Source organism: Dipodomys merriami, unplaced genomic scaffold (genome assembly GCF_024711535.1).
Source record: "Dipodomys merriami isolate MVZ:Mamm:240054 unplaced genomic scaffold, mDipMer1.0.p SCAF_105, whole genome shotgun sequence".
Classification (NCBI taxonomy): domain Eukaryota; kingdom Metazoa; phylum Chordata; class Mammalia; order Rodentia; family Heteromyidae; genus Dipodomys; species Dipodomys merriami.
In genome coordinates, this window is record NW_027202327.1 from 582,396 (window position 1) to 654,484 (window position 72,089).

Consider the following 72,089-nt stretch of genomic DNA (forward strand, 5'->3'; position numbering starts at 1 on the left):
TGTCCAAGGAAAAAAATAGATACCTAGTTAAACGATATGAGAGAAGACACAGCTAAAACCCATATCCCCCAACCCCCCACCCAAAGAATAGTTTAAAGAAAGTCCATATAAGATCTAAAAAAAGCTTTAATAAAGAGATAGAAGCCCTAAAAAAATAACCAATTATAAGACAAGGAAATAAAAAAGCAAATAGAATGTCTCCACAGAAATAGATGATATAGAAGATTATCTCAGGAATCACAGACAGAATAGGTCTAATAGGAAAGAAGAAATAATCATTTAGAACAAATCCAAGAAATAAGAAATGATCTTGCTGAAAGTTCAAGACTCAGAAGATCAAATTGGGGGAGATAGGTATCAAGAAGATGAAGAGCATGAAACTAAATGGATGGGAAACATATTACAGAATTCTAGCAAAGATCATTCCAAATATCCAAAGAGATAGGCTCATTCAGAGAAGAGAAGCTTTTAGAACACCAAACAGAGAATACCAGAACAAAACAAACCACCACCACGACATCTATTAGAGAATCATTAGAGATCAAAGAAAGGATTCTGAAATCTATCAGGAGAAAAGACGGATTATTTATAAAGGATATATAGTCAGAATAAATACAGGTTTCTTATCTGATATGGTCAAAAGGAGAGCCTAGCATGATATATGACAAACATTAAAAGCAAGCAACTACCAACCAAGATTATGGTCCCAAGCCAAACTCTCCTTTACATTAAAAGGATATGTAAAAATATTTCCTGACAAAGAAAACTTGAAACAATGTATCTATACCAAATAAGCATGATAGAAGTTATTCAAATATATCCCACATAGAGAAGATCAAGAAGAACATGAACTGGTTATATAAAATGTTCCCTACCCAAGAACAAGGTAAATATATTAAGAGTAGATGAGGCACAGGTCCTAACAGCAGGTATATAACATAGCAGGACTTATCAGATATTTCACAGTCTTAACCTTTAATATAAATGGACATAATTTTCTAATTAGAAAACATAGATTAAATATTAGTATCAAAAAAGATGCATCTATCTAGTATCTACAAGAGACACATTTTATTGACAAAAACAAATACATACTCAAACTGAAAGGCTGGAAGGAAAATTTTCAAGCAAATGGACACCATAAAAAGGCCACAGAATTACTAACATAAGATAAAATAGAATTCAAATTAAAATTAGTAGGAAGAGACATTATATATTGATAAAAGCAACTCTCCATTAGGAGGATATAACAAGTCTAAATATCAATGCCCTGAATCATGGAGCACCCCCACTTCATCAACCAAATACTACTTAACCTAAAAACACATCTCAACACATCATTGTTATCAATGGATAGGTCATCTAAGCAAAACTCAACCAAGAAACTGAAGACCTAAATAACTGCATTGACCACCTAGCACCAACAGATATCTACAAAATATACATTCAGTGTCAGAATATAAATTCTTCGCAGCAGCTCATGGAAGAGTCTCCAAAATAGAACATATCCAGTGGTAGAGTGTTTGCCTTGCATTCATGAGGCCCTGGGTTCGATTCCTCAGCACCACATAAACAAAAGAAAAAAGCCGGTGGTGCTGTTGCTCAAGTGGTAGAGCACTAGCCTTGAGCTGAAAAGCTGAAGGACAGCCCCCAGGCCCAGAGTTCAAGCCCCACAACCGGACCCCCCCAAAACAAAAAGAAATTTTATCTAAATTGAAAAAAATAATCAAATTCCCAAATCTTTTCAGAACACAACAGAATAAACATAATTAAACAGCTAAAGTAAAAAAAAAATTCTCAAACCCATGAAGACTGAACAACACATTGCTGAATAACGAATGGGGCACTGAATACATGAGCATGAAAATCTGAAAGTTTCTGAAATTTAACAAATTGAACACACAAAATACCAAGCCTTCTGGGACATAGAAATGCAGTACTTTGAGGAAAATTTATAGCTCTGTGTGCCTACATCAAGCAATTGGGGAAATCTCAAGCCTGTATATTAATTATATACCTCAAATTTCTTGAAAACAGGAATAAGCCCAAACTCATAGCAGTAGACAGAAACAAACAAAAAAATTAAATCAGAAATAACTAAATAAAGACAAAATAAAGCATAAAAAGATCAACAAAATAGAGTTGGTTCTTTCCATAAATTAATATACTTGACAGACCCTTGACAAATCTGACTAAGAAGAGAACTCTTAATAGAGAGAGATAAATAGAAAGCCCACAGATTGGGAGAAGATCGTTACTTGCTCTGCAACAGTCAATGGCCTCATATATAAAATATATTAAGATTCCCAAAAGTTAACCCCCCAAAATAAACAAATCCTCAAAGAAACAACAACTCCATAAAGAATTATAGAGATTCCTCCAAAGTGTTCCCCTATAACTCAGCAAACACATTTCTGGGCATTTACCCAAATGACCACAAACAATAAGCATCATTTTTTTTATGGTGATATACATATAGCTATTAAGCTATTGTGATCTTTTCTAAGAATATCCTAGTCATATTCTAGTTTTTCCAAATGAATGAAAACATGTAGCCTATAATTCTGTAGGTCTGGCTTGTTTGACTTATTATGTTTTCCAAGTGATTCCATTTCCTTACTAATGGGGCAATGTCATTCTTTCTGATGGAAGCATAGAATTTTTATTGTGAATATATATGACATTTTCTTGATCGATTCATCTACACATGGGCATCTGTTTTGGTTCCATTTCTTAGCTATGGTAAATAATGCTACAATGGACATAGTTGGATTGTAGCTTTAGTGTGTCCTTGTATGTGTGCCAGATTATACGTATTAAGGCTTATTTTATATTTCTGACATTGTTTCTACAGTTGGATTTAATTTTCTGTAAGAGGATAAATGTATTATATTGGATATATGAAAATAAACTCAATGTTTATTCCATTAATCCTTTGCCACTTTTCTAATCCCAATATAAATTATCCATGTGTTTTTAGTAATGAAAGTAACAACAGATATAAGCCAGATAAATCCGTCTGTAGTAGACAAGTATTTTCACCTTTATTTTGATAGTTGATCCTCTTTTGCATTACAGAATATTCTTGGGAAAATGTGCTCCAGGCTGGCCACAACTGCAGAATATTATGGTTTGATCTATCATAAGAGAAGGAAGGAAGGGGAACCTTCTTTCCAAAATTTTGTTCGCAGGGATGTGATCTGTTTTATGGTGGTGAGTTGGAAATGAACATTTTTTACAGTCAACATTGAAAAGCCATCTTGATAGACCATTTCTGTAAGTGGTACAGTGGATTATTCCTGGATTTCCAAGGATGCCAGATTGCCTCATTTTGAGACAATTTAAACAGGAATTTAGTCAGCTGTATTTGTATGTTTAGGAGAAAAACCCAGTGACTCTAGGCCAGCGGATCACTGTGGCCCAGAGAAGCTAATATATCGAAGAGTAATCCTAGACCTCTAAAAATATAAAAAACAAACAAATAACTCCAGTAAGCACTGCCAGTCAAGGCTGCTATCACATGAAGTCAGGCAAAAAACAGAAGCTGAGAGTAATTTAGTTGATAAATAAGATATTTTTGATGAGGCAGACTGAAATGAGACTCCAGTACAAGACAGATTTACATCGTCCCAGATAGAATGGCCATTTTCAAGAAAACTGACAATAGCGAATGCTGACAGGGATGTAGCCAAATGGGAACTCTATTATACTGTTGGTGGGAAATTAAACTTGTTCAACCACTCAGGAATGCAGTACGGACATTCCTCAAAAGACTAAACATAGATCTCCCTTAAGACCCAGTAATTCCTGTCTTGGGCAGTAATCCAATAAATAACAAGCAAGCTCACATGGAAGCTACCAGCATAACTATGTCCTGGGCCCCGACCCAGAGTTCAAAGATTGGAAAAAAAGTTACCACTGCTGGTATTTTTTCCCCAAATAGGAACCTTTTTTCAGGGGGAGGGTCTGGTCATGGGTCCTGAACTCTGGGCCTGAGCGCTGTCCCTCAACTCTTCAGCTCAAGGATAGCGCTGTACTACTTGAGCCACAGCGCCACTTCCAGCTTTTTTCTTTTTGCTTATGTGGTGCTGAATAATCCAACCCAGGGCCTCATGCATATAAGGCAAGCCCTCTACCACTGAACCACCTTCCCAGCCCTAAATATGAATCTTTTGACCTAAGATACCAAATCATTCTATTTGTAGCAGCTAGGATAGGACTAAAATATAGTGGGTGATAAAATGGCTTCTTTATTGAATGTTAGGAAAACACATAAGCAGTCCAAGAAAAGGGAGATTTGTTGTTGTTGTTGTTATAGGGGCTTGAAATCTGGGCTTGGGCACTGTCCCTGAGCTCTTCAACTCAAGGTAAGGGCTCTACCTCTTGAGCCACAGTGACATTTCTGTTTTTTTTTTTTGGTGGTTAAATGGAGATGAGTCTCTGAAACTTTCCTGCCCATGGGGGCTTTGAACTACAGTCCTCAGATCTCAGCTTCCTTAGTAGCTAGGATTACAGCTGTGAGCCACTGGCAGCAGGCTAAAAATGGGAGACTTTTATAAAAGAAAATCTACCTCTTCATCTGTGTCTAAACCTCAGATATCATTATTAGAACACTTCATCGTTGACTCATTTCATCAGACATTTGTAAATTTTCTCTTTTCCTTCATGTGTCAATATCAACTCAGCTGTGGGACTGGATCAATTGTATGGTAATTGCTAGCACCTAAATCAAGAACATTTACATAAAAACAAATGAAGCCCTCATTTGGAATAATTGTTTTCTCTTTTTATTACAAATCTGTGCTTTATTACTTCCCAATGTGATATTGGAACTCCTAACAGAGTGATGATATTTTCTTTTTCTTCAGCAATTGGCCTTCTCCCACATGTGATCAAGTATTTAAGAATTCAAAGATTTCCATTGAAAATTCATTAAGCTGATTTCTAAGAAAATGTGCATTTCTGGAATGTGGTCTGCTCTCTTGTTCTTACATGCACAGGACTTCTATGATTTATTTGTCCTACAAGGAATACTATTTTCCAATCTTTGTGTGACCAATTTTAATCTCTCTGATCAATCTTTCTGACCCTCTCTCTGGAGTCTCATTTCAGTCTGCCTCATCAAAAATATCTTATTTATCAACTAAATTACTCTCAGCTTCTGTTTTTTGCCTGACTTCATGTGATAGCAGCCTTGACTGGCAGTGCTTACTGGAGTTATTTGTTTGTTTTTTATATTTTTAGAGGTCTAGGATTACTCTTCGATATATTAGCTTCTCTGGGCCACAGTGATCCGCTGGCCTAGAGTCACTGGGTTTTTCTCCTAAACATACAAATACAGCTGACTAAATTCCTGTTTAAATTGTCTCAAAATGAGGCAATCTGGCATCCTTGGAAATCCAGGAATAATCCACTGTACCACTTACAGAAATGGTCTATCAAGATGGCTTTTCAATGTTGACTGTAAAAAATGTTCATTTCCAACTCACCACCATAAAACAGATCACATCCCTGCGAACAAAATTTTGGAAAGAAGGTTCCCCTTCCTTTCTTCTCTTATGATAGATCAAACCATAATATTCTGCAGTTGTGGCCAGCCTGGAGCACATTTTCCCAAGAATATTCTGTAATGCAAAAGAGGATCAACTATCAAAATAAAGGTGAAAATACTTGTCTACTACAGACGGATTTATCTGGCTTATATCTGTTGTTACTTTCATTACTAAAAACACATGGATAATTTATATTGGGATTAGAAAAGTGGCAAAGGATTAATGGAATAAACATTGAGTTTATTTTCATATATCCAATATAATACATTTATCCTCTTACAGAAAATTAAATCCAACTGTAGAAACAATGTCAGAAATATAAAATAAGCCTTAATACGTATAATCTGGCACACATACACCATCATCTACTCAGAAATTCAGTCTCTCTATAAATCTTTATTTGGTACAAAACAATAAAAATTTAATTAATGAATATGACTTTTAAGTATCATCTGAAATACTCCTCGTGTCTATAATTGCATATAATTGTATAGCTCTCACCTAGACAAGAATTTAACATGGATGTAAAAATCAAATTTCTAGAATATAAGCTAGATGAGAGGAGACATACCCTCATGTAATGTGTGGTGAATTTTTACCACAATTCTGAACCGTTCCACCTAATACCAAGAGTCATGTGCAATAATTTATTATTTGATGTTAAGATGATTGCTAAGTGCAGAATACACTTTGAATTATTACATTAATTCACAGAAATGAAACAATAATGACATATTATGTGTTAAAATTCTAATGCTTCTCAATTTTACAATTCATATAATATATTGTTAAAATTAGTTTCATTTTCTTCTTTTCTGTAGGTGCTGAAATTAAAATTATATATTTAATATTGAATATTAAGAAATCAATAATAAGTAACCTACTATTAAAATGATATACTATTAAACTGTGATTTGAATTATATTTCTAACAAATTGTGATGTAAACAACATTTGTCATTTGTTATTGTTGGTCCAAGTCATCTCTTCACCTTAATTTTTTAGTTTTCTATTTTATCTCTATTGGTTTGCTGATTGTGCATTTTGTTTTCCCTTTTCAGTGACTGACATTAGGCTGAAAATCTGTATGCTTGTTTATTACTTCCTATGGTAAAGTCAAATTATTGCTCTCCACAGCTGTTCTACTCTACTATACTACAGTACTTCTCCCACTCCCATTTCCTGTATTGCTGCTCTCATATATTTTATTTTTATTTAAATTTGATTGTCAAGGTAATGTACAGAGGGGTTATAGTTACATACGTAAGGTAATCAATTCATTTCTTTTCTAACTTTTTACCCCTTCTCCAATGTCTCTCCCTCTTCACTGCCAACAACCCCCCCCCCCAAGATCATTTACAACATATTGTCTTGTGAGTACATTGCTGCATAGGTTCCCCCTTTGTCCTTTGTCTCACCATTTTATTTTTCCCTTTCCTTTCCCTAGTTCCCTAGTTCCCTAGTTTTAATACCCAGGGTATCAAAATCAAATACAATGACTACAGGGGATAAACCATTGGTGGGGAAAACACAAAAGGATGAAAAGAAATCACTTAGTACATTAAGAACAACAACAACAAAGAACATGTCTTGGAGTTCATTTCACCTTATATGGTCATATGAACATAGCTATTGAGTTATTCTGCTCATCTAATAAGATTATCCTTATGTGCATAATAATGCTCCCCTTTTTACTCAATAATTCCACTTCTGGGGATTTAACCATGTGACTACAAACAAGACCACACTGAAGCTACCAGCACAATTATGTTTATCACAGTATTATTTACCATAGCTAAGATATGAAATCAACTCAAATGCCCCTAAGTAGAAGAATGGATCAAGAAAATGTGACACACACATACATACACACATACACATACATGGAATACTATGCTTCCATCAGAAACAATGATACCACCTTATCTGTAAGGAAATGGAAGATCTTGGAACAAATCATATTAACTGAAGTAAGCCAGACTTAAAGGAACATAGGTGTCAAGGTTTCCCTTATCTGTAATAATTAGTTTACTTCAAGGAAAATTTCCTGTATTTTAATTTGACATTTTGTTCTATGTTGAGCATACATTATTGCTATATTGTTTGTTATTATTTCCTTTTTTTGAGGAGGCATAACATTTATTTAACTAATAAAGTGAAGTATGTAGCCACTGTATCAGGTGTAATATAATGTATCTTCTTAATATTTTTTATTGTGAAAATACCGTACAGAGGGGTTACAATTACATGGGCAAGGTAATGAGTACATTTCTTATCAAGCACTATTGATTCCTCCTTTGTTTCCCCTTGCCAACCCTTCCTATCACTCCCCCTGCCCCGTGCCAACGCTGTAAAGTTAGTTTTTTGACATAACATCTTGTACATCTCATTGTTGAAATGGGTCCACCTGTATCCCTATTTAAACAATTTTTTCCTTCCCCTCCACAAATTATACCTACATCAAATACAGTGCAAACCAGGGGTTATACCGGGGGGGGAGGGACATACAAAGCAGCACAGAAATATCTTATAAATATGTTAGAAACAATAGCAAGAAAGATAAAAAAAAGAGTTCTTATCTTGATGTACTTTTCGCCTAACCTCAACTTATCTGACCATTTCTGCTTGTCTCAGATATATACTAGTTATTAAAAATAAGGGAAACCATGGGACCTATGTTTCTTTGTGCCTAGGTTATTTCACTTAATATAATTTTTTTCAAGTCTTTTCATTTCCTGACAAATGGTGCAACAGGCAGTTATACTTAAAGGCTTATGTTCATCTTATCCATTACTGAAGGAAGAACAACTGAAAGAGCAACCCCTACGAGGAAGAACAACTTCTACTTACTTATCTTCATTCCTATGTAAGGCCAGTGTTGTCCCCTATATGTATCCTCATGTTGTACATTACAACTCTATACTTGGTTATCCTGTATATCTAATATCTTCTACATTGTGACCTAAATGCCCCAGCAATTCCACTTTGCTTTACTTTTTAAAAAATTGTCCCTAAATATTTGAGGTGTGTGTGTGTGTGTGTGTGTGTGTGTGTGTGTGTGTGTGTGTGTGTGTGTGTGTGTGTGTGTGTGTGCGTGTGTGTGTGTGTGTTGTTTTACAAAGATAAAGAAGACAATATTTTTCTTGATATGAATACATCTTTTATGTTATTGTAAGTTGTGGCTAATGGGAGAAGTCTCTTGCTATTTTAAGTATGAAACAGAAAAATGTATTTGTGCATGCACCACAGTTGCTTTACTAGTCTATACTTGAACACTTAACTTCGATTTTTATCTTGGCTGTTGTTGTGAGTAATGTGAATAATAATGAACTACAGATATATTTATCAGTTACCCATAGAGAAATAATCACATGATCGGTGGATCAGATGATATTTCAAGTTTGCATTTCTTAGAAAACTACATACTACTTTCTATAAGGAGAATACTAACCTGTATTTTGACCAAGAGTGTAGAAAATTTCCTTTTTTTCTACACTCTCACCAACATTATTACCTTCTTAGTTTTTTGAAAGGGCATGTTTTTACTATGTGTAGTACCCTAGACTGGCCTTAGACTCAAATCACCTTACTCCAACCTCTCAAATGCTTGGAATTACAAGCCTTTACCATCACACCAGGTTCCTCTGATTTTTTAATTAGTATAATAATTATGAAGTAGTATCATATTAATTTTGAATTTCATTTCTCTAAGGACTTCTGTTCAGAAAGCATTAAGCCAGCATAGAAGTGGTATTAAACATAACTTTATAAAGCCATTGGCGATTTTCAGGCTATTGGAAAACATGTCTATTCAGAACTTTTGTCCATTCCTGTACATGTAAAAGATTGTAAAAGATTTGCCTTTTCTTTACCACAAATAAATAAATCAACAAGTCCCTCATCAGCGCTTCCAATGGAAGGTGTTGCCCCAAGGAATGATGAATTCCCCAACTATATGTCAGATATATGTTAATAAGGCCTTAAAACCTGTTAGACAAATATGGCCTCACATTTATATTTCTCGTTATATGGATGATAATTTATTTGCAGGACCAAATATGACAGAATTAGAATTGGTGTTACAGTGCTTACTCTCTATATTTAAAGATTTTGGATTAATAATAGCACCTGAAAAAAATACAAAAAGATATGCTGGTAAAATATTTAGAATATGTTTTTTCTAGACAAACAGTGACACCTCAAAAAATGTCTTTACGATATGATCAATTACATACGTTAAATGATTTTCAAAATCTATTAGGAGATATTAATTGGAAGCGAATGGCCTTAGGAATTCCTACTTATAAATTACATAATTTGTTTTCATTGTTACAAGGGGAGCCTGATTTACATAGGAAAAGAACTTTAAGGAAGCTGAAAGAGAATTATAATTTGTAAAACAGAAAATAAAAGTAATGTTTTTACATCGAGTAATACTGAATCAACCCATAAATTTATATATTTTGGATACATAAAAATACCCAACAGGAATTATAGGACAAAATGAGCTACCATTAGAATGGATTTATACAAGGCATGGATTTACAAAAAATATTATGCCTTATGAACAACAGTTGGCAATTATTATTCAACAGGCCAGGCAATGGGTATTTACCCTATCGGGGTATGATTTATTTGAAATTATTTTTCCTGTGCCAAAAGACCAAGTAGAATATTTGTTAAACATTTCTGAAATGCTATAAATAGCATTAGTAAATTTTACTGGGCAATTTTGCTACCATTTTCTCAAAGGTAGATTGTGGGATTGCTTGCATAATCAACAATTTGTCATTAATGATATAATTACCAAGACCCCTATTCCCACTGCTCTTACCATTTTTACATATGGCTCCAAAACAAAAAGTGCTTACTGGACAACAAATAAATATTGGTTACAGACAACTACTTTAGCATCAGTTCAACAAAATGAACTTTTTGCTGTTATTAAGGTGTTGCAAGATTTTGCAGGAGATATTAATATTGTTACTGATTCTGCCTGTGCTGTAGGAGTTGTGACTAATGTACTCACTGCTGTTACATATTCATCTAAACCCCAGCTAAATCAATTATTTAAACAATTACAAGCATTACTGCAACAACTTAATGCCAAAATGTTTGTAAATCACATTAGGGCTCATTCTTGGTTACCTGGGTACCTTGTATATGGCAATAATCAGGTTGATAAATTAGTTAGTTTTGTTTCTGCTGAACAGGATCATGCTCATTTACATACAAATGCTGTCCATTTACATATGCATCATAAAATACCTTATTCTCAAGCTAAACAAAGTATAAAAAGGTGTCCTATCTGCAGACCAATGCATTTGAGAGTTGTACCTGCTAGAGTAAATCTTCGAGGATTATAACATAATGAGCTGTGGCAAATGGATATAACCCATATACAAACCTTTGGCTGTTTTTCCTTTGTACATGTTACAATAGATACTTGTTCCAAATTTGTTTGGGCTTCTGCCCTTACGGGAGAAACTGTTAACCATGTAATAGAACACTTATTGGAAGCTTTTGCCATTATGGGATTGCCTACCAAAATAAAGACTGATAATGCACCAGCCTATAAAAGTATCAAATTTAAAAGATTTTGTGAACTTTATGATTTGGTACATATTACGGGAATAGAATATAACCCCCAAGGACAAGCCATTATTGAACATGTTCATGGCACACTAAAACAACAAATTAAAAAATTAAAAAGGAGGAAAAGGTTGGATGAAGGTATGGATATGTTGTGGTTTTCCATGCAAAATACTAAAATATTTTTTTTTATTTTTTTTATTATTTTTATTTTTTAAATTTTATTTTATTTTATTTGAGAAGATACTGTACAGAGGGGCTACAATTACATGGGCAGGATAATGCATACATTTTTTACCAAGCATTGCAGCCTCCTCCTTTGTTTACCCTTCACCTCCCTTCCCCGCCTCCCCCCTCCCCCCACCCAATTATATCCCCCTCCCCCCACCCACTTATACCCCCCTCCCCCCCCCCACACCGACATTGTAAAGCTGGTTTTGACATGACATTTTGTACTTCTCATTGTTGCAACAGGTCCACCTGAATCCTTAAACGACTTGTTTGTCCCCATCTCCTCCACATGTTACACTGTCATCAAATATAGTGAAAGCGGGGGTTACACTGTGGGGGAGGGACATACAAAGCAACAAAGAAATAATCTTATAAATGCGTTAGAACACATGCATGAAAGAAACGAAAACATTAAAATACATATTTAAGGGTTCATTTTCCTAACATCACATTATCTGACCTTTCCGCTTGACTCATACCTATACTAGATATTGCAAATAAGGGTAACCATGGGACCTATGCTTCTTTGGGCCTCAAGCTCTTTTTGTTCTTAACTTTTTAAACTTAGCACAAGGAGATATTTTTAACTACAGCTGAGCGCCATTTTGAACAAATATTTGAAAAACCTTATTTAAATATTCCTTTATGGATTAAGATTACATTGGACACAGAATGGCAACAAGGAACATAATTACATAAGGGGCGATGATATGGTTTTGTGTCTACACAGGATGGCAAACAATACTGGCTTCCTGCCAGATGGATACAGATGCAGCCAGTTAGGACAGCCCTGTATCCTGCAAGGAATCGGCCGCCAGTTGAGGAAGAAGCAATCCCCACTGCCCACCTGGGGACAGGTAAAAAAATGTTGACTGGGGAAGGACAAAAGATGTTACAACACACTTGTAAACCTGTCATGGCCAAGAACTTGTTCCTGGCCATGTGTGCCCTGTTTACTGTAAACTCTGTCCATGCTAATGCTAATGTAAGTATTGGGCCTTTGTTCCTAACCCTCCTTCATTGGAACCTGTTGTTTGGGGAGACATGGATATAACTGTCTATACTGTTCCTGCTGTTTTTTCTCCTCCTTGGAATAATTTGACATTTTACAGTAAGGATGATGGTAGCTTTTTAAATTTTGCTTACTGTACTCATTCCTGGCCTGTTTGTCTGGGGCCTCTTCCATGTTTAGTTATAAATTGGCAACATTTGGTTTTACCTGGGAAACTCAATTCCAATTCTAGAACACAGCTGCAGTGATTAACTACTTGGTCCATTAATAGTAGCTGGGAAAGTGTCAACTTGATGGCGAGTTATCCTTACCTATGTGCCCTGATTTTACTTATATTGATTTAAAATATCAGCCTTGAGTGTAGAGGAACACTTGGAAAAACGTTCAATAATTTTATTAATTGGGGACCTTTTGGACAGTTTATTAACCCATGTTCAGAATGGAATATTACTACATGTTATTTACCTAATGTTACTAGGATGTCGGATGCCATTAATGGATCGCTTACTGGCTTCGATGGATGGCCTGGGGAGAAGGAGGATTTGCAGATGCTCGATGGACTTTCAGGGATGCACCCACTGCTGTTCAGATTCATCTTTGGAAGGTAGCAGCGGAGCGGAAACCCATGAAGCTATCAAATGGATTGTTTACGGGGACAGCGAATTCTGCGTCCACTTATAATTTTATTTTGCACAAATGTTATGATGTAACTGCTTGTGTACCTCTGCCTTAGGTATTTTTAGTAGGAAATTTTACATTTTCTCCTACTATTTCTTGTTTTAATTGTCGCCTGTATTCTTGTGTTAATTCCTCTCTTAATTTTAATGACAGTGATAGTATTATGATTTTACAACAAAGAACTCATATTTGGCTACCTGTTAAATTAGGAAGAGAATGGTCCCAAAATCCTTTGGATAATGTTGTTATTGAACTTTTTACCAAACTACTAAAACGTACAAAGCATATGATTGGAGCCATTGTAGCGGTGATTTTAAGCTTAATTGCTATTACCATTGTTGCTGTGGTGTCTGGAATTGCCCTACACACTTCCTTACAAACTAAACACTTTGTGGAAGAATGGCACCGGGAGTCACATGAATTGTGGGTCTCACAGGTAGAAATTGATGCTCGATTACAAACATCGATTAATATTCTTAAACAGACAGTGGGATGGTTAGGAAAAAGTTATTGGTTGTGGAAAAACAGTTACTGTTAAAATGTGATTGAAATTCTACTACCTTTTGCATTACTAATGTAAAATATAATGAATCTATTCAAGATTGGAATGTAATACCGCAGTATTTATCTGGAAATTCTACTGCTGCTCCATTGATTGCTTAGTTACAATTTAATATACATGATATTTTTGGTAAACAATTTGCAAATGATGACGCTTCTACTATCACTGATGCATTTATTAAACATTTGGAAGGGTTGGATCCGAAAGGAATACTACAAACTATTTCACATACTACTAGTGGTATGGGAATCATGATTGTTATTATTTTGTTACACTTGTACTGTTATATTTCATTTTTATGAATCCAATGCAAGCTTCTATGATAACCCTGTGAATAGCTTTACTTTTAAAACAAAAGAAAAAAGGAAATTGTGAAGAATCAGGGTCTATGTTGAAGAGGCAGAATGATGCAGGCTCCAGCCTCAGGATTATCTGAGGACTGTGTTTGAGTATTAGGAAAGCTCTTGGCATGCCGGGCTAGAGAGGGAAAATGTTCTCTCTCCCTATCTCAAAACACATGTCACAGACTCCTGGGAGCTGAGGAAGCAGCTATTCTGCTTGCTTAAACATAGATGAACAGCTGGTCAAACATTTTCCTGAGATTGGAAAAGTGGTTTGAGCTTGCTCTAAAATAGTGCAGATAATAATATACCAAGATATTGTCTCATAAGGTTAAGTAAAAATGTATCTGTTGAAATTTTTTGTGTGAATGTCTTGTGACTAAATCTTGGCAAAGATCCTGCTTGCTTGTCTTTAAATACCCACTAATAATAAAGCACAGCGTGCGGTGGCAATTGCTGTTTGCACTCTGCATCCCCTGTGTTTTGGTGATTTCGTGACCCTTACCCAAGGACCCCAACGCACTAGACGTTGACTCCCCATGACTGACCAAAGAAGAGAAAAAAATATATATACACACATATATGATGCGATGAATTACATTTAAATATAAATGAATATTTATGGTACACATTTAAATATAATTAATTTATATTTCCCTTATATAAATATATTTACATATATAAGATTATACTATATTTATATGTTTATAAATAGATTTGTAATTAATATCCAAAGAGTACATCTGAAGATTTTAGGGAAAATGTATAGTTTCTAAAGGCTTGCTACTGACGCATCATACTTTCAAGCAATTTTTCCACTTATTACAATGTCTGGAGTACTAAGATTGGATGATTATGAAACAGAGTAGCTGTTTTATTCCTTATGATTTTGGATTAGAAACATCTACTCACTTGATATGAAACCTACAAAAATGTGATCTTGAAATCACACTCCACATACTGGACATATACATCAATTTAGCAACTTACAGGTCTGAAACCTTTATTTGAATCCTATATCTCACATAAATTCAGTTTCCTTAGAGTCAGCTACATATAAAAACATGCATGCATTTTCATGCTCACATACATCCCCACACTGACATGACACGCTAAATGTATCACTGTAATAGATAATAATATAGATACTGAAAAAGAACACCTTTTCAAATGTAATTACATTTTATTTTTTAGATATAATACATTATTGAAATAGTTATAAAAAAATCAGCTGAGATGATGTTTCAAATACTAGAGTGCCTGCCTAAAGAGCATGTTTCTCAGTCCAAACCTCATTATTTCCATTCTTCCTTCTTCCATATAAAAAACATAAATAACTACAGAATTAAGCTACATGTTCCTTAATCATTAATTGAATAAAGAAATTGTAATATATATGCATATATACACAAGATATATTATTTAGCCAGACATAATAATGAAATTATAGCATCTTAAAGAAAATAGATAAAACTGGAAACTTTCATATTGAAGCAATAAACCATACTGTGAAAAACAAATACGCAGACTCTAGACTTAGAAAATAAAATGAATGACTAAGGTATAAAAGATGGAACTGATTAAATTTAGAAAAAAGTAAGAGAGGAGATAAAGAGAAATATTGTGGAGTATATATTTTCAAATAGTTTATGTTAGTATGATGGCATAATAAAAGTATAAAAATAGGATTATGAAATTAATAAAATGAATAAAATTTAGCAAGCTACATTATATGGACCTATGTGTATAACATAATAAAATACTTTTTGAAATTAATATTTGCTAATAAAAAGACAAAAATTCATTCCAGTTGTTATCGATTTGTATGTTAATTTCCAATTTTTGTTCAGTTTTTTCCCTGATAAAGTGAAAGGAGAAATTGGTTTTGCTCCTTTAGAAAGACAATCTTGTCGATTTACCATTAAAATATTCTAGTTAGTTGCTGTCAATGTGAAATTGTTCAATCCAATTAATTATTATATTAGAATATTTTCAATACACTCTTCAAAATATTATCCCTATAAGTATATACTTTTTGCTATTGAATAGGTTTTCATTACTTAATCGCTACATACCATTTTCTGAATGTAGTTTGGTATATGCAACTAGGATATGTTATACCTGACATGGAAATCAATTAATCAAACAGTTTTTATCCAAAAAAACCTATAATGAAATAAAGAGGTAAATCAAAATTATTTATATTCGAAGACAATACTTGGTTAGTCTTCTTCTCATATTCCCATTTCCCTTCTTGAGAATAATACACATTGTAAGGAAATGATAAGAATGTTTTGGGGAAATAGGTTGACTTTAAACCAATGAGTTACTCTATGCTGCATTTTTCTTTACTTTATATTCAGAAAAGCTAAAGTCTTATCTTATCATTTTCCTTAGTCTTTATACTCAGGTTAAATCTCTGATGAATGACAAAGATATAAACATTTTTTAACAGTGATTAAATTTAGGCTGAGGAACCTATGTACAACTATACTCATGCAGATCTGCCTCATCAGTCATGAGACCGTGATATCAAAATGTTAACCTATGCTTACTGAAATAAAGCTTATGAGATTCTCTGTATTATAAACAGTGGTTACTAACATTTGTTTTGTAATCAACATCATTTCATGGGTTAGGAACTGAAGTGAGACATTATACTCAGAACAAAATTTAAGGAAGCACCCAAAATTAGTTACCAAGTTATACACTATTTAACACAATGTTTTAAAAATGCAAGCTAAAGGAAATAATTTATGGAAAAATTATTTAAAATAAATACAGAATTAGTATGATTGATTTTTCTTATATGCCCTTTTGCAATATGGCTTGCATGATAATTTTTCTGATTATATGTTTAGTTAGGTCTTGAAATGTAGTTGGAGAAGTTATGTTCTTTCATATCTTCATTTGTCAGATCAAAGAGGAAATGAATTCCATGCACGAGTCAAATCCTTAATAATGTTACAGTTGTATCCTGCTACTTTGCCAAAGTTTCAAATCAGCTCGAGTAACTTGGGTCTTTTTTGGATATAACCAATTAGGTGTGCAATTTTGTCAGTGCTAGAAAGATTTTGACCACCACTTATTAAAATAATATTTTTTCCAGAAATTACTTCTATTCTCTGTTTGCATTAGATTTTTTTATTTCATTTATATCATGTGTTTATGGTTTCCTTTAGGTAACCCACATTCAGTCTTCTACACTGTAATTTAGAGTAGTTTTAAATTATGTACACTCATGTACGCTCCTCAGATTCTATCATTTGCACATTTTGTTCTTGTTAAATCAGTAGATAGTTCTCAATATGGATACTATTGGACTTATTCATTGCATTTCTGAAGTTTTCAAGTATGTCATGCTGTTTGTGATTTGATACTGTAGCATTTTTTCTTTTAAATATGTGCAGATCTTACTTCACATACAGTTACTCTTGTTTTAAACAATTTGATCCATTCAAGGGATTTGCTATATTACGTTCATGTAGATGAATTTAATTACAAATTAACACAACCTTATTTCTGAGAGACAGTTATCCTTATACTCTACTCAAATTAACATGTATTTGAGGTTTTTGTACTTTAAAAAACTGGGTATAACATGTTTTTGTTCCTGGGGGAATTCCAATCTCTTGGTTGTTTTTCCAGCTGTGGTGACTTCAACATATGTGTGCATTTTATTTCAATTGTTTTGTGTCTAAATTTTGTCTCATATAAAACAAAGTACAAAAAGAATCAGTGACTTAGAACTTTTCCACATAGAATTCTAAGAGACACACTTGAAGTTTTGTGACAACTGGGACCAGGGAGGTCTTGTTAGAGGAAGATGAGGGAGAATAACAGATAATGTTTGACGTGATTTGAATTTTGCCTCCTCTTGCCTCATTATTTCCAGTGGTAATAATTTTGTCTGTATGAACTCAGAATTTTTGGTTTATTTGGGACACACTACACATTCTTATTGGATTGTAACTCTAAAATCTTCTTTCCTTCATTTAAAACCACAGATGTGAATTTATAATGCTAAAATAGCATCTACTAATTTATATGAAATTGTTCAAACTATTTTCTATTTTCACTTCACACGATATGCAATATAGAATGTAATAATAATAATGTGAGATAGTATGAAATAATTGACTTTGGAGAAAATCAATTACACTGGATTTTTGTGAGATACTTAGTAATAGTAAAAATTATATTTGTTTCTATTAAAAAAATTCCCAGTTACATCTAAAAATAACTCATAGTTATAAACTAATGTTGAAAAAATAGATTTTTTTATTGGAAAAAAGCCAGAAGTTTCAATAAGATTGCTTGTTTAAAATTGACTTGGATCTGAGATTTGGTGGTTCATGCCTGTAATCCTAGATACTCAGGAATCTGACATCTGAGGATAGTGGTTCAAAGCCAGCCTAGGCAGAAAAGTCTCCAATATTATTATTATTGTCTCTAATAAACCACCTAAAAACCAGAAACAGCACTGTGGCTTAATTGGTACAGTGGTAGCCTTGAGCTGAAGAGCTGAGGACAGTGACCGGCCCAGAGTTCAAGCCCCACAACTGACAAAAAAAAATTGACATGGACTTGGACTTTATTATTTCATGATTTTTTATGAGTGGTTGTTCAGTGAAAATGTAATTAGTGTTTATATTTTGTGTTGGCATAAAATGAGCCTACTATTGTGTTAATTTATTCAAAAAAACTCTCTGATTATATGACAGCATAAATTTGGTGGATAGTGATTAAAACCAGGTTGCCTTTCTGGAAAAAAAATACTTATCTCACCCCCACAAAAAGAAGTACAAAAGAAAATATATGCCAGGAAACTTATTCTGTAAATCATAATGGACTAATAAGATGTTGCCATTTGATTTTAGTATGCCCCAGAAAGACCTATGTGTGAAAGAAAAATGGCTTTCCATTCCCTCCCAGACTGTGGAGAATACCTGAATAGTTCTTCTGGAGATTGAGTTCTTCAGAGTGAAACCCATGAAAACATAGTCTCTCATCTACTTTCTTCTTTTCTATTTTAATCATTCTAGGTCATAAACATTTCTCTTTGACATACTCCCCAGCTTGACATAGTCTTGTCACAGGCCACCAAAGCAATAAAACCAACTGAACATACACTGAAATCTTCAAACTTGTAAATCTGAGTAAGCCTTTCTGCTTAATACATGGACAATATCACTTAACCCAGAAGTCTAGTCTTTCTAACAATGTAGAGTACATAAAAATGTGCCTCATTATAAAATATCTAACTCCATGTTGTATTATGTGTTTTTGTTTCTTTTGATCCTAGGGCTTAAACTCAGGGTCTGGATGGTGCTTTTGTGGTCAAGGCCAATGATCGACATACAATTTGAACTGGACCTCCATTTGCCCCTATGGTTAATTGGAGATAAGAGTCAAAAGAACTTTCCTACTCTTGCTGGCTTCAAATTGTAATCTTCAGATCTCAATCTCTTAACTAGCTAAGATTAAATCCTTGAAACACCAGTGCCTACCCATGTTGCATATTGTGTGTAATTCCAATTCTCAGCATTGTACAGATGTTCCTACCACAATGTAAAAAAAAATTAAAACATACTAAGGGTATTTGTAAAGTATATTATGAAGAAAGAATTTTCATCCTTTAAAAAAATCTATGCTAACTATTGATATTTTACTGCACCTTTCCTGAAACCAGTTTGATATAATTTAATAATTGTCAGGTCAAGTTTCTCTATATTCAAATGGAGATTTACTATTTCATGCATGCAAATAAATGTATATGTATACGTATCTATCTTTATATCTTCCAATGTGGATCATCAGATTTGATACTTATATTTGTTTTGCTTTTCAGCAGTTGAACCTGGTTGGCTCATTCTGTGACAATATCTGTGCTCATTCTCATCATTCCTTATTTACCACACCATCAGCCTTCTAAATTCAGCCTCATTTCCTGGAGAGGGTAACCAATCAGTCCACCCCACAGGGTTATAATAAAGCAAGCTTTAAGAAAGGAAGTTAACATGAAGTGACAACTACAGAATTTCTACAGAGACTTAGTAGGTTATCAAAATTATATCTGACATCTTTCCATTTCTGCCTTTCTACTCTTCTCATACTTAAGAAAGCATTGACTAACACTATAAATATATTGCATTTATAACTTAAGGATCAATTTTTTTCCAACCTGCAGCCTTTTTTCCATGATTTTTGACATAAACTTTTGGGAGAGTTTTTTGGATTGTTATGGAATTCCATCCAAAACAAAGCCATGTATATCAAGTAAGCCAATGTTTTCAACTCAGAGTATTAAACAAAAGAGGGAGAAATTTAAGGTTAGTCATGTATGTTAATCACAAATATAGGCAATATCAAGATATTTTCAAATAATATACTTTTACTGGATAAAGTGGCTCAAATCTGTAATCTTATCTACTTGGGAAACAGATTAGAGATTCCAGTTCCAGGCAAGCCTAGCACAAAAAGAAGTTTCAGAATCTCTAAACATTTGCTGGGTTCAATCTTTTTTACTTGTGTTAAGATTACCACAGTCCAGTCAGGCCCAGGCATAGTGATACTACCTCAAAATAAGCAATCCAATTACAATCTGCAGGTATGGCAGAAGTAGAAATGCTGTTTCACAAGTACAGTGTTTTGGGTTCAATCCCCCAGTACCGCTAGGAATTTAAGTGTGTGCCAGGGTAAGGATTTGGCATGACTAAGGTCAAGACTTCATACTGGTTTTACAAGCTCTAATAAAACCTTTACCTCTCTTGCTAATTGTTTTAAAAGTACAACTATAACTTCTGTGTCCAAACCAAATAATTTCTTATTAGAGATTTTCTTCTATCCATTAAGTAATTTGTTATGTGTTGAATACTGTCCCACTGACATCATACTAAAGATCGAAAACCCATTGCCTCAGAAAGTGACTGCATTTGGAAAGAGAATCTCAAAGGTAGCATTTAAGTCGAAGTGTCCTCCAAGAGAAGCAGAAGGCCTTGAATATGCCAAGGAAAGAGGACTCAGAAGAAGCCAACTCTGACCTTGGAGTTCTAGTTCCACAAACTCAGAGGCAATGTATTTACAGTGTTAACGCTACCCCATCTATGGTAGTTTATTATTACAATTATTAGCAAACATGTGGAATCTATAAGACATGAAAACTCATTGTTTCTTGGGGTCCATGACTCCTCTCTATAATCCTAGTGATTAAGAAGGATGAGACTTGGAGGATAATGGTTTTCAGGCTGGTAGTAAAGTTCATAAGGTTCTATTGCCAATTAACTGCAAAAATTTCTGGGCTGGAGACATGGTTCAAATGGTAGAATGACTACTTTTAGCAAACAAACAGAGCATGAGGTATGTTGAAGCCTAAATGGGAAGAAAGAAAAAGTCCTTAGAAGAATAGTTTGAGAAACAGAGTTATGAATAGGAAAGCAGAACCAAAAGAAATAAACTTATTGATACAGACAAAGTTTCCCAATGAAATATGGCACGAACTGTAATATTTAGGGTTTTCCTTCCTATACAGTTGAAATAAAGGTATTTTGACAATGAAACCAAAGTGTAATACTGTATGCAATAAATAATCACATTACTTTTATGTTTCCATAATTTAACTGCTTTTCCTACAAATTTATAGAATACTGTAGCTATGGAAAAAATCAATAAATATTGCATTTCCATATAAGATTACATATTCTTGCAAGTGTTGTCTAAAATTGATGTACACTGAAAAGATTGCCATTGATATCTTTCTGATCATTCCAAATGTTTATAATTTCAGCTGACCTTTCACAGAACTCATACCTCAAACACAACTTTTTAGTTTTTTCATGCAATCATATGAACACAAACATATGTCGCAAAATGTTAATTACTTTTATCTGCTGTCATTAATGTAGTATAACTAATAGAATTAAATATATACCCTGAGCATAATAAGATTCATCCTTCTAAACACAGACTTGCAGGCACACACACAGAGACACACACACACACAGACACACACACACACACAAACACACAAACACACACATATTTATCACTCTGATTAGGTTCCTTACATTGGATATCAGACAATGTTCTAATAATCAAACTTTCCTGCCCAGTCATAAAATACATTAATAATTCCACACATACAAAATTACCAAATCATTCAAAATAATGAGAATATTTAACAAACCACCCAGCTCCCGAGCCATCTACTTCCTGATTTCATTCATTCATGACGATGCATTTTTCATATCATATTTAAAAATCTTTTTGAGTCTCTCTGATTAGCAGATAAAAATATGCTATCATATAATAGGAAATGTAGGTAAAATTACTTGTCCCTAGATAATCTTTAATATCTTATCAAAGACTTCTGTGTATTTCTTGCAGATTCTTTTTCTGGCATTTTGCTCTAATGTCTAATATTAAATTACAAAGTACATGCCGTATTCCTTTATTCATTTTTCCTAAAGGTTATGCTATGGAGTTGAAGCTGATTTGTTTGCTGATTCTAAATTAAATTTTCTCAAAAACTGGAATTATTGTTTATGTTACTCCTAAGCCATTTGAAATATCTAAAAGAACTGCAAATTCACCTTGGCAATGATTTTTGAATGGCAGTAATGGTTGTGGGGAGATGAAGGACATGAATTATCTAGAGTGCCTTAAAAATGGCACTGTTATTTAAAGGGCTGATCGTTTAGTAAGCTTTTAAAGTGTTTTCTTCATATTTTGTCTCAGAAGATAAAAGTATGCTTTTCATCACATTCTTGCCTACAAAGTAGTAGAATTATTTACTTTGCACATTTTATGCCCTGCTGCTACTGTAGTGAAACCAACAAACAACTGCACAGCTGTGTTAGCTGCACTATATTTTGAAATTTTCTTCCAGTAGCCCTAGTGATTTTAGCCCAGATTCATGGGATAGTCACATAATCCACAATTACAAAGCACCACAATATACAAAGACCATTTCAAAATGAGGTTCAATTTTTATGCTTGTTGTTTCCTTTCTTATTGATTGTCTTTTAAAGAGCTAGGGGCTGATTATTTCTCATTATTATTGATGTGACTTAAATAAATTTACCATATTTTTGAAATAAAATAAAGAGATATAAAAAACATTTAGTCACAAAATAAAAGTAAATATTTGAGTGATTCTTTCCATTCTAGACTTGTTCTCAGTTATCTTCAAATAACGTTGAGATGAGCAAAGCATATGTGTAAATTGACACGTACTAAGCACACAGGACACTGGAATCTTTGGGCTTTAATTTCTTTATCCACTTCACCTAGAAAAGAAAATTATCACTTGTTTCATGTGTTAAGTAATCTCGTTAAAACAAGTTGTATTAATTTTATCAATAGTTCTCATAACCTATGGAATTGATGCATTGCAATTGTATTTGATTTATTACTTCCACTAAATTAATATTACATTTATTTTACTTTTTTATACGTGAAGTTATTTAATTCTTGAGGATAAAATTTTCCTGTTTTTCATTTTGGTTGCCAAAATGGAACTATTAGACATTTTGAAAATTTAACTTTAAATCTAAACCTTCAGATTTCACTAGGACTTGAATTGTGTTACACATTTAATGTTAAAATAAAAAGCATTACCTAAATAGAAAGCAAACTTATAAGTTATCACACTTCAATCCTAGAATTGACTTTATGATAATCAATAATTATATTTATATAACATGATTTACATAACTGAAACAAACTATGAGATTTGGAAACAGAAGACTCCTTTTTTGTTTTGTGTCTGTTGTTGTTGTTTATAGTTTGTGATGATTCTGTCTTCTTTACTTTATGTCTGGTATATTCATTTTACGTCTTCAAGAAGGTGGAGGGTGGGCACAGAGCTTTAGGGAAATCGGTGACAAATGGCAGCAATGGAGTTCATTGAACATTGATGAAAGTGAATGATCTAACACATGGGTGGGGACAGTAGCTTAGGACTGAGAACAAGTAAAGGAACTGAAGACATTCCATAAAAGGAAATGTACTCATTACCTGACTCATGTAATTATAATCACTCTTAAATCACCTTAATAATAAAAAACAGAGTAAATCTATTTAAAGGCAAACAAATCTTTGTTTCTTAGAATCCTAGTAGTTTGTTTTGTTCACTGGTTTGAGCGGTTGAGTCTATCTCTGGAAATAGCTACACTGACATTCATTGGGCAAATTTGTGAGCTACTATCAGATAAAAGTCAATTATGATTATTTGTATGTTTTTTGAGACTCTGATTCATGTATTTCTTTAATCTAATTTGTATTATTTCTGTCTACCGTTTTTGGTTTGGTTTGTTCCTGTTTTTCAAGGACCTAGTGATGCATCATTAGTGTTGATTCAATATTGTTCTAGATTGTTGAGGCACATACTCAAAGCTATAAATTTTCTTCTGAGTATTGCCTGTGTTGTTGTGTCCCAGAGGAGGCAGTGTTTTGTGTGTTCACTTTCACTTAATTCCATAAACGTTGGAATTTCCCTCCATATCCCATCAGTGACTCACTGATGATTTAACAATGTGTTATTTAGTCTCTGTGAGTTTCAGAATTTTTTGTGATGCCTTTTGATGTTGATATCTAATTTGGTCCCATTGTGGTCTGTCAGGATTCAAGGAGAATTTCATTTTTATTTTTGAATTTCACAAATTTTCCTTGTGATCTAAGATATGATCTATTTTGGAGAACATTCCATGGGTTGCTGAGAGGAATATATATTGTGATGCTGGTAGGTTAAACAATCTGTAGATATCTGTTACTTATAGCTTGTCAATGCAGTTATTTATCTCTAAAGTGTTTTTGCTAAGTTTTTACCTTGATGGCCTGTACAGAAGTAAAATGATGTGTTCAATCAACCAACAATCTGTTTGGATGTATGCATGATTTTAGGGTAAGTGGTATTTGTAGAAAAATTTAGGAGCTCTAGGATTCAGGGCATTGATATTTAGAATTCTTCTTTTGTTGTTGTGTTTTTGGGTCCGGTCATGGGTCCTGAACTCTGGGCCTGGGCACTATCCCTCAGCTCTTCATCTCAAAGTGAGTGCTCTACCACTTGAGCCACAGCACCACTTCTGGTTTTTTTCTGCTTATGTGGTGCTGAGGAATCGAACCCAGGGCCTCATGCATGCAAGGCAAGTCTTCTACCACTGAGCCACATTCCCAGCCCAGAATTCATATATCCCCCTGATGGAGACACTTTTCTTTATCAGTATTTAAGGTCCCTCTTTGTCTCTCTTGACTTTCATACCACTTTTAATTTAAAGCTTATTTTAGCCGGGCACTGGTGGCTCACGCCTGTAATCCTAGCTACTCAGGAGGGTGAGATCTGAGGATCGCGGTTCAAAGCCAGCCCGGGCAAGAGAGACCGTGAAACTCCTATCTCCAATAAACCACCAGAAAACCGGAAGTGGCGCTGTAGCTCAAGTGGTAGAGCGCTCGCCTTGAGCTGAAGAGCTGAGGGACAGCACTCAGGCCCAGAGTTCAAGCCCACGACCAACAAAAAAAAAAAACAAAACAAAAAAAAAAACAAAAAAACAATAAAGCTTATTTTATCTAATACTAGTATAGCTACTCTGACCTGTTTATGAGGTCCATTTTAAATTTGTAAAAATAATGTACTGAAGGGATACAATTACATAAGTCAGATAATGAATACATTTGTTTTTGAACAGTGTCACCTCTTCCCTCATCTTCTCCCAGTTTTTCCCTTTCAACCTCCCTGCCCCCAAGTTGTATAGTTCAGTTTTAATATAGTGTCTATTGAGTAGCACTGCTGCATTTGTTCACCCTTTGTCCCACCATTTCTGTTCCCCCTTGCACTTTTCAAACTTACATATAAGACCAAGGGTACAAAAAAATAACCAGCTTCAGAAGACAGAAGGAAAAATCAAAAAAATAAAAGAACCCTCATTATCATTTCTTGAAGGTCATTTTGATGAACATTATTTTATATGATAATATTCATATAGCTATTGAGAATTTGTGATACTCTCCAAAGAGCATCCTCCTTTGAGCTCACTGTATAAATGTTTAGAATCTTTTGTAATTTATGATGTCTAAGTGTAATGTTCTTTCTTTTACTATCCAACTGTGTTTACTTATAGAATTATAGGCACATTCTAATACAACAAATGAGGGAAATCAGATAACCTATATATATTTGAGTCTTTCTTTCTATAAGTTTTGTTTTCTAAAGTTTCTTTCTATAAGTTTGTTCCAAGTCTTTCCCTTTCCTTATGAATGGTGTAATATTATTTTTTCTGGATCAATGGAATTGCTTCATACTGAAGTTGTTTCTTCATAGCAAAAGAAAAGTTAGCAGGATATAAAGAGAACAGAATGGAAGAATATTTTTACTAGCTAAGCATCAGACCCATAGTTAGAGATCAATAAGTTAAACCCAACAAAACTAAACCCTCAAACAAACAAGAACCTAATTAATATATGGGATAAAGATTTAAAGATAACTTCTTAGAAGTCGTAAGAATGACAAATATACACATCTCTCTCCATAAAAGAAATGCAAATCCAAACACAACTGAGATTCATCTCACCCCTGTTACAATGTCATGAAAAAACGAACAATCACAGATACTGATAGGGTTGTGGCCCAAAGGAAACTCTATTACACTGTTGGTGGGAATGTAATCTTGTTCAACCACTTTGGAAAACACTGTGGAAGTTGCCAACAAAACCGAATAGAGAGCTACCTATGATCCAGCTATTCCACTTAAGAGCATTTATCCAATAGAGCAGAAACAAGGCCACAATGAAGCTATCAGAACAAACATGTTTATGTTACATTATTTTCTGTAGCCAACATATGGAATCAGCTCAGATGACTCTCATTGTAAAAAGAGATCAAGAATTACATATGTATATATGTATTATATATACATATAAGTTATATATATAATTTTATTGATCCCTAATCACAAGTATGTATGCATATATATATGTATGTATGTATACATACATACATATATATACATATGTATATATACACATATATGCATACATATATACATAATGGAGTTCTGTTCATCCATAAGAAAGAATAATATAGCACCATTCTTAAGGAAAATGAAACACTTAGAAATAATCATATTCAGTGAAATAAAGCAGACCCAGAAAAACTTAGGCTGCATGATTTTCCTCATTTGTGGTAGGTACAAGGTGCCTATTAATGTAAAAGTAAACACACTGGATGGTATGCAAGGAGGTACAAATGAATTATCTGAAGTGTCAGAGTTCATGGAGAGTGAAAATTCCCTACGTTTCTTAGAAGACTAATCAAAACCCAACAAAATAATTTCTGGTAAAAGTGTACTGCAAGAGAGGACCGGGGGGAGGGCAATTTGAGAGGGGTAGGAAATTGAAGGTGAAAAGAATAGAATACAGGCAAGAATCCATCGTTTACTTCCCAGAATTGAAATATACAAAGGAAGGCATAGTGTTAAATGAGAGTGAAGATGTTGAATTGATAACACAATTCCAGGTGCTTGTACACATAAACTGCTTTGTTAAATGGCAAGTAATTCGATAACATAATATTGAGATACATAAGGGTTGTTGTTGATTGGGAGGGGTCGATGAGAATGTTTAAGGTGATGACATTGATCAAGATGCACTGTATCCATAAACTGTTTCAATGAATGCCAACTCCTTTGTACAAGTACTTAAAGATAATAAAAATATTTGGAAAATTAATTATGATAAACTGTTTAGTGAATGGCAACTCCTTTGTACAACTACTTAAAGATAATAAAAATATTTGAAAAATTAATTATGATAGTTGATTAGAGTTGAACCTCAATTTAGTTCCCATTTAAAAATATTTTTAACTTGGGGACTTGGAGAATAATTTTCAAATAATAAAATATTATGAATCCTTTTTATCAGAATTTGTGATATTTAACTCAAACTACTGTGCTTTTTGTCAGCCATTGGGCTTTTATAAGTGAATTCTTCAAAGTATGTGGCATAAAACCATCAGAAATATATTACCTATATTCTAGAAGCTTGAACATTGATTATAAAAATGGTTGTTCAAAGCAATTCCTTGTCTTATGGGGTTCTACTTTCTGATTCATCTTAATCTATTTGCTGGACATCCACTGGCCGAGTAATTATATTGGGCTCCTTTTATCAGGATCATTATTGTGGTGTCATCTCTGAAAGGCTGATTCTAATGTTACCAGAAAGGGAAATAGAATTTCAACATGTGCAACTGAAAGTAATTACATCGTCCAATACACTTTGCAACTTTTGCTTTAACTCAGTGTAGTGTATCATTTGGATATTTTTTCATAGACGATAATAACTTAAGGACAAGCTTATATCATGTGACTTTGTGAATGATTCTTCTTACAATGGGAATAATTATAGTGATGGCAAGGTGAAGTATGATACTTTAGTGGCTCTTGAACCACATCATATGTAGCCATGTGAAGCCATGTACAGCCTTTCTAAGGTCCTTCTGATGTATTTGAACAATCTCCGATAAGTTAATTGCTTTCAGAAATATTCATTTGAGCCAACAAATACAGATCTCCTTTGATTGTAATTACTTTCTACTATTAGGCCTCCCACAGACACCAAAATCAGAGGATTCTAATTTCTCTGATAAAATACATAATAAAATTTTTATAATTAATATAACATGAAGAGTGTAATATTAATAGCATTATAAGTACAGTATTCGCACTATATAATATATCAACATCCTTTGGTTACATCAATTTTTAGATTTTTTTTGGGGGGGTGTCCGGTCATGGAGTCTGAACTCTGGGCTTAGGCGCTGTCCCTCAGCTCTTCAGCTCAAGGCTAGCACTCTACCACTTGAGCCACAGCGCCACTTCCGGCTTTTTTCTTTTTGCTTATGTGGTGCTGAGGAATCGAACCCAGGGCCTCAGGCATGCAAGGCAAGTGCTCTACCACTGAGCCACCTTCCCAGCCCCAATTTTTAGAATATTTATAACTAAGTGTAAATTGTTTGCATTGTATAGAAAATGAGAAAAATATTCGCATACATATTACTACAGATGCAAACAGATTCATCTGGTTATTTATGATGCTTCATTTGTTGGTTTCATTCATGCATGGAGAACATGCGAAGAAGTGAAAATTGCAAACTTAAATTTACTAAAGGGTTAATTACATGAAGTTTATGTTCGACTAATAACAGATTTTATAAATTAAATTGTTTTGTCCCTTCCTTTCTCTCTCCCTCCCTTTGTTCCTTCGTTCTTTCATTCCCCCTTCTTTCCTTCCTTCCTTTTTTTCTTCCTTCCTTCCTTCCTTCCTTCCTTCCTTCTTTGTTTCCACCCTCCTTCTCTCCATCCCTACCTCTCTCTCTTTCTCTCCTTTCTTTCTTTCTTTCTTTCTTTCTTTCTTTCTTTCTTTCTTTCTTTCTTTCTTTCTTTCTTCCTTCCTTCCTTCCTTCCTTCCTTCCTTTCTTCCTTCTTTTCTTTTATTCTTTCTTTCTTTTTTCTTTCTTTCTTTCTTCCAATCTTCCCTTCTTTCTTTTACTCAGAAGATTTCTTATGGCTATGGAAAAAATACCAACTGTTGTACTCTAAGGTGTTGTGAGTAATTATATATATTAACTAGTTTAATATTAATTTTAATAACCTATGTTTTTCTTAAGACAAATTATACTAAAACAACTTCACAAACATTGCAAGATATATGACAAATATTACTTTTCATGATATTGTTCATTTCTTCAAACTAAAATAAGAATTTTGGAATAATATTTTGTGTGTGTTTCTTGTGATTTGAACTCAAGACGATCCCTTAGGTTTTTTTTCCCCTCAAAGATATTGCTCTATCATTTGTGTCACAATTCCATTTTTGGCTTTGTGTACGTGTGTGTGTATGTGTGTGTGTGTGTGTGTGTGTGTGTGTGTGTGTGTGTGTGTGTGAGAGAGTTTGTGTGTTGTAATGCGTGTGTGATTTGTGTGTGATATATGTATGTGTGTTGTGATGTGTGTGGGCTTTGAACCCCAGCGTACTGAGTAGCGAGGATTACAAGCTTGAGACTCCCATATTCAGCACAGATTTAATATATCTAAGACTAAATTAAATTTCATATTATTTGAATTCTAGGGGCTCATATTAACAAATCAACATTTAGATATTTATATAGTTATTAACCTGAACCTGCAATTTGAAAAATAGTTTTCATTTTTTTTTAAAAATATACACTCAAAAGTTGAAATGACAGAATCTTTGGACAAATTGAAATATTCTATTATTTAAAAGAAAAAAGGGATGGTTAATCAAATTTTTTCATGTCAGCTAAAAGCAATAGGCTCTGTACATTGAATTAAATATTATCTACTGTGGTCACATGATTTTCTCTTCCTTTAAACCTAAACTATATTTGACATAAAAATGTAGATTCATAAAATTTTTGAGTATATCAAAATCTCAATTATTATTCATGTATTTCTGAGGTTTGAATAACAAGTAATTTCAGAGAAACACTGAATTTTGTGTATTTTATGTCAATAGTTATTTTTATAAATTGAATTAATCTCAATATGAGATAACTAAAGCAAAATATTCCAACACTTATCCAATTATTCCAATAGACTTGAATATAACTTATTTTTGAATGGCAGGAAATTCATAATATACCTGCTCTCTATAGAATAACTAAGAAATAAATGATCGTGATAATATTCACTTTTCCTTCAACTGGCAAGAAAGAACCTCACTATAGAGGACAAATACTTGATTGGAAATGCCATAAAATTATGAAAAATTCAAGTCATTATGAGTTAGATGAAATAGTCATTTTTGAAGGTCAAAAATGAAATCTCTTGAAGCTTCTTTATCTGTTAAATAAAAGGTATTTGCACTCAAAATATTTCATTCATCTCTCCAGCAATGGTAAAACCAAACGACCTCTATGCCAAATAGCTTCTCTGCTTAATTCAAGTTAATATTTAGGTGTCCCTAAATATTCTGTTGTAGTTATCACAATTGTATAGAAATATTATGCACCACTCTAGATATTAAATCTGAAATCATAAAGGATTGGGATTAATAATTAGCTTTCACTATGTTGCCATAAAGAGGTGAACCCTTTCAAGTGGGCATAGTCTTAGAGATTTGGTCACTGAGAAAGAGTGATCAAAAAGGATGCTAAGATCAATATCCTTTCTTCCTCTTCCTTCTTTTTCTTCTCTGTCTCCTTCTCTCTCTCCCTCTTCCCCTCCTCCACTTTCTCCCTTTCCTGACTTCAATTCCTCCTCTTCTTTACTTCCTGTCTTCCGTGAATACACATACTCAATCACATGTTCCTGACATGGGGTAATGTGCCACCACCAAACCAAAGCAATGATGATAAGAAACATAAACTGAAATGTATAAAAGCAGAAGTCAAGATTAATCTTTCCTTCTTTTATGTTAATTTTATAAAGTATTTTGTTATATTATTAGGAGACTGACACAGCCTGCTTTCATTTATTATAAGGGATAAAATTTACTGGAAAAAAATCTGACCAACATCGCCCTAATGAAATGATTGATTAAATTAATATTATATTAGGACAAATCTACTTTAAAATATTAGATATACTTCAATAAGAGGCAAACAATTCACCATTATTGTTTGCTATGAAAAGACAGCAGAATTCACCCTGTTCCTCAAGGAAATTGACCTATTATTGGCACTATTGTCAATTTAATAAATGATGTAAGAAGACTGAAGAACATTTCAACCCAAACTGCATGATATAAAATTTACTTTGTCCCCTGTAAACAACCTTTTAATTCTATGTCTTGTTCCCAAAATGGCTTGTATTTTATTCTAATCACATTTTTTAATTAACTTGAAGTGGTTTTATGGAAATTGCTGTTAGACAAAGCAGTTTATGAATAGTGTTTATTGAGATTTTTTTTTTATTTTTTTCTCTCCTGAGGTTTGAACTTTGGGTCGGGACGATGTCCCTGAGCTCCTCTGAATGAACGCTAGAACTCTACCACTTGAGGCACAGCAGCACTTTCAGATTTTTCTGAGATTTAATTGGAGATAAGAATATCACAGACTTTCCTGGCTGGGGTGGCTTCAAACCTCAATCCTCAGCCTCCTGAGTATCTAGGACAGCAGGTGTGAGCTGCTAGTGCCTGGCTTAATACAATGCATCTTTTTTTATTTTTAGGCTAGCCCTGGGGTTTGAACTCAGGGCCTTGGCAATGTCCTTGTGCGTCTTTTCCTCATGCTAACACTCTACAACTTGTGTCATAGTGCCAATTCCATCTTTTTTTGTTGTTTAAGTAGTACTGAGGAATCAAACCCAGGGTTTCACACATGCAAGGCAAGCAGTCTACCATTAAGCTACATTCCATGGTCAGTACAATGCATCTTGATGATCATTATCCCTCATCCCTCTCAATTCTCTCTCATCCCTCTATTTACATAATTTTTTAGAATATTCACTCACTCACAATATCTTGTATAGTCACTCAGAGAATATATCACAGATCATATTTTCTTGATAGTCTTATTCATCAACATAATAAACTTATACATTACATAATTCTGTGCTTTTAAATTCTAAATTATCACTCAGATTCACTGACTACTATGCTAAAATTTTTCCTAAGGTTAATGCAAAAGTACTCTGTAATTCTTCGATAAAATACAATGATTCTTAGAATGTTAAAGAGTTGGTGTAAGAATATCACCCTCAGTTCTAGAACATTTTATATCACTACTCTCTCAAAGTACTGCAATATTTATCAGTAATCACTTCCTGTCATCATTTTAACCTACCTTCCCCTTGAGCAGCTATTATTTCATATTCTACATCTACAGATGTGCCAACATTAAAAAGCTCATGTAATTAGAAAATATAGTCTATTTTATCCATTTAACCCATGTAATATTACTGTTTCCAAAGTAAGTCCATGCAAATTTTTCTCATGGATAGAGCATATTGTTTTATATGCATGTGTATATTGGTATAACATAGGGGATTTCAATATTTTATTATATGGTATTGTAAAAGGTTTTGCTATGTATATTCTTGTACATGTGTCTCATTGGACATATGTTGAAACATATTTTGTATATAAAATTATGATTCAAAATCCTGGATCATAGAGGCAACTTTCTGTGTATTATCTTAAAGATCGCCAGTATGTTTAACAAACTGACTATATCATTTTAAGTGTCAAGCACCAATGTATAAGGATTCCAATTTCTACATAGTGGTTGTGCAGAGCTATCTTATTGTTGTTTCTATTTCCCCTAATTTCTATATATATGCAATGTCTAGGTATGTTATGATCTTTCCATGTCTCCCTTTGTTGTTGTTATATTACTATAGAGATATGTATTTGGACTTTTTGATAACTTATTCAGGATGGCTAAAGTTTTTCATTGTCACTAATATGCTCTTAAAATATTTCTGATTCGTCTCTTTAAATAAGTGTATATGTATACACATTATGTGTACATATACATATATTCATACTTAATATGTGTATATATACAAATACCTATAGATATGTATACATATATATGAATATACGGATGTGTATGTACATGTATATAGATATATGTGTATTATTATTTTCATTTGTCTGTATCTTATCTGTATCTTTCATTTCACCACAGAAACTGTATTTATCCTTTATGTCATATTGAATACCAATGCCTATGGAAGATATTTATTAATTGGTGTATATTAATTGTACAAAGAAATTTTATTGAAATATTTTACACACTCACATATTGATCAAGGGCCTGATTAACCTGTTTCTGTCTTTCTCCATTCCCATTGTCCCTTACTTCTCAACTGTTTACTGTGAATTTCTTTGTGCTAACTCCACACACTGTCAAAATGTATTAAAGTGATATTCACCCTCCGTCATTGAAAATTATACAATGCTGAATTTAAAAGCAAAATTAAAAAATCTAAATAAAAATCTGAATAAATGGGGACATATCATTTTTGTGGATTGGAGAATACAATTGAACAAAGATATAAATTGCCTCCCTACTTTTTTGATCATTCATGGGGCTTGAAATCTGGGCCTAGGTGCTGTCCCTCAGCTCTTCAGCTCAAAGTGAGGGCTCTACCTATTGTGCAACTGTGCCACTTCTGGCTTTCTGGTGGTTAATTGGACATAAGAGTCTTTCGGACATTCTTGTTCCGCAATCCTCAGATCTCAACCTTGTATACAGCTAGGATTACAAGCATGAGCTAACAGCACCCAGTTTCACAGTTTTATTTATAGGTCTATGACAATTTCGAAAAACACCTGACCAGCACTCTTTGACTCATTGACAAAGGAAAATAAACTGGAACATATTTCTCTGTCGAATATTAAACCTGTTAGCGTAAAATGTTATGTTTGTAGAGGAAAGATTACACTGCTCAATGGGCCTGTAAGGCACCATATTAGAACCACATAATTATTATCAAGGAATATTTAATAAGGGGTAAAACTAAGTATTTGTGGAATGAAATTCTCTTTAATAAGTGGTGATAGGTTAGACAGTATTGGGGAGAATTAAAGAGAGAAAATTGACTTATTGAAATATTACCTTCAAGCAGGATTAAAACATGCATATAAAACAAAAGGAGTGATGTAAACGTAAAGCAAAGAATGATGTCTTGACAATTTTGGAGATGAAGCATTCTTAACTTACACATTAAAATTATAGGAAAGGAAAACTTGATATAGTCGAACTCAATAAAAGTGTAAAATAATTTGGTCTGTGAAAGCTCATATACAATTAGTGAATAGAATTTGGGGGCAGGGGCTCATCAATTTTGTCCTAGCTACTTGGGACGCTGTGATTTGAGTATTGCTGTTTGAAGCCAGACAACAAAATGAAGTCCCTGAGAATCTTAACTCTGATTAATCAGCAAAAAACAGATGTGAGGTATGACTCAAAGGGTTAATTGTTAACAAAATGCAACAAATCTCAGGAACCCTGAGTTCAAACCCCAAGACCGTACATACATGTACAAAAATAATGGTAGTAATTCTAATAGTGTTGAAGATGATGATGATGATGATGATGATGATGATGATGATGATGATGATGATGATGATGATGATGTTGATAATGATGATGAAGGGTACTCATAGTCAAGGATAAAATATTTGCAAATCTTATAACTGAAGAATGCCTCAAATCTAGACTGTGCATAGAACTCTCAAAACCTAATAAAAAGAACATCAATTCAAAACCAGCAAAATACAGCTTGTGTAAAAGAAACACAAGGAAAACATCATCAATCCTCAAATAAATGCACATTAAAATAAAACGACATCACAAAACATGTATGAGAATTACTTAACATAAAACAAAAATGACCTTAATAATGATATCAAGAAACAGAGAAACTGAATGCTGGTAGAAATGTCCAATTGGAAAGCTAATTCTGAAAACATTTTGACAGGTTACTAGAATATGAAATATGCAACCACCCACACCATCGCACAGGAATTGAGCTCTTCAGGCTTTGTCTCATAGAAATAAAATGTAACATTCACCCAAAGGCCAAAACACTGGATTATAGCAGCATTATTTCCTCTAGTCAAAGAAATGGAAATCAACTCAGGCTTTCTTCAGATAAATGGGAAACTAATTTTCTTACATTCTCTAATAACAGAACCCAAAGGCAACTCGAGTGAGTACAATACAATATTAAGGCATAAAATAACTGGGAATAATCTACCATAGATTTGAAGGTAATCTTAAAAGCTTATTTACTGCATGGTATAGAAGTCGGTTGCCAGGATGAAACAGGTTTGGGATGGGACAAAGAGAAGTAGTGGGTTTAATTATTAAAGAGAAGCATGAAACAGACTTATTTTTGGTAAAGTAATGTATCTGTAGATATGGGATATTCATATAATTGATAAAATATATTGGACTTAATATGTGCACAAAGTAATTAAAATAACTGAAGTATTTGTGAAATATTAATGTCCTAATTGTGATGTCATACTATATATAAATAAATTGGAAAAAGTATTCAACAGATTTATCTGTGTTATCATAACATTATAAAGATCCATATTAACCTCAGTAGACATTAATGATATCTAGAAAACAGAAGTCAACATTGAATGTTTACAATGAAAAATAGTCTAGGTTCAAGTTTCAGATGAATCATACCTTGCTAATCAGAAGACAGATTTAGAAGACTGATATCAGTGCCAGTTTTGACAAAATTCATGAAAAATTACCAAAAAATAAGCTAGATATAGTGTAAATTCCCTGTTATCTCACACTTTTGGAAGCCATAGGTAGATATCATCGCTCATGGAGATTTGGCCTGAAAAATAATCTAAAGTGGTTAGATCCTTAGAAACTTCAAGCACCAGTAGTGCCAAAGGAACAAAGAAAAGAAGAAAACAGAAAGGAAAGGATAGAAAAGGAAACTATTTCCTCTTCATACTTGCAGTTTCATGTCATTAGGTACAAGAATTGAGAGTATTTGTTTGAGGATTCAGGCCTCTCTAATGTGAGAGCATTTATTTCAAATAATTATTGTATTACTACTATTTATTAACTTATTATTCTTGGAGATTGAACCCATGGCTTTGTACATATTAGTCTAGTTCTACAACTGAGCAGTATTCTAGCTCTCTTGTACAGTTTTGGAAATTGTTTATGAATTCTTCAATAGTTAGCTATTCTACTTTTCATCTTATCTTTTCTCTCCCACCTTTTCCCCTACATATTTTAGTTCATGTGTTGAAAACTTTCCTCAATTTTATCTTCTATATGTAGAATCTTGCTGCTGAGTTTACAGAGGAGTCGGTTGTTTTATGACACCTTTTAAAAATATATACATATATATGTAATTCACATGTATGATTGATTCTTAGAGTTCATTACAATAAGCAACATTTATCTCATCTATGCACATAGGTATTGAGCCATTGTGATCCTCTCCTAAGAATAGCTTCCCTTCTTCTTGCCATGCGAATGCTTAGAGGGCTGTTATTTAATCATGTCCAAGTGTAATTATTTGTCTTTTACTATCTATTGTATTAAATTGTAGATTTATGGACATGGTGCAATTATTACAAATGAGGAAAACCATGCAGCATATATTTAATTGGACCTGGCTTATTTCACTTAATATCATTTTTTCCAGTCTTTCCATTTCTTCAGGAATAGTGTAATGCCATTCTTTCAAATGGAAGCACAGAATTCTATCAATACAAGAGAATTGAAAACCTAGAAATGAATCTACTCCTACAGGCACATAATCTTTAATAAGGGAGCCAGAAACACAGGATGGATGAAAGACAGCCTCTTCAAAAAATTGTGCTGGTAGAATTGGCTTTACTCAGAAAACTGAAGTTAGATCCTTATATATCCCCCTGCACCAGAATTTATGCCAAATGGATCGCAGACCTCAATGTAAGTCCAGATACCTTGAGAATGTTACAGGAAGAGTTAGAGGAAACCCGAGGGCTACTTGGCACAGGTCACAACTTCCAAAGTAAGCCTGGATAAATGAGATTACATCAAACCAAATCAATCATTTGTCAGACTCAAAAGCCATGAAGAAAAAAGAGATAGTGTTGCACAGATTTATTAGGGAGCAAACCTACCGATGAGAGTCTCAGCCAATGCTATACCCTTACTGCATTTTCTAACTAGGTTATTTATTATGATTTTACATGAATACAAGTGTTTTCTGATGGGCATTAGTAAGAAAACAACTAATGCTAAAACACAGATAACATGTAGAATGAGTTGTAGCTGGAGAAAGGGCGAGATTAAGGCAGGGGGGTGTAGTTCAAAGACTTGGTTTGGTGTCAGCTAAGTAATGTAAAGCTGCACAAACGAAGAGGTGTAAAGCAGGAGTTGTTATAAACAAAAGCAGTGGTCTTAAGCCTCAAAATAAGGACCCCAGTCTGTGTGAACAAAACAGTCTCTAACATGAGATTCTTTTTAAATTAACAAGAACGATTTTAGATTTTTACAGAATTGGGATGGTGCATAGTCACAGGCAATGTCTGGTATGTCAGGTAATCCAGTCCGCTCTTTCAAATGTTACCCAATAGCCAGGTTTCAATTGAAATGACTACAATGAAATTGTACAAATGAGACTGTGACTTTTCCCTCTCATGAATCAAAATTCTGTCAAATGATTTCTGTCTTCCAGATGTTTAAATAACATTTTTCATGATCTTTTCTACTATTTTGTCTTCAGTATTGATGTTCATAATATTTTTTTGTAGTTGTCTTGTGTGTGTATGACATTTCTAGGGCTTGAACTCAATGTTTATTGTATCCCTTGTATTTTTTTGTTCATGGCTGATGACAATCTATTCCTTGAGCCACATCTTCACCTTCTGCTTCTTGTCTATTTAGACTGACATTTAACCCAAATCTTCAGGTCTTAGCCTCCTGACTTTCTAGGATTCTACACATGAGCCGCAAACACCAAGTTTTACTTTACCATTATTTTAATTATGTGTTAGAAGAAAGTGGAAGCATGTTTGTGTTAATTGTGCAATTTTCAAATATAAGTTTGAATCAACTTGATATAATGTAGCTGTTATCAATTTTAAGTTAAATCAATGAATATTCCACATTCCCAAAGAAATATAATTGGAAACAAAAGGCATAATTTTTTTCTTAAAACAAGTAATGGAACCATGAATTCCTTTCACTTTAAAATCATGTTTTATATAACTTTAATTAGCAGACTTCCATGACTATAAATAAATCTACTTATTGTATACCACAAGATGTAAAATTATAGTTAAGAGTAGATATTTCATCAGAGCCAGAAGATAAGGTTTTGAGCATTCTCACTAAAAAGAAATGTTATACAACATATTTATGAATGGGATTACCATTGAAGAACTTCATAAATATGTAAAAACTACTTGTGTAGCTAGGGCTAGCGGCTCATGCTTGTAATCTTAGCTACTAAGGAGGCTGAGAGCTGAGAATCATGGTTCAAAGCCAGCCTAGACAGGAAAGACCATGAGACTCTTATCTCCAATGAGCCACCAGAAAACTGGCAGTTGCTTAAGTCAGAGAGCACTAGTTTTGAGCTGAAGAGATGAGGGACAGTGTCCAGGCCCAGATTGCAAGCCCCAATGACCGAAAAAAAATTTAAACAGTTAAAAATAAACATATTTTGACATACATATTAAAATATATTCTAAAAAATTTAATTTCCTTTTTCAGGTTTTTAAAGTTTTCATCATAGAGGTCCTTCACTACTTTGGTTAAGTTAATTCCTAGGAATTTTGTTTTTTGTGGGCTATTACAAATGGAGTTGCTTTCCTAATTTCAGCCACACTTTTCTCATTGTTGGCATAAAGAAAAGCCATTGATTTTTGAGGGTTAATTTTATACCCTGCTACTTTGCCAAAGTTTTGAATCAGCTTGAGTAATTTGGGAGTGTAGTCTATGGGATACTTTAAATGCAAGATCATGTCATCTGCAAAGAGGGAGAGTTTTATTTCTTCTTTCCCTATCTGGATCCCCTTTACATCTGCAACATGTCTTATTGCTGTAGCTAGGCATTTTAATAGTAGGTTGAATAGAAGTGGAGAGTGTGGACATGCTCCTGGATTGGAAACATTAACATCGTGAAAATGGCAATATTTCCCAAGGCTATCTACAAATTCAATGCGATGCCTATCAAAATTTCAACCTCATTCTTAAATAGAAGAGGAAATCCAAAAATTCATATGGAACAATAAAAGACCCAGAATAGCATAAACGCTCCTCAACGGAAAAAACACAGCTGGAGGAATATCAATACCAAATTTCAAACTCTACTATAAAGCCATAGTAAGCAAAACAGCTTGGTACTGGCACAAAAACAGACCTCAGGAACAATGGAATAGAATTGAAAACCCAGAAATGAATCTACAGACCTATAGCCATCTAATAGTTGATAAGGGAGCAAACAAAATAGAATGGAATAAAGACAGCCTCTTCAGTAAATGGTGCTGGCAAAATTGCTTAACTACTTGTAGAAAACTAAAGCTGGATCCTTATATATCACCCTGGACCAGAATCAACTCCAAATGGATCAAAGACCTCGGAGTAAAAGCAGACACTCTAAAAACATTACAGGATGGAATAGGAGAAACCCTAGGTCTCCTTGGCTCAGGCCGAAATTTTCTTAATAGAGACCCGGAAACACAACAAATCAAAGAAACACAACAAAACAAATGGGATTGCACGAAGTTGCAGAGCTTCTGCATGGCAAAGGACATAGCTAGCAAGATTAATAGAAAGCCCACACATTGGGAGAAGATCTTCACTAGCCATACAACGGACAAGGGTCTCATTTCTATAATATACTTGGAACTCAAAAAATTAAATCCCCCAACAACAAATCCTCAAAGAAACAACTGTCCAATAAATAAGTGGGCTAATTACTTAAAGAGAAACTTCTCTGAGGAAGAAAGAAGGATGGCCAATAGACACATGAAGAAATGCTCAACCTCCCTAGCCATAAAGAAATGCAAATCAAAACAACATTGAGATACCACCTCACTCCAGTTAGAATGGCAAAAATCAAGAACTCTAACAACAGATGCTGGAGGGGATGTGGACAGAACGGAACCTTACTGCATTGTTGGTGGGAGTTTAAACTTGTCCAAACTCTTTGGAAAGTATTATGGAGGTTCCTCAAATGACTCCACATAGAGCTCCCCTATGACCCAGCAGTCTCACTTTTGGGCATTTACCAAATGTTTACAAACAAGACCACACTAAAGCTACCAGCACAACTATGTTTATTGCAGCATTATTTACCATAGCTAAGATATGAAACCAACCCAGATGCCCCTCAGTAGAAGAATAGATCAAGAAAATGTGGTGTATATACACAATGAAATTCTATGCCTCCATCAGAAAGAATGACATTGCCCCATTTGTTAGGAAATGGAAAGACTTGGAAAAAATTATATTAAGTGAAGTAAGCCAAGCCCAAAGAAACATAGGTCCCATGATTTTCCTTATTTACAATATCTAGTATATGTATGAGTCAAGTAAAAAAGGTCAGATAAGGTGATATTAGGAAAATGAACCCTAAGATATGTATTTTAAATGTTTTTTTCTTTCATGCATTTATTTCTAACGCAATTATAAGATTATTTCTTTGTTGCTTTGTATGTCCCTCCCCCACAGTATAACCACTGCTTTCACTGTATTTGATGTCGGTATAATTTGTGGAGGGGAAGGGGAAAAACAAGTCGTTTAAATAAGGATACATATGGACCTGTTGCAACAATGAGAAGTAAAAGTTTTCATGTAGAAAACGAACTTTACAACTTGGGATGGGGAGGATTGGGTTGGGAAGGAGGGAGTATGCAAAGGGATTGGAAGGTTAAACAAAGGAGTAGGCTACAATGATAAGAAATGTACTCACTATCTTGCCCATGTAATTGTAACCCCTCTACAATATTAAACTAAGATAACAAAAAAAGAGAAAAAATATTCTAAAAATTCAAATCTTCACTAGATATAATAGTTTATATAAATGTAGAGCAGTGTTTTCTGGTTTTAATTGTCATTGAATCAATTGTGGAAATCACACATTTCTCACTCAATTCATATTTGTATGTTTATACACTTATATGCCATAAGTATAATTAACTGATAAGCGATAGGCAGTGCTGTTTTATTAATCTCCCTAGGGTTTCTAACATTAACCCTTCTACCCTAAAATCCATATGCCTTCAAACTTTGTAAAAAGTTTCATCTCATTAGATCAAAAAATTATAAGCCATAATCATTGTTTGGAACAAGTGCAACAATTTACATGCATTTCACTTAGTTTAAGAACCAAAACATTCAAGTCATCTTAACCATACCAGTAATAGCAAAATGTCTTCTGAGCTTTTCCGTCTCTTAAGAGATGAAAATCTTTAATTATACATCTTTTTTTCTGTCCAACACCTTATATCTTAGGAAGATGTTTTTGTGTAACCCTGTGTTCCTGATTAGAAGACCGGAACAAAAGCAATAATGAAAATAGCCAAGGAAAATACTTGAAAACAATTAAAAAAGCAATCGCACACACTGCTGTTTTCACCGGTTTCAATGAGAATATGCGTTAAAGTTTCATGCTTTTTATTATCATTCAAAGAGCAATAATTAAACTTGAATTAGCAATGAAGAAAAGAAAACTTCGTTTGAAAACAGCTTGACTGAACAATCCAACATAAGCATAATGAATTTATATCGTTTTTCTATGTTGTTGCCAAAATAATAGAGAGCAACACCCAAAAGCAGGAAAGTAACTAAGCCAAAGCAATAATGTTTTGCTATAAAATAATTGTGAGGTTCTGACTCTTTCAAAGTCAGGCTTGCAAAGAGGAAAAGTGTATTTGATTTAGTGTGAATGATAAAAAGTATAAAATTCCTTTATTAATGTTTTACATATCTTGACTAGGATTTCTCATGTTGGAGAAGAGGAAAGGTATGTAAAAGTTCAGGATTGTTTGACTATTCCCCAAGATCATTCTTATTTATCAGCTATAGCAACACAAGTAGCTTTGGTTACTCTTAGAATCGTGCTTGTTTACATTTAGAAGCTTTATTAGTTGCTGGGTTATAACTGCAAACCCTTGAGTATTAATAAAAAGTCCTTTCCTAAGTGAGGAAAGTTGCAGTGAAAAGAAACATAAAATATCAAAGACTTAGCATAGTGGAAACTATTTTCTAGCTATATCACAATCTGTAGGTGTAGATTTTGTTTCACATTGTTCCATAGGACCCATTTTTGTTATCTTCTTTTTCAACATCTAGTAATCCTATAACATTCTATGACATCCTGGGAATCTATATCTTCACTGGATTCTCTAATTTCTGTTGGAAAGTTAGGAAGAATAGGAAATTGAGTTTTTCTTTCTGTCATCATATTTTGTATTACTTTACACACTATAACTCAAAATGACATAAATTTTCTTTATAATATTATGAGACAGATTTCATTTCCATATTCTTATGCTAGCCTTCTACATAAGTTTGGTAGTTAGTAATCCCAAAATGTGAAAATAAAGTTAGGGAGCTTCTTATTTAGATATTATTTAGAATTTCAAGACTTCATTAATGAAGGCCCCTAGTGTCGCGACCACCTCGACCAGCAAGGAAGACACGACCTGGGATTCTTCTCAATGCGGTTTATTCACAAACCTTGTAACAAGCTTCTCTCCCACTTCTCTCCTGCCCGCTTCTTCCTGGTTCTTCCTGCTTCTCCTTTCCCTCCGCCCCCGTGCTCCGGTTATAAGCCTCCTGGATGGCCAATCCCGAAGCGCCACGTGGCATATACCGATAGGGCTGCAAACACGGAAGCAAACTAGGAGCCAAGTCATAGCCACATAAGGAGTTGTTTTTACAGAGAGCACTCGTCACCGGGAAGATGGAAGGCGGGAGCCAGCACCATCTTACCAAGGAGCTACAATGTTGCTTTTGCGGCCGCGCCATCTTTGGTCAAGGCTCCCGCAGCTCTCCACATCTTAGTAGTATTTACATCATACACGTGTACAAAGCCAGTGGCAACTTTTTCTTATTCTCAGAAACTAGGACATGTGGTGTCCTTGTAGTTGCATTAGGAAAAGGCCGAAATTTAGTTAGTTTACAAAACCAAATCTCCTGCAAAAAATTTCTACAAATTAATTGGTTTGAATAATGCATATTTTCATTTTACACTTCTAAAGGACAGAAATCTAAAAGAAATCTGACTAGATTAAAATCAAGCCGTCTACAGAGCTAAAATATTTTTCAGATGGTTCTAGTGGAAAAGTCATTTACTTCCTGTTCTGCTTTCAACAAACTTCAGAATCTGGGTGGTTTTCCTTTATCTTCTAATGTAGCATCTTTACATCTTTCTGATGGTTCTTACCTAATAATGTCCCTTTGAACTACAGCTGGGACTTTTAAGTACCCATTTGACTATACTTTCCCCATCTGATAATTATTCAAATTTGTGTTCCTTGGGTAATGAAAGGTGATTGTTTTACAAAATTATATATAAAATGTAAATCTACATTTGAGGGATTAGATATATGGGGACTATGTATATTTTGGGAAGGTATTTTACTGCCTACCACAATGAGTGTGTAAGCATTCTTTCTACTATCACCTGTTATCCTTTCATTAATTTTGAACAACATATTTCTTCAATGAAATATAACTAGAAAAAATTTAGTTCCTGAAAGCATTTAATCCTGATTAAAACATTGTCATGTACAAGAAATCTTAAATGCTAAAGAGCAGCTCTTGAAACAGTTCTGGAACTATCACTTTTTATACACTTTGCTTTAAAATCTCTTTTCAAGAGCATTTGATTGTTATTATTTTGGAATTATGGTTAATATTTATTTGACTGCTATTTTTAAAGAACGCACCACCCAATACTGGTTCTTTACTTCTAACATTTTTGGGTCTAATCTAGTTTTGAAAGAAACACAGTTATTTGAATTACATGAACTGCTTGTTGAAGTTGAATCAGTGTGGAGAAGAAAAGAAGAAAAAAGATGTCTCTGTGTGTATGTCACATTAAAAATGTATCTAAAAGCTATATATCTTAAAATCATCTATTTTTCATTATGTTTAGATTCTCATAAAATTTAGCCTCTCAACTCACACAATGTTAATGCAGTCTTATTTCATACCTCCTAAAAGCAAAGGACAAATTACTATTTATTTTAGAAATATTCTTTTTAATTTTTAAAATTTATTTATTTAAAAAACTATATTTTTAAAAAGTTAGCCAATGCAAATGGTGTATTAGTTATTTAGAGTCATGTTCAGACTCTATGACGGAAGCCAGAAAGGGAAAATAGTCATGTTTTTATTCTTCCTTTTGCCACTCTGATTTACTTCATCTATTTCTGAAAGAATGAAATTCTGGCTTTGAAGCCTTTTGCTTGATATTCACAATGTGACATTCTTCCTTTATTAATAAGAGAATTTGGAGAAAGGATGAGAATTCACACTAGAAAAAGGAGAAGAGCAAAAGAGAAGGTGAAATCTAGATATTTTGTTCTTCCTCATCTCAATCACAAGGTCTGGATAATGATTGTGGATATTAGAAACAGTAGTCTAAAGTGATTAAACACATTTATAAAAAAGTTAGCCTCACAAGTGATCACATAGATAATGCTTATTTATTAAAAAATGTAATAGCATCAAACAGGAAGTGTTATCTATTTGTTTAGTATTTATTTAGTATTTGTTAAATTTTGGTGTGCTGTAGTCAACTATCATAAAAGTATACAAGAATGGTGAGAAACTAATATCTTAATATCATATTCTAATATTAGCTTAATTCTTGCTGTGTTTGAGTTTTGCCTCAATTTCACATGCTATATTCTCCCAGTATATAAGTTGAAAAGATTCCCTCTGTATATATGCTATTTTTATAGCTAAGCGAAAAGAAGTTAGTTCTTAGAGACAAGGGGATAGAAATCTTCCCCTAGAAATAACCTTTGACCACTTCTGGTTCATTTTTGTAAGCTTAAGTATGTCACATGACCCATCTTGACATTGCAGAGTATAGGTAAATCTCCCCTACAGGAAGCTGATGCAGGACAGAATAATATGCCAAGGTATTCAACACTTGAGATAAAGAAGAAAAAGAAGAGAACTATAATACAATCAATCATACTTGCCATCACATGTCTTTGCAGGAAGGAAGGTATTATGTACCTTTGTTTCTAAACCTACTGATATCTTCAAATTATGTCTTTTATGCTTGGATATTACTAGAATTAGAGAACATTTTGATACTGAGACAGCATAAAATGTCAAAGAAATCTGGAGTAATCATTTTAATATTATATTTTTGTTTTGATAGGAACAATACTGTATACTTTCTTACCTAGTCTCTTTTGTTTCCAGAACTGTATTTTGTTAATATATGTGACTATCCACCAGAAGAAATATCTTCATTTATCTGCATCTTGTGCAGATAGCATAGTCAATTATATGTATTGCGAATTCATCAGTAGCACTTTTTAAAAATGCAAAAAATGTGAACAGGGAGCCAATATACATATTTTCCCACCTTTAACTTCCACGTCCTCCTTCTTCCTTCCTTGGAATCACACTCAATCAATAAAAGGCTGATATATTTGGCTTAATTTTATATTGTGAAAATACTGTACAGAGGGGTTACAATGACATGGGCAAGATAATGAGTATATTTCTTATCAAGCGTTGTAGCCTCCTTCTTTGTTTCCCCTTCCCATCCCTTCCCATCCTCCCCCAGCCCCCCACCCAATCCTTTCCACCACCCCACACCAAAGTGGTAAAGTTCATTTTCGACATAACAACTTGTACATCTCATTATTGCAAAGGGCCCGGCTGTATCCCTAGTTAAACGATTTGATTTTGCCCTTCACCTTCACAAATTATACCAACATAAAATACAGTGAAAACAAAGGTTATGCTGTGGGGGAGCGACATACAAAGCAACATAGAAATCAACTTATAAATATGTTAAAAACAATTGTGTGAAAGGAATAAAAAAACATTTAAATACTTATCTTGGGGTCCATTCCCCTAACATCAAGAAAACGTGGTATATATGCACAATGGAATTCTATGCCTCTATCAGAAAGAATGGCACTTGTTAGTAAATGGAAAGAATTGGAAAAAAATTATATTAAGTGAAGTAAGCCAGGCCCAAAGAAATATAGGTCCCATGGTTTCCCTTATTTGCAACAACTAGTATTTGTCTGAGTCAAGCAAAAAAGTTCAGATAAGTTGATGTTAGGGAAATGAACCCTAAGATATGTATTCAAATGTTTTTTTTAACTTTCATGCCATTGTTTCTGACACATTTATAAGATTATTTCTTTGTTGTTTTGTATGTCCCTCGTCCAGAGTATAACCCCTGCTTTCACTGTATTTGATGTCAGCATAATTTGTAGAGGGGAAGGGGAAAAACAAATCGTTTGGCTCTTGACCTTGAAAGTGAAGCAGAATGTTTTGGATGTCGGAGATGAATGTTAAATGTTTTTTTTTTCCCCATAATAATGTTACATGAAACGGCCTTATGAGTCCTGCAGTTCTTAACACTGTACTTCCTTAGTGATGTGATAGGAATGTCAACCTTACTGGACTTAGCATTGGTTTCCACTTCCTTTTCTACCATCCAGTCTAAATTAAAATAATGGAATGAAAAAGTAATGCCATCTTAAGAAAGTCATTTAAGGCTATGAGAATGTGGCTTCATGGCAGAGATTGCTTATCATGCATGAAACCCTGGGTTCAATTCCTCAGTACCACATAAACAGAAAAAGAAGTGGTGATGCACCTCAAGTTGTAGAGTGCTAGACTTGAGCAAAATAACTGAAAAGCTCCGGGACAGTTCCATGGTCCTGAGTTCAAGTCCCAGGACTGGCAAAAAAAAAGTCATTTAGCTAGTAAATGACAAATAAAGAAAGTATACTTGAAATATATAATTGTTCTTCCCAACTATGTCTAACAATCGTCCTTAATTCATATACTTTACCTATATTAGAATACTGTGTTGAAAACAAAACAAAAAAAGGTTTGCTAATAGGTCACGGCAGTTAATGTTAGGAATGTGCTTAGATATCAGGTGAGGATTAATCCTGGAAATTTAAAGATTCCAGGCTTCTGAATGGTCACTGCTAATAACAATGAGGATAGTCTAAGTGAGATTTGGAAAACTTTTTGTTCAGTTATGGCACCAAAAACACAGGCTAATTAATAGTTTTGACAGAAGTGAAGAAATAACTCCAGATGGAAGAAATAAATGATAATAATAAATAATTATACCGGAAAATGTCCTAGGGAACCAGTTTTGGTTATTGAAGAACTAGTTATCAACTATGCTTATTCTTCATTGCCTTTAGCATTCTAATCTCTTAGGCTAGTTCTTAATCTCTGTGGGATAAGTTATATCTATTTCTATGTTGTTTTTTCATACCGGATCTTCTTTGCTTTCTAAAAATCTGTCTTTCTCTATTTCTTTATTAACAATTATTGATACTAAGTCCACATTCGCAGACAGCAGAGGATGCTAATGTAAGAGTCCCATAACTCATGAGTCATTAATGTAACAACATGGAAAAGGAGGACATATTTATTGCTACCTCAATTTTTCTGAAAACCTGCAATGTCACATCATTTGATTCAAATTTCCATTCTTTGTCCACATAGTGTCATTAAGTGCACATAAATGCAAATATGAGCCGGGTGTTGGTGGTTCACGCCTGTAATCCTAGCTACTCAGGAGGTTGAGACAAGAGGATTGTAGATCAAACCAGCCTGGTCAGCAAAGTCCATGAGACTCTTATATTCAATTAACCACCAGAAACTCGGAAGTGGTGTTGTAGCTAAAGTGGTAAAACATTCAACTGGAGCTGAAGAGCTGAGGGACATTGCCCAGAATCAGAGTCCAGGCCTCACGACCAATAAACAAAAGTGCAAATATGACATTAAGTTTCCCCAAAAAGAACTACAAAGTCAATAGCAATCTTCCCAAGCAGAAAAAATAATTCCAAAATGATTCAGTGTACCTACTTTTGCTGTTATTTGTCATGGCTTCTTTGTTGGACATATTCTCTTCTTTTAAAAATTGTCAAATATTAGCTTTATAATAAACTTCATCTAATATTTCTCAAATGAGAAGTCCATATAGTTGATGTCACTTGGCTTTCTTACTATCACAGTTCAAAGCCAACCGTGGCAAAAGAAGTCTGTCAAATTCTTATCTCTAATTAAACACCAAATAAAAAAACAGAAGTGGAGTTTTTGTTGAAGCAATAGTGTACAGCTTTGGGGTCAGGTGGGCAGGAAAGACAATTGTTCAGGGACAGTGTCCAGCCTCTGAGTTCAAGCCCCAGAACCAGCACAAACTAAACAAACAAACAAAAAATAACTCCACATATTTCTTTGGGACCATCGTTTAACACTGTTTGAGAAGAGGCTCTTTTTGCTGATCATACACGCTGCATCCTGCTTTTTGGAATCTTTATTGCTATGGCAAACTCAGGACCAGATTAAAGGAATGGATAAAGGACTTCTGCAACAAGACAATCATGCCAGGAGTGAAATATCCATGCATAAGACATTTTAAAACCTCCATGTCTTTATTTCTTTGCAGTAGAACACTTTAAAACAAAGTTATTTCGTTTTTTTCTATGCTGGCCTGCGAATGGCATATTGTTTCTTTTTGTAATACTCTCAACTAGAAGTTTACAGAAAAGTTTTATATGAGTAAAGAACACACTCAAAAAAGTCAGGGACAGATTTTCCTTCCAGCCTTGGATTATTTTCTTGTTCACTAAAAAGAACAGCACAAATTATCTTGAACTTTGTCATTTCTCTATGTTCAATTCCTGTCTTGGAATCATTTACCACTGCCCATAACAGTTCCTTCCATCTACTTCCAATAACAATCTATGGTGCTGCTCCCAGTAAAAATGAATATTTTCTGGCTTCATGGAAATAGCACAAGTACATCTTTGGACATGAGGTAACATGTGTTTCAGAAACACTTAGAAATGAGAAAATATGGCATTTACATGGCTTATAAAAATTATCCATGTCCATATCGCCATAGAAGATGATGTTAACTGAAATGAATCCCAAGATAGGGACACAACTTTTTTTGCTTTCTTGCTATTTTTTAATGTATCTAACATGTACTATGTCTTTTTTTTGTGGGGGGGTGTTCCGGTGGTGTGTCCTCAACTCTGGGCCTGGGCGCTGTCCCTCAGCTTTCCAACTCAAGGCTAGCACTGTACCACTTGAGCCACAGCACCACTTTCGGCTTTTTTCTTTTTGGTTCTGTGGTTCTGATAAATCAAACCCAGGGCTTCATGCATGCAAGGCAAGCACTATACCACTGAACCACCTTCCCAGCCCTACTATGTCGTTTGTTTGCTTCTGTTCTATTTTCATCCTCCACGGTATTTTTTCACTGTATTTGAGTTTGGTGATCTGCTTCTTGCACATACACTTTCCTAATGTGGGGATGGAAAGGGAAATATCAAAATGCTGAAACAAGGATAAAGTATGATCCATTGTAACAATAAGATGAACAAGACACCATGTAGAGAACAAAGTTTACAACTTGGGGAGGGGAGGAAGGAGCTGGGGAGGGGGAGAGAAAAGGGATGGCAGGGGACAAATAAAAGAGGAGCTAACAATGCTCATTAGATAATGTACTCATTAGCTTATTTATGTAACTAACCCACAATAAAAAACATGAAAGAAAACATTATCCTGGAGTACATTAAGTATAAATTTCCTAAATGCTCTGTAAATTAAGCCCAATTTTAATTGGGAAGAAGGTTCTCAGAAACATTTTTTTGTGAGTGTGGGTGTTGTTCATTCTTTCCCAAGTGTACATAGGTTAACATTAGGAGAAACAATAGGAATAATAGGAGAAAGAGAAGTTCTGTGTTTAAGTATAATGGTTCAAAACACTATAGAAGACTCTGCAAATAAGACAACTTTGAAACAATAAGGCCAAGGCTAATATGTCGATCTATGAGTGTGATATAGAGAAAGCATTACTACTAAGTAGAACATGACATATGAGGCTCTTTCATCTCTTTCATCATGGTAGCTAATTATGTAAATTAGTGAAAATTACAGTGGAAGTATAATTTCCGTTCCTAGCAAGTCAGATATAAGAGCATGGACATAACTGGAAAAAAAGGCCATGTTGAGAGAGCAAGAATGATACTAGCAATGAACTGGTGGCTAAGATCACTTTTCTTTTTCTTTTTTTCTTTCTTTGCCTTTCTCTCTCTTTTTTATGGTAGTGGGGCTTAAACTCTGGACTTGTGAACTGTCCCTCTGCTATTCAGCTCAAGGCTAGTGCTCTACCACTTGAGCCACAGTGCCATTTCAGGATTCTAGTAGTTAATTGGTGAAAAGAGTCTCTGGGACTTTCCTAGCTGGGCTGGCTTTGAACCCCATCCTCAGATCTCACTGCCACCAGGCTTAAGATCACATTTTTAACAGTGTACACATAGGATATGTAATGTGTATGTTCATCTATCTTTATATGTATTCTTGAGTTAAAAATTTGGGCTACAGCTCAGACTTTATACTCACAAAAATGTTTGTCGTTTAAAAGTTGATACTCCTGGAGAAATAAAACCTAAGAATGTAAAGGAGTCTGGGAAGTTCAGTTTATATCCAGCCTGAGAAGAACAGGCTTTGAGACACTACCTATAATTATCCAGGCAAAAGCTGGATTGGGAGAAGGGCTCAGGAGATGGAATACCAGTCATGAGCAAGATGGCTGAATAAGAGATTGAGGCTTTTGCATACATACATACAAACATACATATACACATACACTCAGAGGCACTTATATGTGCACAAACAAATGCACAAATGAAACAACTCTCAGAATATGTAGAAACGTTAGAAAACAATAGAAAATATTTCCTGAGTAAGACTAGAATCAAGTGATAATTTTTAATATTAGAAAGTATTCAAGTGAATTTTCTTCAAAAATGTTTGAGACTATTACATAAGTAGGGACTAGAGATAGTAAGAGAGTCAAGTAATCATTATTAATGGGATCAGATCCATGGAGGAATGAATCAGAGACCCCTGCAGGTGCATCTGGAAATGTTCATATCCTGTGTCAAATGTTAGAACATCTTTCAAAACTGTACATAAACAGTCTGAGCAGTCAGTCTCATGGATAACATCATCAGAGAAGTTCAGAATTGCTAGTCTGTATCTAGATTAAATAAACCAACAAACCATGTTAGGACAATGTGATACAAGACAAAAATTCTAGCACTGAGACTAAGACAGGAGATTAGAGAGCGGAATTACATAGCGATACCTTCCCTCGACCAGGTAGCATAATTTTGTCTCAATAAAACAAACCAAACAACAAGAAAGGAATACACAGTTTGAAGTTTGGGCTAATTTTGTCACTATGTTTTGAGATGTCAACTTTCCTATTGACATGCAACTCATATATAATCCTCAGTTGTGTTTTAAATGCTCTTTTCATTACAGAACATTCCCAGATGTAAAACGGCTCATGATTCCCAACGAAAAATTTGAAAAAGTAAGCATCATTCTGTTGGATTCTAAAGAAATGATGAAGGATTATGAAAGCTTAAGCCTGGAGAAATAGCAAAGTTCATCTAATGTAGGACTTAGTAGACCTGGTTAAATTAGAATTTAGATTTAAAATAATGATTTTGGTTTGTAATTTCATATTCTATAGGATATTACAAAATGCTTTTCAAGTAGATGATTTAATCTCGTCCCTGGCCTCTGTCTCCTGAAGGCTTCTGGGTATGAACAGGAAAGTTCATTTATATCTGTCCTCAGAGGCCTCCTCCCCTCCCAGCATGTAGGGGCATGCCCCAGCCATCACGCTGGGCCCGGAACTGGCTCCAGAGCCAGACCAACCCATCCCTCCTTCTCTCCTTGTGCCAGGACGCGTGTGGGAGTTAGAGTCCACCTGGCCTTCTGTTCCCATGGCCGCCACGGGCCTCATGTTCTCCAGCCATTCCCACCCCCTGTCCCATGCCCCAGAGCCTGGATGCTAACCGCTCCCCCCTTTCCTGTTTCTCCAGGCCCCAGTTCCTGCACATCCAGCAGTCTAGGCCATAAGTGTGCCTGCCCCTAGGACAACAGCCTTCCAGCACTTCTGTGCTCAGCACCAGATGGGGCTTTTCACAACTCTCTCCATCCCCCCCCCCCCCCCGCCGCCAGCTCTTCCCTGCTCCACCCACTGCTGAGTCAGAGGGTGCTCCTTGTACACCATGCATCCTCCATTGCTCCTTTCTCGGCTTGATTCTGCACTGTGCTCTCCCTCTCCACCTTCCCCGTGCAGGAAGGACCTCTCCATGGCTGGATAAGGATTCTGGGACATGCCCCTGCCCCCTCCCCCACCTAGGGAGCCAAAGGCGTAATCCCACCCCTCCCTCCACTCCAGGGAGATAGTTCACTAGGAGAGATGGACTCCCTGGTGGGGCAGGGGTAGGCCCAAGCACCTGGCTCACGTTTCCCCCTCTTCCTTCCTGGCCTGTTTCTGCTGTGGTCTCTGCAGGTGCACGTGGCCTCCCCCAACCCCTTTCCTCTGGAGATGCCTTTCCTCACCCCACCTGGGGAGGTCACCAGCTGATTCCCCAAACCCCCCCATGCTCATCCCCAGCTCCTTCTTGGCTCCCTCTTGGCTGCCCAGCCCTATGCAACCAAGTCTGATCTGTGTGGGAAATCCAGAAACTGGGCTGCATTCCCGTGGGAGGCTCCCCCCTCCACTGCTCCCAGATGTGTCTTGAGTTCCCTCCCCCAGGCTCGCCCATTTCATCAGGAAATGACCTCTCAATGCCACAACTACACACAGAGCCAAGGCTCTCTGTTGGCTCCTGGGCCATGTCAGCCACAGTGGGTCTGAATTAGAGAGGCCTCAGGAGTCAGAAGGGACCCACAGGTTGAGGGCAGCCTTTCCTATCTCCTACATTCCCCCTGCCCAGGATATTATGCTGGGAGGAGGTAGGCCTCACCCTCTGATGGTGCTGGTGCCCCGTGGCCCCACTGGTATGCTCGGATGTGCTGTAGCAAAGCCTGCTGGAGGCCTAGCCCCCGCCCCCAGGCAGATGGCAGCAGCCCCGAGTTCCCCCTTCCACACTGCTGGGTTGGCCTGCTCCCCATTTGCTGCCCCTCCCTGGCATCCCGGGTTGGTTCTCATTGAGAAAGCCCAGAATTCCTGCCTGCCTCTTCCCCGCTTGGCCAGCCCTTTCTCACTGACTGCTCCTGCCTCTCCTGCCCCGCCAGTCCCTCTCCTGCTTCTCCTAACCATAGGGGCCTAAGGGCCCAGCAGGCACAACACCAAGACTCCCTCCCCATCTGCTCACTCCTTGCTCCTACATTTCCCCCATCAGCCCCACCTCCTCCATTCCTGGCCTGACCCTGTCCTAAGTTTCATGCCCCTTCCACTTATCCCAAACCTCCTGGGCAGCCCGGCCCTCTCAGAATGGCAAATTCTCCATGGGCCATTAAGAGTCAGTTCCCAGTCCTGGAGCTTGCTCCAACCTCATCCCTTCGGGGCCTGCTCCTTCCAAAGCAGCCTTTCCTGGGGCAAAGTTCCCAGGTGCAGTCCCCCGTTCCCCCTTCTACTCCCAACCCACAAATCTCTACTGAGGGCCCCGCTTCCCAAGGGTGCAAAAGCACACTTGGCTGGCTCAGCTCCTCATTCCTCTGTCAAGGGCTCTGTACCAGTTCTCACTGGGTCTGGATAGGAAAGCCCATGGGATTCAGAGGCCATGCAGGACAGTAGTACCATGGATCACCCATGTCTTACCTTCCAGCTTCCCAGCCTGTTCCCAGCATGACTTCCTGTGGTGCAGGGCCATCTGCTGCTTTCCAGGAAATGACTTCTGGAGCTGTCCCACTCTCATGGGCTGACATGGGGAGGAGGAAGTGTTGCTGGGTCCTCAGCCTGGAGGTCTTACCTGGGGTACCAGGGCTGCAAAAGGTCTACTGGGAACAAAGCACTGGTTTGTGGGTCTTACATGGGATCGGAGCAGCAGCAGGAAAAATGGGGCGGGACCAGGCTCAGGAAACAGATGTCAGCAAGCCTGAAAGGGCAGGGCCCTGGCACGAGTCTGTCCTGCCTGTGATGCAGGTGGGAGCAGTAGGAAGTGGGTGGGCCCAGTCAGGCCCCTGCATCTGTTCTGCCCTGAATCCAGGGGATGGCGGGAGACCTAAAGGGTGAGTCCTGCCCAAGGTGCGGGTACTGGGGGGCAAACCGATGGGATGGGGCCCTAGTTCGTGTGTCATGCCCAAGGCACTCCTGCGAGAGAGTCCCATGGCAGAAACCGCCCCAAGCACCTCTGCTGGCAGGTGAGCTAGGAGGTGGAGCCCTGGGGCTGGTCTTGTCAAATGATGCTGGTGCCTGCAGGCAAGAATGGATAGGTGGAGCCCAAGTGCCATCAGGTGCCAGCCAAGGGGTGGAGCCCCATGCTGTCTCCTCCAAGGCAGGGGATTCCGGAGGCTGAACTAGGGGGTGGAGCCCAGGTGTAGTTGCCGGTCCCTCCTAAGACACCTTTGCTTGTGAGTGAATTGAGGGGCAGAGCCCTGGTGCAGGTCCTGCCCCAGGCAGGGGGTGCAGGCAGGCAATATTAAGAACAGAGCCCCAGTGCCAGTGGGCTACATAAGGGGCAGATCCCTAATGCGGGTCCCGCCCTAGGCAGCCGAAGGGGCAGATTCCAGGTGTGAACCTCCTCAAAAGCGCTGGTGCTGGTGCTGGCAGGCGAACTAAGGGGCGGAACCCTTGTGCAGGTCTCGCTTACTGGGCAGTGCAGGAGTGTGAACGAATGGGAAGAGCCAAAGCGTGGATGTTGTCAAAAGGCCCGCTACTGGTGGGCAGTCTGAGGGGAGGAACCCCAGTGCTGATGTCGCACAAGGCACCACCACCATCAAATGATTAAGGGGCAGAGCACACCGGCCGTCTCTCCAGGTTGCCAGTAGTGGGGGCTGAGCCAAGGGGCAGAGCCCCGATGAAGGTGTCACCCAAAGCACCTCTGCCTGCAGCCGAACAGAGGGGCAGAGCTCAGGTGTTAGTCCCACCCAAGGAGCCGGTACTGGCCATCGAACGGAGGGGTGGTGCAGGTCTTGCCCAAGGGTCAAGCCCCAGTGAGGGTCCTGACCTAATGCAGGGAGCAGGGGTGGTGGTGACCTAATGCGGGGAGTCGGGGGTTGGTCTTGTCAAAGGCCTGGGGACTGGTGGGCAAACCAAGGGATGGAGCCTCCCTGCAGTTCTGTCAGAAAATTAGAAAACAAGATAAACTTGAAAGGTTCATGGAACAGGGACTTTGAAGCCCCGACTGGATTCAAACTGCGATCCTCTCCATGTCAGCTTCCTGAGTAACAGTTTGGGTAGCAGGCCTGAGCAGGTTCAAATGTCTTTCCATACTACCACTTCTTTGAACTCCACTCCACTCCTGGAACCCCCCAAATGTGCATGACACCAGGGCCTGGGTCCTGGGACTATGCACCTCTCTCCTCTCTCTACGTATATTCGCATCAATATATTTGCCATATGTGTATGTATTTATACATGCCCTTTTTCTGTACTGGACTTTTTTGACTTTGGTCATGCAGACTATAAATACACACGAGTATATATACACACACACATTCATGCATTTTGTCTCTGATGAATGATAGAAAAGTGAGGTTGCCCAACATTAGTAAGCTAGGACCCGACTTGGGTAGGGCTTTTCTCCCATAGAAACTCTGTAGGGGACTCAGGTTTCTCCTGAGATCTAAAGCTTTGAGACTCTAAATATTGACAGGGAGAGACTCCAAGATGAATGTGGACCTAGATCTTCTCTTGGTTCCATAATTAGGGAGTCAGATGGCATTTTGAGGAGGTTGCCTGCACCTGCACTAACCACTAATCCCAGTTCAGAGGAGAGAAGGCACCCAGATCTGGTTTGTATGAGCTCCCCCTTCCCCTCACCCCGCACATTGGCCCCTTTCAGTGGCCAGGTCAAGTGGGTGCATTCCTTTACATCGGTGGTAGGAAGTCAGGGGTGGGGATCTATGAGGAATGTGCCTTTCCCCTCCAGTGACCTGAGCCCTGTGGCCAGCTATGGGCTCCCGAACAGGACTGAGAAGGGCTAACACAAAGGGTCTTGCTCCTTGAGTCCTTCCTTCAGCCAACCAGACCTGTTTCCTTCCATGCTAGCAAGCCAACTGAATCACTTCTGGAAGAAACCCCTTAGCAGGATAGGGGCTTAGTTCCTTCTGGAAGAGAAAGACCAGCATATTGGAACACTCCAACTGGAAAGGCAAATGATAGAGAGATCCAGGCACCAGTTCTCGTTTGGAAGGGAGGAGTTTACACACCAGAGATGTTGGAGGTCTTCTCTCCTTCTCTAAGAATCCTTAGTGTAAGGATGGAATGGGATTGTATGAAGCCAAGCCTGACACATCTCTGAGAGGCCATGAATGACTAAAATCAGGAATGGCAATCTCTAATTTCTGGGCAGGGTGTGTGTGTGTCTCAGCACCTCATTCTGCACAGACCCCCATGGAGTTCTTCACTGGCCTCTCAAACTCTTCCACATGGTGACGCCGTGCTTGCCTACTGCTCCCGTGCATGTATCAATCCCATAACAAGTAGCCTTAACTGGAGAAACATGAGGCATCATGAGACCAGGAGGTGGTTCATGGTTTCTGAGCCAAGAAAGGATTTTAAGCTGAGTAAACACAGCCAGGAAGTCTGGATATGAACACATATATTCTCATGAGTTCATGTGCACGTGTGCACATGTGCTAGTACTTGGACTTGAACTGAGGGTCTGGATGCTGTCCCTGAGCTCTTTTGCTCAAGGCTGGCATTCTAACACTTGAGTGATACCTCCCTCCACCTTTGGCGGCATATAAATATGTATATATATATATATGTATATATACATATACATATATACATATATATATATAAATATGTATATATATATATATGTATATATACATATACATATATACATATATATATATATATATGCCAAAGGTGGAGGGAGGTATCACTCAAGTGTTAGAATATATATATGCCAATATATATACTTGGTGCTTCATTGAAGAAGAAATACTTGTGAACTTCATTCCCTGGCTGGATTTGAACCACGATGCTCAGATCTCAGCCTGCTCACTAGCTGGGTATTACAGACACGAATCTTCGGTGCCAGGCCACATACATACGTTATAAGGGAGAAGCTGGTGGCCCACTGAAAAGATGCGGTTCAGGAACAGGAAGCTGAAATGGGATGTGCAGCCTAGTAGAGTGCATGGGAGAATGTTCTAGTCTAGACACCAGGCACAGATAGGGAACAGGCCCTCTTAGAACACTTGAGAGGAGCTTAGGGTTGGCTTAAATGGCATTGACCATGCACTACACACCAGCAGTCTGGTGAATGCAAGAATACTGAAGAGGTAGGCCTTTGGAATGAAAGCCCTGATGTAGGAGACACAGGAGGGTGGGGCTCTAGAGTACAGGCAAGGCTTCTGGGGGGACCAAAGGGAAAACGTCCCAGCCACTAGGGCAGGAGGGACTTTTCTGCCAGGGGCCTAAAGGTGCTTGCTTTTGAATTTCCGCCCTGTGAGCCACATCCCCAATACATCTTCTCAGCCAACGTGTCTGCCAATCTGTGTGACTGCTGATCATGGTTGTCACTCTGGTTGACTGTCATGTCTTTTTGACTGTTCAGGTAGATGAGCCTTAGGTGTTAGCTGCAGGTTCCTTAAGCTTCCTAGCTGAGCTTGGTCTTACACGAACAAGGTTGGCACTGACTGGCAGTGTACCTGGCGGAAGCATAGCCCCACCCTAGGGAGATATAGAGAGGAAGTAGTGGCCTTCAAATGGTTTCTGGGGGATCTGCCTGGCTGTCTTCCCAGAGCCCACTGGGCCCACTGTCACCAAGAAAAGGTATCTTACTTCCCTCTCTCCTTGAATTTTCTGGGGCTCTCTGAGTCTTTCATGACATGCACCTCTGCCATCTCTTGCTCTGTTTGTCTCTCCAGCTGATTGTTTCTGATTGGTCGGACAATGCTTTTTCTCTCACTGCTCTGGCTGTCTTTGTCTTTGTCTCCCTGTCTGAATGCCTATCCATCTATCAACGAATGTTTTTTGTCTGTTCTCCTCTAATTGTGTCCCATCCATCTTGCTCCTGGGCCTCTGTCCTGTCTAGTTCAGTATGTGTCATGGTGTGTGTGTGTGTGTGTGTGTGTGTGTGTGTGTGTGTGTGTGTGTGTGTGTGTATGTGTGTGTGTGTGTGTGTATTTTTCCCTCGTCTTTCTCTGTCCCCTCTCTGGGTGCTTGTCTGTCTCTTTCTGACCTCTGATGGGGCCCCACCTCCATGCCGACCTTGCCTTTAGCCCACAATCAGGGTCTACAATGAATCCTAAATTGCCAGAGACCCGCATTCCAGATATTCATTGGAGCCCAAGTCTGGCCTGTACAAATCATTGGCCGCCTCCTGGAGATTCTGGGTCAGCAAGGCCAGCTGGAATTAAGGTATCCCTGGGTTTTGGGGTGGGGCTTAGTCATGGGATGTCCTGTCCTTTCCTCAGCTGGATTTTTGGCTGTGCAGCCCTCCCAGCAGGCTGGCAGTGGAGTGGGGGAAGGCAGGGGGATTGCCAGGGGCTCTGGTCAACTCGATCTTGATAGCTGACTGAAGGCCACCCAAGCAAGTAGGATCCGGGGCTACATGGGAGGTGAGGCTAAGGTGGCTTGGAAGTGTATCCATAGGTGTCTAGGAAATGTCAGCATACCTTATCACAGGCAAGTCTTTCTCCTGGCCCCAGCTGGGCCTCTCAGGTCCTTCTAGACATTTCCAGATGCCCAGAATACAGAGGCACAGATTTTAGATTCCAGGGCCATTGAACTGGGGAATGAGAGAGTGGTATGGACAATTCCTTAATTTTCTGGGGCATTAGCCTTGACCTGGTTATGCTCTCCTTGTGTATGCTCACTTCTTAACACAGTGCTGGCTACACACCAGCCACTTCTGGCAGTGCTATGGAAGTGAGATCTAGGGTGACTGAAGTCTGGATTTATGGCCTGATTGGGGGTGGGGTGGAGGCAAAGGGTGTATTAAAAAAAATCTTAGAGCTGGAACTCAGGGTCGAGGCACTGTCCCTGAGCTTTCTTTGCTCAAAGCTAACACTCTACCACTTCAATCACAGCTCACCTTTCATCTTTTTAGTAGTTTAGTAGAGAGAAGAGTCTCACATACTTTCCTGCCTAAGCTGGCTTCAAGTTGCCATCCTAAGAGCGTAGTTTCTTGAGTAGCTAGGATTGCTTGTTTGACCACTTGGCACCTACTAAGGATGTCTGTGTGTGTGTGTGTGTGTGTGTGTGTGTGTGTGTGTGTGTGTGTGTGTGTGTGTGTGTGTGTGTGTTTACTGGGGCTTGAACTCAGAGAGTAGGTGGGTATCCTTTAGCTTGTTTGCACAAGGATGTTGCTGTACCACTTGAACTACAGTAGCTCTGCTTCCCACCTTTTGGTGATTTATTGGAGATAAGAGTCTGCCCAGGCTAGCTATGAATCTTGATTGATCCTCAGGTGTAAGCCTTGGATAGCTAGGATTATAGGCATGAACCACTGGCACCCAGCTGCAAGGATGTCTTTTCATCCTCTCTTCTGTTCTAACAGCTGTGTACTTGCCCTGGCCTAGATCAAGTGTGGTTATGTTTCATCTGAAGCCTGGGGTAGGAGGGGTAGCTGTAGATGGGTGCTCAGCTTGGAGAAAGGTAGTTTGTTTTAGCCAAGAAGGAAAGCTTGGCCAGATATTAATAGCTCATATTCTCATATTCCTAGCTCCTCAGGAGGCTGAGATGTGAGGATTGCCATTCAGAGGCAGCCCAGCCAGAAAAGTCTGTGAGACTCCATTTTGCAAATAATCACCTGGAAGCTGGAAGAAAAGCTGTGGCTCAAGTGGTAGAGTGCTAGCCTTGAACAAAAAACTATGGGACAGAGCTCAGGCCCTGAGTTTAAGCCCTAGTACCAAGATGTGTGCACACGCACACACACACACACACACACACACACACACACACACACACAGAGGAAGGTAGTAATTATGAGCTGAGCTAGAACTGTGGGCAGTACTGAGGCATAGACATAGTAAACTCTCAAGGCAAATCAAGTAGTTTCTCCCTATCCTTCTTGAGCTGAGGGTTCTGGGCCATGGCAGTTAGTGCCATGGAACCTGCCCCTCCATCCATGCATGGGGCCACAGGACCAAGGGAAGGACACTATGGATGCTCCTTTGTAGTCGGCCCACGATTGCAGACCTTCATATACCCCCAAGCACTGGTGAGGAAAGCAGGGCTCTGAGCCCTGGGATTCCAGAGATAGCCACTGCTACAACAACAGCCAGCTGGCTTTAGATTCCTGAGCCTACAAGTCTATCATGAGCCCAACTCAACATCCGCTCAAGGTGTGCCTGATGATTCACACTGTTATGATACTCATGTGAGTGTGTGTTATCTGCTGTGCCATTTTGCAGCCCTTGCCCCTCCTGGCCCAGAACTATGATCTGAGACGTCAATTGCATGGTCTGATGCACACTGCACCCATGACAGATGCCGTTCTGATGACCCGATCGATGACCTCCGTACCCCAGGGCTCGATCCTTCTGTGATGCTGTGGCCTGCTCTATAGGAAAAGGCCTCAGAAGAGGCTGCACTGAAGACTTGTAAGACACCAAGACATTGGGAGATCCTCAGGGGCCCACTGGAAAATACTCTGCCTAGAGTCACAGAGTGAGGTCCAAGAAGGCCAGGTGTTGGTCATGGGGCTTGAACGCTGGTCCTGGGTGCTGTCCCCCAGCTCTTCAGCTTACCATTTGAGTTACAGGGCCAATTCCGGTATTCAGGACATTCCTTTTAAATCATAGTCTCCCAGAATTCCTGCCTGGGGTTGGTTTTGAACCACGATCCTCATATCTCAGCTTCCTGAGGAACTAGGAGGAGAGGTGTGAGTCACTAGCACCTGGCTGATCTGACATTTCAGGAGTTCCTGAAAGTTTTATTTTATTTTTTAGGTGTCAATGCTGGGCTTGAACTCAGGGTCTGGCCTCTGGTCTCTTAACTTTTTCTGTCAAAGCTGGCATTCTACCATTTGAGCCACAGCTCCATTTCTGGCTTTTGGTAGTTCATCGGCAAGAAGAGTCTCACTAACTTTTCTCACCTGAGCTGACTTGACCCATGATCTCTGATCTCAGTCTTCTGAGTAGCTAGGATTTACAGGGGTTGAGCCACTTCTGGCATTGTGTTAGAAGCTTTTCTTAAGCAAGCATTCTTCCCTGTGTTTACTTTGAATCCTCCATGCAAAGGAGGCCTGAGGGTCAGGAGGTGTGAAAAATAAGCTTCCAGCCACAGGAAATGGCTGGTGTCCATGGTGAAAAACCAAGCTAATCTTCCCCCGGGCCCATTCTGGTACCCCAACATTTTCCCTACCTGTGTCTCAACAAACCTTGACCCAGCCTTGAATGTTCTGCCAGAATGTCTGAAGCCACAGAACCTTCATTCCACCTACACCACTTGCTCCATACGAAACCTAAGGACCGTTGTCCATCCATGATGGACCTTCTGGCTGAGACTCTCTGTCCCATTCCACGCCTTAGAACTCTATTGGAATTTTGCCATTGGTTATATCACCTCCTGGAGCAAGTCGTTCCTTCCCTTCTACCTCTTTTTTTTTTTAAATATTGAGTTGCTATAGACAGAACTTTGTGTAGGGTGACTGGCAAACGCTCTATCTTGGTGTGTTGTGTGTGTGTGTGTGTGTGTGTGTGTGTGTGTGTGTGTGTGTGTGTGTGTGTGTGTGTATGTGTGTGCGCATGCGCATGCACAGGTGTGAGCATGCGCGTGTGTGTGTACCAGTCCTGATGTTTGAATTTATGGCCTGGACATTGTCCTATCCCTGAGCTTTTGTGCTCAAGGCTACACTCTTCTACTAGAACCACTGCTCTAATTCTCGGTTTTTGGCTGTTTAATTGGAGAAAAATGTCTCATATAGACTTTTCTGTTTGTAATTGGGATCCTCAGATATCAGCCTCCTGAGTAGCTAAGATTACAGGGGTGAGCCAGCAGCACCTGCCTTCTACCTTACCTCTTACCTATAACCTCGGCACTCCTCTGTGTCCCAGAAGAATATGTCTCACCAGACTCACTTTTTTTTTCTTTTTGCCAGTCTTGGGGCTTGAACTCAAGGTCTGGGTATGTTCCTGAGCTTCTTTTGCTCAAGGCTAGCACTCTGTCACTTAAGCCACAGTGCCACTTTTGGCTTTTTCTGTTTCTGTGGTAATGAGGAATGGAACTCAGGGCTTCGTGCTAGCTATGTAAGCATTCTACCACTAAGCCATATTCGCAGCCCAAGGTTCACTTCTAACAGGAGTTATGAGGGCGGGATTTATTGACTTACCCCTTTTGGTATAGAAATCGCTGATTATTTCATGTCTATGCCAAGATTTGGGACTAGCCTTTGACTTGGCAATGAGGAATGATAGATGAGTGATAGCCACCAGGCCCCAGAGCTCTAGGCTTACATCCTACAGAGGGATAGAGACTATGGAGAGAGAACCTTGGACAACTCCTACAGCTTAGGGACTGTGGACTCTCTGGAGGCAGTGGCTGGCTGCAAAGTGTCCCAATGGGATGCCTCAGCCAGAACATTATGCACCCGTTGCACACACTAGCCCAGGCAAAGCCTTCAAGGCTTCAGTTATTAAATGGGAGAGGGTGCTTTGTTCAAGCTGCCAGCTCACACTTAGTACTCTATGAGGGCTTGTCCCAGTTTGCCCAGGTTGGGGCGGCTGGGCATGGGCAACCTGCTGAATGCCCATCATCCATACAGAGATCCATTCATGGAGTTATTGCAGCCTTTTTGGGGGAGGGCATGTACACTGTTGTACTATGATCCTAGCTGTTCTTGAGTTCCTTTTTCTCAAGGGTAGCGCTCTGCCCTCGAGTCACAGCCCCATTCATGTTTATTTTTCCGGTGATCTCTTAGAAAGAAGTGTCCTAGACTTTCCAGCCCCAGCTGAATTTAAATTGACATTTTCTACATCTCAGCATCCTGAGGAGCTAGGGTTATAGGCAGGAGCCACTGGCACCTTACTTTCTTCTTGTTGTTCTTTTTTCAATCATAACAGTCTGAAATTTTCAATGCTTCATTCCAATGGCTTGCATTCAAAGTAAACTACCCAGGCCTGGAGTTAGAATTCTAGGACTGCCACCCACAAATGGAGGTAGATCCTGACAAACTCATTCCTGTTCATGTGAATGCTAATGGAATGTTATAAAAGTAATAAATATGCCATTGATTCATGATTCTATTTTAGAATGCCACACAAAAAAATTTGGATTTATGTCTTCCATTCTAGCACCATGGTATGATTAAGGATACTGAATAATTTTTAATTAATATTTTTATAAGTATTCAACAGTGATATTTCATTAAATGGAGGCATAATTTAATAACTAATAATAGGTAATAATATATATATATAATTTAATTTCCTCACAGTGCCTCTCTTTGTGTATATATATATATATATATATATATCAATGTACGCATGTCTCTATCTATCTAAATCTATCTATCTATGTATCTATCTATCTATCTATCTATCTATCTATCTATCTATCTATCTATCTATCTATCTATCTATCTATCTATCTATCTATCTATCTAAGTATCAGGCACTCCTGTGGCTTGATCACAGGTCCTCAGAACTTCCTGGCAGCTCAGTTTGCCAGAGGCTGGTCTGCTAAGACTGTGACCCCATTTATGAATTGGGCATTCTAGGCTGTGAGTTGAAATCCCAGAATGGCCAAAAATTTATTCATGCAGTAAGAAGACAATATTAGCACATTGTTTTCCTTTTCTGTGAAAGACCATGGTCTCAGAATGATGTATAATCCATATTTATATATATCCTATGTGATATGATGTAATAAAAGAAATGTTATATTGTAATAATACTAAATAGGTAAGCGTAATAAATGTCATATTTCTACAAAATTTTGGTCAATCGATTTCATTAATTCATCCAAAAAATCATACACCACGATCAAACAGGATTCATTTCAGGGATGCATAGCTGGTTCAATATATGCAAATCAATTAATATAATTAGTCACATCAAAAGGAGCAAGGATACCACATGATTATCTCAATAGATGCAGAAAAAGCATTTGCCAAGATCTAACACCTCTTTATGATGAAGGTTCTGGAAAAATTAGGAATCCATGGATCATTCCTCAATACAATAAAGGCTGTATATAACAAACCTACAGCCAGCATTATACTTAATGGTGAAAAACTAAAGCCATTTCCTCTTAACTCAGGAACGAGACAATGAGGTCCACTCTCTCCTCTTCTTTTGAATCTAGTATTAGAATACCTAGCTACAGGAATAAGACAAGATGTAAATATAAAGGGGATCCAAAGTGGGAAAGAAGAAGTAAAACTCTCCCTCTTTGTAGATGACATGATCTTGTATTTAAATAATCCCACAGACTCCACTCCCAGATTACTCAAGCTGATTCAAAACTTTGGCAAAGTAGCAGGGTATAAAATTAACCCTCAAAAATCATTGGCTTTTCTGTATGCCAACAATGAGAAAAGTGTGGCTGAAATTAGGAAAGCAACTCCATTCGCAATAGCCCCACAAAAAATAAAATACCTAGGAATTAACCAAAGAAGTGAAGGACCTCTATGATGAAAAATTTACAAGACTGAAAAAGGAAATCAAAACAGAATTTAGAAAGTGGCAAAAACTCTGATGCTCCTGGATTGGAAAGATCAACATCATGAAAATGGCAATACTTCCCAAGGCTATCTACAAATTCAATGCGATAGCCATCAATATTCCAAACTCATTCTTCAAGGAAATAGAAGACGCAATCCAAAAATTTATATGGAACAATAAATGACCCCAAATAGCAAAAACGATCCTCAACAGAAAGAACAGTGCTGGAGGAATAACAATACCAAATTTAAAACTCTACTACAAAGCCATAGTAATCAAAACAGCTTAGTACTGGCACAAGAACAGACCTCAGGACCAATGGAATAGAATTGAAAACCCAGAAATGAACTTACAGACTTATTGCCATCTAATCTTCGATGAGGGAGCTAAAAAAATAGAATGGAAAAAAAGACAGCCTCTTCAGTAAATAGTGCTCGCAAAATTGGTTAACTACTTGGAGAAAACTAAAGCTAGATCCTTATATATCACACTGAACCAGAATCAACTCCAAAAAAATCAAACACCTTTGAGTCAAAGCAGACACTCTGAAAACATTACAGGGTATAATAGGAAAAACCCTAGTTCTCCTTGGGACAGACCAAAATTTTCTTAATAGAGACCCAGAAACGCAACAAATCAAAGAAAGGTTGGACAAATGGGATTGCATGGAATTGCAGCGCTTCTGCATGGCAAAGGACATAGCTAGTAAGATCAATCAAAAGTCCACGGAATGGGAGTAAATCTTCAGTAGCCATACAATGGGCAAGGGTCTCATATCTAAAATATACCTGGAACTCAAAAAATTAAATCCTCCAAAAACAAATCCTCAAAGAAACAACTGCCCAATAACTAAGTGGGCTAAAGACTTTAAGAGAAACTTCTCTGAAGAGGAAAAAAGGATGGCCAATAGACACATGAAGAAATGCTCAACCTCCCTAGCAATTAAAGAAATGCAAATCAAAACAACATTGAGATACCACCTCACCTCAGTTAGAAAGGCTATAATCCAGAACTATAATAACAACAGGTGCTGGAGGGGATGTGTACAGAAGGGAACCTCACTGCCTTGTTGGTGGGAGTGTAAACTTGTTCAACCACTTTGGAAAGCAGTATGGAGTTTACTCAAAAGACTCCACATAGAGCCTCCCTATGACCCAGCAATCCCACTTTTAGGCATTTACCCAAACGTTCACAAACAAGACCACACTAAAGCTACCTGCACGACTATGTTTATTGCAGCATTATTTGCCATAGCTAAGATATGGAACCAGCCCGGATGCCCCTTAGTAGATGAATGGATCAAGAAAATGTGTTATATATACACAATGGAATTCTATGCCTCTATCAGAAAGAATGACATTGCCCCATTTGTTAGGAAATGGAAAGACTTGGAAAAATTATATTAAGTGAAGTAATCCATGCCCAAAGAAACATAGGTCCCATGGCTTCTCTTACTTGCAATAACTAGCATATGTCTGAGTCAAGCAGAAAAGGTCAGACAAGTTGATGTTAGGGAAATGAACCCTAAGATATGTATTCAAATGTTTTTTTTTTCTTTCATGTGATTGTTTCTAACACATTTATAAGATTATGTCTTTGTTGTTCCCCATGGTATAACCCCTGCTTTCACTATATTTGATGTCGGTGTATTTTGTGGAGGGGAAGGGAAAAATCAAATCATTTAAATAGGGATACAAGTGGACCCATTGCAACAATGAGATGTACAAGTCGTTAGTTCAAAATACGATCTTTACAACTGTGGCGGGGGTGGGGGGCATTGGGGGATGATTGTGTAGGGGGGTGGGGGGCCGGGAGAGAATGGGAAAAGATAGGAGGGGGAAACAAAAAAGGAAGAGGCTACGATGCTTGATAAGAAATGTACCCATTATCTTGCCCATGTAATTGTAAACCCTCTGTACAGTATTTTCACAATTTAAATTAAAAGAAAAAAAGTAACAATTAAATTTTGGATTATATAAAGTTATACACAACAGTTATACTACATTGACTAATTTTCAATTAATACTTTATTAGTTATTCAATCATGTTACTTAAAAAATGAAGGAATAATTTGAATAGCAATAATCAGTAGTAAAATTTTATATGCAATTTCCTAGTATACAGATCTCTCTCTCTTGTTTTATACATATGCATCTATTTATCTATCTACCAATCTACATATTTATGTGTTTATACACTTGTCAGTCATGGGGCTCATTTGTAGATTGCTTGCCTACTACGTACAAAGCCCTGGGCTCGATTCATCACTACCTTGTGTACAGAAAAATCTAGAAGTCGTGCTGTTGCTTAAGCAGTTGAGCACTCGCTTTGAGCATAAAAGCTTCGGGAGTGTGTCTAGAACCTTTCTCAAGACCCAGGATTGGCACCAAAAAAAATAGAATGATCTGACTGTAACAATATAAGGATAGTATTGCAAATACCTCATCACAGAACAAGCAAGGAGTTTGGTGCTTGCAGCTGCCATCTTACCTGACTTAGCCAGAGATAAAAACCACTGCAACCCAGCTCCACGGAACCAGAAGCTGCTGGTTCACTCACCACTGTCATCCAAGCTACTCGGGGGCTGATCTGTGAAACTCTGAGCTGTGGTTCACAGTAGTAGAGATCTGGCCTTGAGCAAGAGATCTTAGAACAGTACCCCCAAATTTTCAGTGCATTCCGTGTGGCTCCTTGCAACAGAGAGTTATGATCTAGACGTCTGTAGCTGAGGTCTGTCACCCTGCCTACTCAAGAAACTGAGATGTGAGGATCTGGGTTCCAAACTATCCCAGACACAAAATTTCCCATGAGACTATTATCTCCTATTCACCACTTAGAAACTTGAAATGGAAGCTGGGCACCAGTAACTAACGCCTCTCATCCTAACTACTCAGGAGCCTGAGAGCTGAGGATCATGGTCCAAAGCCAGCCTGGGCAGGAAATTCCTTGAGATGGACAATTCTCTCCAGTGACCCACCAAAAACCTGAAGGGGTGCTGTAGCTTAAGTGGTAGAGTGCTTGGTTTTAGCTGAAGAGCTCTAGGATAGATAGCACCCAGGCCTAGACTTCAACTCTTCCAACTTACAAGAAAAGAAAAGAAGGAAAGAAACCTAAAGAGGAGGGGTTAGACTGCTTTGCATGTATGAATCCCTGGATTTGAATCCTCACTACCACATCACTAGAAAAAAGCCTGAAGTGGCCCTGTGGCTCAAGTGGTAGAGTGCTATCTTTGTACAGGAGAAACTCAGGAACCATGCTCAGGTCCTGAGGTCAAGTTCCAGGACAAGTGTATGCGTGTGCACACACACACACACACACACACACACACACACACACACACACACACACACACACACACACACACACACACAAAGATACCAGAAGTGATGCTGTGACACCAAATGGTGGTAAAGCACTGAGCTTCTCTTCTGAGCTCATAGTCAGCACCCTAGCCCTGTGTTCAACTCCAAAACCTAGCCATCCAGGGCTCAACTAGGATAGGTCAAAGGTTTCAAAATCTGATGCACTTCACCAGCCCTAGATGACAGGAAACTTTGGGATTTTGCACAAACACTTAGATTAGCAAGCCTCTGGAGACCTAGGGAGGCACCATTGCCAATTAGGAATCTTTTCACTAGGTTCTGCTCCCTTATTATCTGCAAGAAGGACCCATGAATTAATTGTAGCAGGTTATTTCAATACTGGAACATAATCTAACAAAGACAGGATAAGTGCAGGGAACTTGGCCTGCCACAGGAGGTGGCACAAATGAAAGCTTCCTGGGGAGAAATATAGCTTAGAGTACAAAGAGGCCTTTTTCTCCTGGCCTTCAAATTCTGCCTACACTCATCCTCACTAATTGGCTCAGATGGAGTTGTTTGTTACACAGCTGTACAGGAATGAGGCCTTTTTGTCTGTCTGTCCAGACCATGAGGCAGATTTCCTCCAATAGCGTGGAGTGCACAGAAACCCTCAGGCAACACTGGGAACATTGAGGGAAGCCCCGGAACAGGCACTGTCTTGAAAGCACTCTCTGTGCTATGAAATCATTCTATTCAAAGCAAATTTCCTAGCTGGGTGCCTTTCAACATAGCGACTCTGGATCTTCACCAATAGAAATAAATGCATACATACATGGGGAGACATGGATTTACTGGCTTTTTCTTTTTTGGCAGGTCCAGGGCTTGTACTATGAGCCTAGGCACTCTCCCAGAGTTCCTTTTGTTCAAGGGTGGTGCTCTGCCCTTGAGTTTCAGTCCCACTCATGGGTTTTTATATTCCTGTGATCCCTTAGAAATAAAAGTGTCCTGAACTTTCCTGTCCCGACTGAATTCAAGCTGCCATTCTCTAACTCTCAGCCTCCTGAAGAGCTACGATTATAAGTATGAGCCTCTGAGACTTGGCTTTCTTTTATTCTTGTTGTTCTTCGTTTTATCATGACAATCTGAAATCTTCACAGTGTCATACTAATGGTTTGCATTTCGAAGTAAACTACCCAGGCCTGGAGTTCAAATGCCAGGACTGACACCTACAAATGGAGGGAGATCTTGAGAAAATAATTCCTATTCATGGGAGTGCTTAATGGAATGTTATAAAAGTAACAATTAAATCCACAGTTTTTCATGATTCTCTTAAAGAATGCCACACAAAAAGTATTGGATTATGTCTTTAATTCTAGCACCATGGTATGATTCTCCTAATTAAAGAATGCTGCGTACTTTTACATTAATGCTTTAATAAGTATTCAACCATGATACTTCATTAAATGGAGGCTTAATTTAATAACTAATAATTCACAATATATATATTATTCAATATCCTCATATTGTCTCTCTCATATATATATAGGGAGAGCAAACTACACATCTATCTATCTATCTATCTATCTATCTATCTATCTATCTATCTATCTATCTATCTATATATCTGTCTGTCTGTCTATCTATATCTATATTTAAATCTATATCTAGGCCACTACTATGGCTTGATCACACGTCCTCAGAACTGGCTGGCAGCTCAATTTGCCAAAGTCTTTGTCTACAACTGACACTTTAATGAATTGGGCATTGTGGGCTGTGAGTTCATATCCCAGAATGGCCAAAAGGTGGAGTAAGAAGCCACTTTTGACATATTTTTTTCCTTCTCTGTAAAAGTCCTGGGGCTCAGGATGATGTAAAATCCACGTGCAAATATATCCATGTGATACGATGTAATAAATGAAATAAATATTATATATGTAATAATAATAAAATAAAGAATAAATAAATAAGGGTAATAAATGTCATATGGGGTAAACCCATGTATGTAAAAAGATCTCATACATGAATATTATTTTTTCCAGTGCCGTGGCTTGAATTCAGCCCTGGAAATTGGTCTGAATTTCTTGTTTTCAATGATGGTGAGTTTCCTCTCCCCCACAGTGCCACAGAGTTACTCAGACCCTGAGTTCAAATCCCAGGCTTGCCAGAAAAATGGTGCAAATTCCAACCCAGGGCCTTATTTTTCTTTGGCCAGGCCCGGGGCTTGAACTCAGCTTGTATCAACTCTAGGCTGGGGTGCAACCTCTGGACCCACAGCCCATCCTGAGATCCTAGGACCCAAGTTTAAATCTCGGGACTGGCAAAAAGAAAAAATAAAAGGTGAAGGGCTGGGAAGGTGGCTCAATAGTAGAGTGCTTTCCTTGCATGCATAAGGCCCTTTGTTTGATTCCTCAGCACCACATAAGCAGAAACAAGCTGGAAGTGGTGCTATGGCTCAAATGGTAGAACGATAGCCTTGAACTGAAGATTTGAGGTACAGCGCCCAGACCCAGACTTGTGGCCCCACAACAGACAAAAAAAAAAAGATGGGGGAAAAAGGAGAAGTATAAAACTGGGAAGTTCTGGAAGGCAGTTTTACATTTATTTTTCCTTTGCATTGTGACCATCCTGTGTCTAAATGACAGGACCCGAAAACTGTACATGGCCTTGCATTGTTGAAGTTTGGTGGGCTATCAGGGAAGCCACAGCCTGAACCAGCAACCTAGGTCCAGGGTTCGTATCCCGGGACTGCTACCTACAAATGGCAGGAGATCGTAAGAAACATATTCCGATAGACATCCATATGAATGGAATGTTGTAAAAGTAACAATTGCATTAGTATTTAGTGTATGATTATATTAAAATTATACACAATAATCATAGTACATTGACTAATTTTCAATAAATACTTTATTATGTATTTAACCATGATACTTAAATAAAGGAAGAAATAATTTGTTTTGGTTTAGTTTTCTCCATCATGAACATTCAACTTAGAGCCTAAGCACTGACTTTCCTCTTGGGCTCATAGCTAGCGCTCTACCTCGTAGCTAAGGACCCCTTTGGAGCAAAGTGTGTCCTTAGCTGAGGTCTGTCCTCCTGCCTTTTCAGGAAGCTTATGATCTGGGTTCCAAACTATCCCAGACACAAAAGGTCCCATGAGAATATTATCTCCTATTCACCACTTAAAAACTTGAAGTGGAAGCTGGGCACCGGTGCCTCATGCCTGTAATCCTAGCTACTCAGGATCCTGAGAGGTGAGGATCATAGTCCAAAGCCAGCCTGGGCAGGAGATTCCTTGAGATGCTTATCTCCAGTGAACCAACAGAAAGCCTGAAGGGGCTCCGTAGCTCAAGTGGTAGAGTGCTAGACTTGAGCACCCAGTCCCAGAGTTCAACTCCTCCAACTAGAAGAAGAGAAAGAAAGAAACCTGAAGTGGAGTGCTGGAAATGTGTCTTAGGCGTAGAGTGCTTTGCATGTATGAAGCCCTGGGTTTGAATCCTCAATACTACATCCCTAGAAAAAAAAATTCTGAAG